The sequence below is a fragment of the Cyanistes caeruleus genome, chromosome 3 (genome assembly GCF_971803275.1).
Source record: "Cyanistes caeruleus chromosome 3, bCyaCae1.hap1.1, whole genome shotgun sequence".
NCBI classification, from domain to species: Eukaryota; Metazoa; Chordata; class Aves; order Passeriformes; family Paridae; genus Cyanistes; species Cyanistes caeruleus.
Window position 1 is genome coordinate 77259325 of NC_141703.1, and position 72089 is coordinate 77331413.

At 38.1% G+C, this 72089-nt stretch overlaps 2 long non-coding RNA genes across 2 annotated transcripts; one reads left to right on the forward strand and one right to left on the reverse strand.

The window, feature by feature from the left end:
* Positions 1 to 2764: 2764 nt before the first annotated feature.
* Positions 2765 to 46965, reverse strand: LOC111924471 (uncharacterized). The gene is made up of 4 exons (XR_002861665.2): positions 46845 to 46965; positions 31624 to 31743; positions 23796 to 23871; positions 2765 to 6860 (listed from the first exon to the last, which is right to left on the reverse strand). It is a non-coding gene; the product is annotated as an uncharacterized LOC111924471 (long non-coding RNA).
* LOC147654268 (uncharacterized) lies at positions 11613 to 15582 on the forward strand. The gene is made up of 2 exons (XR_015283956.1): positions 11613 to 11677; positions 12152 to 15582. It is a non-coding gene; the product is annotated as an uncharacterized LOC147654268 (long non-coding RNA).
* Positions 46966 to 72089: the final 25124 nt, after the last annotated feature.

Genomic DNA, 72089 nt, shown 5'->3' on the forward strand with positions numbered 1-72089 from the left:
TTCTAAGGCAGCACAGTATCTAGATGGAATTAGGGTCACTGAATACATGCAACTGACCTGGTAAGCAATATATTTTTCAAAATGTCATTTCCTTCTTTTCAGGGGTGAGGAGAAGGGCAGTAATGTTGTCTTTCTTATGTCTTTTCTTGTACTCTCCAGATAAGCATATACATTCTTTTTACAACATCTGCTTGCATGATTTCTACATGTCTTTTGCATATAATAAAATATGCTAACAGAGGTCCTTCAGTTCCTTTATTAAAATAAATGAGGATGTGCATGGTCCTTGAAAACTTGTGGAATAATTGAAAAAGAGCTGTTTGGAATGGTGCTTAACATCTGAAATTCCCTCATATTGCCATGCAAAAGTCGACTGATTATTTCTGAGTGATGTATGCTATGCTGTTAGTCTAATTGCCTGGAGTGGCACTGCTCAGCCATAAGGAAGTTCACTGCATCAACAAAATTTAATTGGGGCACCTCAATATACTGGCATTTTCTTGCAGAGCTAGTTAAAATGAACACAGAAACTGCTCTGCACAAGGATTGAAGCGTACATTCTTCGCTTGAACCAGGGAAATTCACAGGAAAACTAATTTTGCAAACAGCATGCTGTGACTCTGCTTCCTGTTCTTCACTCCAGTAATCATTAGCTGAATGCACACACACAATAAAAAGTCTCATTTACTCTCTCACATGACACTTTGGGATTACTTAACTGACCAGGCTTTACTCCCATACAAAAATTTTAGACAAGAGAAGAAAAAGCAACAATAAATAAAAGGGATGGGGGGATTGTATAGCTGTTTAACAAATTTTGTTTCATTTTTTACTGATAATGACATATGCATTAACATACCATTGTTTCCTGACACACAGAAGTGTTTGTAACAAAAAAAAAAATTACAAAATAATATTTTTATATTAAATCTTAAAACCCCAGCCATATCAGGCACTAAACTTGTTATATTTTTATTACTCACATCCTCCTGGGTTGGCAGATTCATTAAGATAAGGAAGAAGTCTAAAATAACCACTGACATTAAAGTGACCGATAGGCATTAAAAGTAAAGAGTAACATTGAAGGAGAAAATTTAATTCTTTCTCTGTGAGTCTTTGGGAGAAAACGAGTTCAGCAGCTAAAATGAGTAATAGGGCAGGTTTCAGAAGTGGTGTATGAAAGCATTTGTTGTAATGCTGAACTTTACCTTCCCTCATTAAGTTGATTCATTGTGTAGGTAACAAGGAAAAAGCTGGCAAGTGCTGACTGCTGTGCAAGCCTCCATGCTGAACACATCCATCATTCAAAACTTGGAATTCCAAACCTGATGGCCATGCTTCTTTTGATGCAGCACAGGTTGGTTATCTGGACCTGTGAGTGCACATTGCTGGCCCACACCCAGGTTTTCATCCATCAGTAACCCCAAACCCCCCCTCCCAGAGCTGTTCTCATCTGTGTGCCCATCACGTGTGCCCATCATCCAGCCTGTACTGCTACTGGTGACTGGACCAGCTGCAAGGTCCTATGTCTGGGTCACCACAGTCACCCCTATCAGTGCAGACTTAGTGATGAATGGATTGAGAGAAGATCCCAGAAGGGACAGCCTCTCACATATCATTGTATACAAGGGAAATATTCTCTTGGGCTTCAAGGCCCTCAAGTACTTAAAAAGAGCATCCTCGTCTAAAAACTGTCCCAAATGGAGTGCAAATCAGACCCTAAGTCTGCTTGGTAAAAACATTTCTCAGAAGGACTTATTTCAGAAATGGATCCTTGGCACTGATTAATCAAAAGTAGAGGTGATGTCCTTTTGTTGAGTGAGATGCATTGAGGGTCAGGGACTATCGATTGTTCTGATTAATACACTGCACTCCCACATCTGGGAAATGGCAACTCAAATTGGAAGGCCCCTTTTCTGCCCTGCTTCCATGGGTACAATTCCCCTATGAGATCAGAGTCTCAGAGAAAAAAAGAATCAATGGTTCCAGGCATTAGTGAAGGTCAGAGTGCAAGGCATAGAGGGCAAATCATTGGCCATTGTAAATCATGGTCACTCTCTTAACTCACTGGATCTATTGCATTTTAGTCAGGGATCTGACCCCAAGAGCAACCTGTACTTTTCCCTCATATCTATTGTTTCCTTCTATGATTTTGATGGCTATTTGATTTTACTATCTGAGCTAATCAAAATGGATTATAGTCAATGTTCTATTAATTCCTAAGATCCACAAATATTTTGAGAAGCAAAAGGCTGATCTTTTCTATGGCTTTAGTCTTTTTATGATTTCTTGATAGTTATTCCCTACCTTTCACTGCTCAAAAAATATCTCCAGTCTAGAAAGATGTTGGGAATCTAAAGGAAGGTATGAGTATGTAAATATGAGTATATATATAATTTCATATTGAAATATGGAGGATACTCAGCATCTTGAAGATATGTACTTCATTTGTTTGCTCCTATTGGGTATTTTCTTTTTATTACATTTTTTAGTAAATGTAGTTTTTACTTCTTTTTTCCTACATTTACTTCCCTTTCTCAGAAAACTGAACAAATAAAAAATGCAGTATATGTCCTAAGAAAATTAATATTCACCTGAATTCCACTATTACAAAATCCAGAAATTTCTCTACAAAAAAAAAATTCTAGTTTTTCCTCTTTGTGCCATAGTTTAACCCCAGACAGCAACTAAGTACCACAGCTGCTTGCTCACTTCACTGCCACAGTGGGATGGGGAAAAGAACCAGGCAAAGGTAAAGCCCACGTGCTGAGATAAGAACAGTTTAATAATTTAATATTAGGACTAATAGTAACAACTACAGGAAAAAGAGAAGGAAGAATAAAACCCAAAAAACACAAATAAAGCACAATGCAATTATTCACCACTCTCTGACCTATGCCCAGCCCATCCCCTAAGTGATCAGCTATTTCCAGGCAACTCCTCCCAGTTTAAACATGGAGTGTGATGATTTGTGATATGGAATGTCCCTCTGGCCACTTCAAGTCAGCTGTCCCAGCCATTCTCCCTCTCTCCACTTCTTGTGCACCTGCTCAGTAATACTGAAAAGTTCTTGACTTGGGGTAAGCACTGAGCAGCAACAACCAGCACATCAGTTTATTGCCAACATTATTTTCATACCAAGCCCAAAGCACAGTGCTGTGCCCACTGCTAGGGGAGAAAATTCACTCAATTGCAGCCAAAACCAGGACACCTTTACATCTCAGATGAAAAGCAATCTTTAATACTTCTCTAGGGAGAAAAATTCTCCAAGGAACAAAATATCACTTCTAAAGAAATTTACCTAAGTAAGGGGGAGGGTTTTGGGGTTTGGGTTTCTTGGGGGGCTTTTTGTTTGTTTTTGTTGTGGTTTTTGTTTGTTTGAGGTTTTTTTTGCTGTTGTTTCTTTGATTATTTGTGGAATTTGTAAGTATGATCTTACTTATATATCCTAAGCCTGAACTTACAGTGTAAGCATAAAGACAATTTGTTTGATATGCTCATCCCAAATTTGCAGTATCAGAAGACTGAGATGGTTCAGAAAAAAATGAATCACCAATTGAGCTGACTTGTGATAATTAGAGATTCACTTCTGGAGTATAACTTTTTATAGATGCCAGTGCTGTCTTTTAACATGAAGATTAGAGGAAGCTTCTGTTAGATACTTCTGAGAAACAAATCCAAATTCTGCCAGTGCAATTTTCAAAGGGTTCTGAAAACTTAGCTACTCATCTCCCACAAAAAGACAGCCTATGGCCACAAGTAATGTTTCCAGCTGCTTTTGGAAATCCCAGCAAAAACTCCCTTAGATTCACTATCCATTACCCCTGTATAAGGAATAGGATAGAGAATGAAGTACAAATAGATGTGGATGGATGAGAATCTAATTTAATAACTACTCAGTATAACTGCCCACTGTCTGATGCATTGCTGCATAAGGTACTATTGATTTGAGGAAAAAGATTATATGACAGCTGGGAGAAAATGTCTGGTGCTGCTCCTCCCAAGATTTATTGTTTCTGATAATGAGTAAATACATTTTATGCATGAAAATCTGGCAAGGCTTTTTCCAACCATCTTAATATTGTCAGTTTCACGGAAAAAAAACCCTTATAACTTCAGGGATACTGCACATGCAGATAAAATAATTGAATGTACTCAGTCACCCAGTGAAGGCTGCCATGAAGTGCAAGCAATAGCAGATAGGGGAGGCTGACAAGGATCCCTTCAACATGCTAATTTTCTCATGTACATATTGTCTTATTTTCTATAAACAGCATAGAGAGTTTTGATATTCCCTTTGTGTCAGGATTAAATCTCACATTAAACAAGGCATTAATCATCTGCTATGGCCAGGTAGCAGTAACTTCTGAGCTAGGTATTCCTCAAAAAAAACCAAACTGTGCTCGGTTTCAGGACTTGTTCTGCCTTCTAAGGCCTGTCAGGATCAAAAAAACTCACAGCAGTGAAAGCTAACTCATATTTAGAGAGATATTGGGCCTGCCAAAACTCTTCATATTCATCCTCATTGTCCTATTTGAAGTTCTTCTTTGTCTACTCTTCCCCTCTTTTATTTTGAAGTTCTATCTTTATCTGAAAATCATCCTGGGTAACTTCCTGACTCATAACATAGCCAAATATGGCATTGTTTTCAGCTTTTTGGGAAATTCTGCAATAAGATGGCTTGTGAAAGAGCTTCTAATTTACTATTTTCTCTAAGAAAACTTCCTGTTGTCATGGGCCCATCAGGTAGAAGACCACCATTTTGTATTAGTTTACCCTTAAATTGTTGCCACCTCTTAGCTGATCTTCTTTTCATCTAAGTAACACAGTTTTAGCATCTTGGATTTAAAAATAGTGAGCTAATGACTTTTCCTGCCACAGCATTAGAATTGAAACATTTAGAATCTTATGTCACTTGAGTTAGCATATTTACTAATTCCTGCATGCTTTTAAGTGGATTAGAATAGGTGGGAAGTGGAAAAAGAGCTGAGATTTATCCTCCATCCCAGTGACATTCCAGACACCCATATGAGGCAATACCACTGTGTACTGAAAGGTACAACTCTTAGCAGTTTTGTTAAAATTACACCTACAATAATTCGGAAAGTGTGCCCACAAGGTGGGAAAATACAGATGCCTCAGCTCTTGTGCAGTGCTTTTCTTTGGAAAAAGATATACTTTATATATTTCTATATCTATGTAAACAGAGCTCTAACTATAGATATATAAAGACACAGATGTAGATGTAGATAGATTTGTATAGATGTGTGTATTTAAGAATGAGAACAGGCTGCTATTTTCATAAAGCTCAATACCTTTATAAAATATTTTCACTCATAAGTCACCAAAACTGGAAAGCCTATTGAAATTAATAAGAAAGCTTGAGTAAAGAAGGCTGAGTAAAGAAACTGGGGAGGGGAGAGGAGGGGAGGGGAGATGATAGTCACAGCTCAACAGCTTAACTTGAATTCTTACAAAAACAGGGGGCCACCTGCCTCCTCCCCACCTTTCAGTGTCTTTGAAAACCAAAACATACATTAGTGGTACTTTTTAAACTCAACCCAAACAGTGGCTGAAACACAGTTTTGCCACGATTTGAACTGCTTTTTGAGAGACAGAACATGAAGTCGATTAGTTGCTCTTTAATATAACACTGATCATTTCAGATCTTGTGTAAAGTATACTCCATGTACTAAATGATTCAGTTGTTTTTTTTTGTTTAAGACCCATGCATTTTGAACTTCTATTCAAGTCAATAACATCCTCATGAAATTCTTCAGGAATTATTCAAAGAAATTTCCACTAGGCACAAAATTAAGCGACATAAGAATCATTATTAACCTGTGTGTAGCAATCATTTTATAAGGATGATGTTTTCCAGATGATGAATGCTTTGACAGTTCTAACTGGATAATGGTTTCAGCAAACTGAGGGAGATTTCTAATTTTGTATGAATGAAAATCAATATATATTTCTTTGGATTTACTAAATATAACATAATTCTCACAGCATTTTGTCAGCTAGTGCTCTGAGTCAATCTGAACTAATTCCAATGTAAGACAACTTCCTGGGGAAACTGAGGTAGAATTTTCCTTATGAGTATGATTGGGCCAGTGAAAGTCGTATTTTCCTTGTATATGGCATGCATGACAGTTCAGAATCAGTAGCAACAGAAGCTAGGATCACACCTTCTGTCCTGCACTGTGTCAAGAGGCTCTGAAGCTGAAGCATCAGAAGTTTGGGAGATGGGGAAGATGGGGTTCTCAGCAGCATCAGATCTGTTGAGTCTAGTTGCCAGATGTTCTGTAGTTGAAGTGCACAGTTCAAGTGCAGGCACATTATCCACACCTCCATCTCTGGACCACAGTCAACATGTTCATATGATAACAACAGCAGACTAGATGGTCTTTTATTGTCAGTTTAGATGGCAGCAATATCTGTGACCAAATCATCTCAGTGCGTTATTTTACCTTCCTCTTATAAAACCTGAGACAAAATGCTGCAGCATATCTGCTGTTGCTCTAGAGACAATTACTAGTCCATCAGAATACTCAGATCTGCAAAATAGTTTTAAGTGGTTGACTACTGAAAACAGGATCAGCCCAAGATGCTGTGAGACTCTTCTTATTTGTTGAATGTTTTCCACAAAGGCAGGCAGGAAAACTGAGCTTCAAGAGATTTCTGCCCCTTGATAATTAATTTGCATCTTTGTGTGGCCTCTGTCTTCACTGGTTTGAACCCCTCTGGAGTTGTCTCACATTTGCCATAATGCTTTTGCTTGCCTCCATCGTACTGGAGTTATAGCTTTGGTGAAGAAGTTTTAATACCTTGGGTGTAAGAATTCTAGATTGCAGGGACACCTAAAATATTCCAAGAAAAAAAAAAAATTAAAAACTAAAGACTAGACAAGCTCTGAGTCTCAAAATCCCATTATCATCTTGAAGCTCCTGCCTACATTTCTCTGTTTCTGATAAAAAGTCATCTTAAGTATCCTGCCTCACATAAGTAAAATCTGGGCTGCTGGCACAAGACTTCTTTTTCATCAGCCGTGTACCTCATTTAAAACACCTCATTTTCCTTCCTGGTTCAGCTCAGTACCCAAGACATATTTTATACTTCCATTTTATCACCTCTTGGGGTTTTTCACTCCACCTGTTCTGAGACTGATGGAGATGTGCTAGGCACATTTACAAAGGTGTAGCATTACAGACAAACAACTAATACATCCCCAAAAATTTTAGCTATGTTACTGCATCCTTTTTTTTTTTTTTTGGAACAAAAATATCTCCATTTTCTTGTCTACGTAGCAGATAAGTGGTTATCATTCTCATGTGGTAAAAAATGCATTGTATTATGCCAAACCACTTGAAATAACAAATAAAACACTGATTATAAAGCCTCACTCCTCAAAATCACCTTTTATGTGATTATTTTACAAATAACTTACCAAATCTAGTGCTGCAGCTGTAAAGACTAGATCAGGTTAACTGCTCTGTGGTCCTCATTGTCCAAAGACTATTTCTTTAGTTCCCCATATTGGGAAACAGATTTCAAAAGCTCTGGAGACAGACCTAGAATAATTTTTCTAAGATATCTTTCACCTTAGTCTAAAAAAGGAAGGAGAAACTGAAGCAGAGTAGATTCACTATTTCCTTAGCACAAAGAGCATAACCGAGTGTGGTTATTTTTCAGAGGGGAAACCTTACAAAAATTATTTCAGGGTCATACTATTTTATGGACCTAGAGGGAATGCAGAGAAGTGAAATCCTTGTTATTCTTAACAGATAACAGACTATGAAAATCACATTTTACACCCAGTTGTTATCTTTAATTGATAATCTGTTTTACCAAAGGTAGTGAAAAGCAGAAGCAAAACTCAACAATATAAAACAAGCTAATCCCTCAGGTGATGCAATTAAATGTTCTGGAAAACAAAAACGCCATCAGAAAATAGGAAACTGATGTTAAAGAATGATTTGTGTTGTATATTGACTTCTGGTGACTTTGTCTGCAAAAAATGTTTTCCTCCTGACCCAGAATGCCTTGATTATTTGATTACTCTAATTTCTGCCAAATTGGACATGAGCTGAGAAGCATACCCATGTTTATTCTGTTTCTTTGTTCTGTGAAAAGTTTTTCCTTGCTTACTTGCACGTTTCATTTTTTATGCATGAGGAAAAGCCAGAACATAAACCTTGCACTGACAGTTGTATGTTATGTCAAAATTTTTATGTATTTTTTCTATGATACCATGAATATGCATTTGGTCATGTAAATGCATATAGTATCTCTCAAAAGCTTTAGGAGATATACAACAACTACAAGTCAGAATACAAATACGTATGAGAAAGGATCCTAGAAAATAACTACTCTGGCAGGTCATACATTCATAGTAATCACTCTGAGAAAATCATAAAAATAACTCTTCTCAGTACTTTTAGGCTAAAAGCAGCCCCCTACATCTAAATTGAAACAAGACACTTCAAACATTTTCTTCAGAGTGTGTATTACAAGTACCAATGTAATCAAATCCCACAGTTCTGACCTGAGTAATCTTCTGGAAATGCTCAGAGGGTGTGTTATACCACACCCACACAGATTTTTGATCTCTCATCAGTGGATCCCTAGTAAGGAATGATGCCAGCAGGTTGGGATTTTCACAGCCTTAAAAAGATCAAGAAAGAACCCAGGAGCAGACACTGAAGAGTGACTTAATATGGGTACATTTTATTTTCTCTACATCATTTCCCAAGTAGCTATCTTGTTTTCTTTCTCTTTTCTTCTTGGCTCCTCTCCATGGAATTAGAAAATTGCCCTTTGGCATGTGATCAGATACACCAGAGTGATCTTCATGTTCTAACACAGACACAGTTTTTAGAAATGTGGTTGTGTCACCAATGGAAACTTTTTTGGACCAAAGTTGCAACACACTCTGCAAGCCAGACAATAAAATTATCCTGGGTTTCTAAAATATCCTCTCTTTTAAAAAATAGCACTTGAAAATATTAGTGTTCCCTATATTCTAATCCATGACAATTAACCTATACATGGGGTGTACCTCCAGTTGTAAGGTCATGTAGCATTCCTTCAAAGAGGTGTCAAAAAAAATCATAGGCTAATGAGATTTTACAAGAACTCCCTGCTAGCTGCTTTCAATTAGATAAAATGCCCTGGCTGGAAGTGAGGAAATGCATTTTCATTATTTTCAAAAGAGTTGCACAACAGAAAGTGATAAGAGGAAAAGAAATAAGGAACTAATAGAACAGTCTGAGCTTTCTAGCTCCACTTCCCTCCTCCTTTCTATTTGGGGAAAAACAAACAAACAAACAAACAAATCCAACAAACAAATAAAAATTATGGCAATACTGAGTGTCCAAAGTACACTAAGTAGAAACACTGAGAAGGCTTCATGAATACCTAATATTGTCAGTTTCCTGTGGCTCCAAGACAAATTCTAAAACCCATTTCTTTGAGTCAGATGAAGTATTTCGTTCAATTCGAGTGGAAATGTTTTCCTTTGTATTTCTATAGTAATTTATGAAATGAAAAATAAAAATATATTATTTTAAAAGCAAAAGGCTATTTTAAATAATGCAGTTATTGCATTTCAAACTGTTTACTGAATTCAGATTTCAGAATATCTCTTGGGAGGAAGGATGTGATCAGAAAGAACTGTTTGACAAAACCTGACATAATAGATATACTTTTTAAACATTTGTTTACTCAGGAAATCACATGCCAAAATGTACTCTGCCATCCCACTGAGACCTGAACTTTCTAGTATAACATCAAAAATTACTTTGGATGCTTCTGTGTTCAGAAAGCTGATATAAATCAGAAGGCAAAGCACCCAATACAGCCCCCTATGAATGGAGGAAGAGCATGGGGCAGAACATGACAGATTCTTTCTCTTTTATGTTTATTTTATAGGACTTTCATCCTCACAAGTTCCAAAGGAAAAATTGAAAGCGCATAGAACTATACATTTCCTCCCACCTCTTATCAGGGTGTAAAGGACATTGACAGAATCTGTGAGACTGAAAGGTTATTTATAGGGATGTAAGACCTTCAGATTGGCAAAAAACCTTCAAGTTAGATTCTCTCTTCTCATGTAAACGTTTAATTTGTAGTTTTACACCAGTGAATTTTTTGAAGCAGTATGGAGAATTTAAAGACCAGTGTATAGCACCATGGAAGTGACCTCCTGAAAACTGCATTGGAATCCTTTAATGTGGGTGTGTTTTTTTCATTAAGTCTGAGTGTTTATATACTCTCTATTTATTACCAATATATAATTATTATTCCATTACCACTGTTAGCAACAGCATTTTCAGATAATGTGTCTCTTAAAAAGACTTTCTACCCATTCCACCTGCTATCTAAATGCTGATTTTGTTTTGTTCCATTTTGCACAGTTGAAAAAATAGATAAAATATTTCCCATGATTCTGATTCTACATGAGCAAGTTATATTTTAATAAATTTTAAAAAATATTCAGTGGATGCTACTCAGTTCTACAGAAGATTCCCTTAAGAAGAAAGAAAACACAAATTAAACAACTTCTCCACTGGCTGGTATTTGGGATGGGGAAAAAAAACCCAAGGTATAAGGAAAAGAGCAAATGCCTTAACAATGAAAGACCCTTCTTCCAATAAAATAAATAAATAAATAAAATAAGCAAATAAATAAATAAATAAATAATCTTTTAAAAATAAAATAAAATAAATTGAGCACCTTTGCCTCCCTAGGAGTTTGTGATGAATTATCTTAGCTGAATGAAGGTTTTAAGGACCTCTGGTTCTAGCCAAAAGCCAAAGAACCTTGCGGAAGGAAGAAGCCTTGTCTCTGTGAGAAGTGGAAAAGTGCTTACAAAAAGATTCTTACTGCAGTCAACTGAAAAAAGGTCAGATCCATTGGTGATTGATAGAAGCTGAATGCACTGTCACACTTCTTGAAGTTTCAACAGCTGTATACCCTGAAGATATTGTTCAAAAAGATGCATTTTGAACCGAGTCACAGGCAGAACACAATTTAAAAATCTTCTGTGGCACTAAAAAAATAAAAACTCATGCTTTAGAGACTACATCGTCCAGAACCATGGCTTTAATAAAGACAGCTGTGGCAACCAGTCCTTGCCTGCAGAGGAGAAAGAGAGAGAGAGAATGTGTCATCTAGAGGCTGACGCACCACATGGATTTCCAATTCAGATAAGCCAAGAAGACCACAAAAAAAAAAAAAGTGTTTATACAAAAGCAAGCTGAAAACCAAAAGGTGAATAATCTCGGTTTTTCATAAAGTATTATATGCAAATGAATTTTAAAATTAAGGAGATTAAGCTGTGAGTGAGTTTTGGTTTTCAACATATAAAGAAAGAAAGGATTCATCTTAAATATAAGGCAGTAAGTCTTATTTATCATCATTTGTGGTTCATCAGTCAGAAAAGGTCAGATTATGTTCCACACGGACAAATTTACTCATGGCCACACTAGTCTCAGATCAATCCATGGAGGGACTGGGTGCACTAAAGCTCACTTCCCCATGCTTTGTAGGATCATCATTTTCTTCCAACTCAGCTCAGCCGCACATAACCAACCTTTCCCTCCATCTCCCTTAGCTTCCCAGCCTGGCAAGAGGGTGTGGTCAGCAGTGCTCTTTGGGCTATGTTTCCCCCTTACTGGTGAGTCTCCCTCACAGCAGCAACTTTTGAAATACAGTATATATATATGTATATATATATATGTGTGTGTATATATATATATATATATATATGAACATACATGTATAAACGTGCCTCCTTCTGAACAAGTGGTTTACTTTGGGCATAAGCGGTTCTTGCAAAACAGCCCTGTATGTTCACATTAAACATCAGTTATTTTTAATGAAGTTCTTTCTGGGGAGGGAGAAAACTGCAATTTCTCCCCCTTGCCCATTTTTCCCATTCATGCCCACAATATCTAAGTAGTAAAATCAAATTTTATTTCCATTTATACTATTGCATAAATGCCTAATCCAAACTGCAGTCTAGCCCTAAAGAAATAAGAACAGTATTTTATTTGTGACAAGGCTGGCCAACGTGTCTAGCTTTTAAATATCATATTTAAGCTATTCCTACAAGAAGTTTTCCTAATGAATCACATTACTGTTGTGTTAGCTTCCAGCACTGCCTACCAAGACAGGAGCAGGTAGCGTATCCAGAGCTGCTACAACAGACTGATTGAGAATCATTAGCGAGACAAAAGGGCAGATGACAGACATTAATACAAGGGAAGGAAAAATTACCTCATGCCATGCCCAGGAAGAGTATAATTAAGTTGTTTCTAAATGGGAAAAGAAACCACTTGCAAAAGGGAAGCCTGCTGATACCATTCATTGACTGCCAAGAGAACTGGAACATCATCGTGCATCGCAGCTCCAAGCGCCAAGATAGCCTTGTTACTTTGCCCATGGAAGACAATTACTTTGTCATGACTGGTCCCCAGGACCACCACAATACCTGCAGAGAGTCAGTCCTTGCCCTGTAATGTTCATTCTTGGTTACATGGACTATCATCTATGGGCAGAGAGCAGCTTGGTGGGGGTCACCTTGCTCCACAGGCCCTAATCAGATTTGTGGCCTCTGTGACTTTCAAACCCCTTGCTCATTTATACCTGTGTATAAATGTACTGTGTCCCTGGGATGTGAATCCTCGCAACACTCTTGGGTCACCCTATGAGAGGGACAACAGCTACCTCAAGGAGAAACAGCTTTGGAGAGAGAGTATGAGAGAAGAGGTTCCTCTGTCCTATCAAAGCTGCAAGTAGCTTGAAAAACAGTTCCAGTCTACTGGCATCCCTGAGGTCTTCTCAAACCTTTTTTTTCATCTATGAACACATCTGAAAAAGAAAGGGGTAACATTTTGCTACAGCTTTATGCAGCAACCTTGTTCCAAAAATGCTGTGTAGACTGGAGCACATCCACAGCACAGTCTCTGCTCCCACATGTTCCCAGACAAGGAGACACCAGGACTGTAAGACATGTTCTTGCTTTGCAGCCATGGCAGGCCAGAGCAACCTCAATGCTATCATGAGAAGCTGTTATCCTTTGATCTCTTTCCTATTCATACTACAGACAGTTCAATAATGTGTAATATAGTCATGTATTATGTTACAATTAATTTTACATATATAATGTTATATAAAGTACATATGTAATGTTACAATTATTTAATCTGAAAATATATTGTACTACATAATACAGGCAGTGTAAAGTAGAAAATGCAAGTGGTCTTCTCTATTCAAACAGGAGACTACCATAGTTGCAAAGCAAGGGTCATTCATGCATCTTGAAAACATTTTCTGAGCAGTCAATTAAGAAAAAGTGACAAAGGGTTCAGTGGTAAGTGAAGGAGTGAGCAAGCTCACAATGTCGGTTCAGAGGATGTAAACTACTCTGTCTTTCAATGCAGCAACGAGAATCAGCAATCCTGAAATACAATTTTCCACTTAGATCCAAGGATGTCAACTGTTTTATGCAACAAGCTACATAACTGCATTAGTTCATAATATAAACTAACTCCACATACTCAAATCAAGTGCCTGAATGGGCAAAAGCTAGGAAAAAACACCCTTCTTCTACAGTTTAGTGGAGGCCATGTCATTGGTATTCAGCACAGTCCAACTTAGAGCAAACTCTTACCAAAATCTTACACTCCTGCTTTATTACAAGAGTCTGTGTATTCCAGACCTGCATTGTCAGGATCATTTCATGAGTCACTGAAATGCAGGCACTGCTGAAGAAAAGCAAACCCTTAACAAAGCAATATATTAGCTGTAAACAGACAAGTGTGAGACTCCAAGGAGACAAAAGCAAAAGGAGTGACCATGACACTGAAGCTCTGCTTAAATGAATTCACAGAAAATTGCCTCATTTCTCCTTTTTCCACAGCATAAATGAAGCAAGTTGCAATGTTTTCCACAGTTCAGCTCCCCCATTTGAATATACAGACAACACACACAACCAGGCCAGAGTCAGCAGACACATCCAGATCAGTCTGATCAGTCCATGTTCCAGGGAAAAACACGTGGATTGAATTCCAGGGCAGAAAGTTGGTATAATGTCACTCAGTTCAAGCCAGACAGTTCTCAAAACAAGGACCCTCCCTGTAGTTTCCTGTAAGATTGCACCTCAGCTGAACCTTTTGTGAATACTGAATGCTGTAGAAGCAAGAAGCCACCCTTTGCCCCACAGGTGCTAAGTGCTGAGTTATCCACAGAGTGGATCCCATTATGTCAGAGGGTGATTATGTCATTGTTCTCTCCATTAAGGCTACAAATAGCACTAATCCATAGTGCCAACCCACGACCATGCAGAAGTACTGGGGTCATTTGCATACACCTAAATTAGAATTCTTTTTCTTAATGCAATGTCTCTCTCCTAACCTCTTTCATACTTGTGGTAGATGGGATTTCAGGAACTTGTATATGTGACAACAATACACCAAGGAAAATAAAACATGAAAAGCCATGCTTAGATTTATTTATTACAAAAACTTTCTGAAGTCTGCAATTTCAGCATCAGGGGAAGAATCTGACAGTCAAAGCTAATCACTTCTCCAATCAGCTGTCTTATTTACCAGGCTATTAGATGTGAAATTATTATGTCTGCTCAAAGGTTTCTTTAACTTTTAATTTATATCTAAGACCATAAAATATACAAAATTGACAACACTGGAAAGCCTCTAATTTATCCAAAAAAGACAAACTGCTTTTACTGGAGGCAAGAGTGATGGAATGTTCCTCTTTCACACTTCTAATGTGCCTCAGCTTGAGAAACAGGTGCCACTGATAAGTTGAGTAAAATATAACGTAATAAAAGTGAAATAAAGGAGGACATGAAAATTTAAGTTTTACAAGTACCTTTGTGTGTTTTTAATTAGATCCTTTTTCAAGCCAACTGTTACTAAGATAGCCAAATTACTCTCAGAAAACCTGGTTAATTTACCACTGAAATAGACCAGGAATATGAAAGAATAGGACTTTTGAGCTTTTGTGAAGAGTTATTTGATTGAAAAGGATTTGGAGTCGTCATCTTTGCCTGTTTATGAACAGAATAATATTCTGTGAACAAACAGCTCACATAAATAGCATGAATATAAATGGACAGAATGAAGCCGACTTTGGAAGTAAGGCAGACCAACAGTGCACATCAGAGATGAGAATGGACTCGATGGGAGTCTCAACTTTAGAACAAGCAAGTTTTTAAGAAATGTATAGAAAAGTCAAAATAGCTGGACTCTGAACTTCTTGGTGCAGCTTTAAAATCCCACCACAACTCACAGAGTGTTTCATTCTGACTGGACAGACCAAAAGTCACCTGTCTGTCATGAGAAATGGCTGATCCAATGTACCAGTCAGTGACATGCTCAGCCTGTCTGTCCCAATTCCCCGCAGCATATGCTCCTTGGCACAGAGAAAGAAATAAATACAACTTGTTTCTAAATCATATTAATGTATTTTCAGACTAGAGAGTAATCATTTCCTGCATTCATTCCTTCTCCAACTCCTCAATATTTCCTGCATATTGTTAATTGATTTAGGGTGACACTTCAGATTTAAAACAGGACTAGAGAAACTTTTTTTCTGAACCTTGGCCCTTTCCAACATACAAAATTCTCCAGCAGAATGGCACCTGGGACTCCAAAGAGTCCCATAATTGTCTTTTCAGTGCAGCGTTGCAAAAGACAACAGTAAATGTATCTTTGGGAAGTCACATTATCTGTGAATTTATTAATAGGGAATCACTTGCAAAGCAAAAGAAGAAAGAAAAGAAAGAAAAATCTAATAATAAAAAACAAGTACTAACTGTGAGAGATGATGGCAAATAGATAAAAACTAATAGTGAGCAGTATATGGACGGAAGCAAAGGCAGTTTATACCTACTGTCTTAAATTTTTCTCCAGAGGCTCTTAGAAACAGAAACAGCAGAGACATAACTGCTTTCTCCTTCCTTTCCTCTGTAAGGCAAAGGTGAACTTAACATCTTTGGAAATTTGTGATATTGAGACAATTCCTTAGACCATCAGCTGAGTGAGGGGGCACATTGTGTAGCAATCTATAGCATCTTTAGGAAGCTTTAGACAAAAACAGTGGGTGCAAATTTTGACAGACAGAATGAACACAGCAGCTCACTTGCACAGCAATGTTGGTTTGTTGCCAAGAAGGAAGGTTTTATGCTGTAATTTGCTGCTGGATATCATCAAATAAAATATTGTAATCTAGGGTTGATGATTCTACTAAATCCTAGTGACCAAGCTCCATGCTAGTGTGCTAGCTTCATACCTAACCCTCAGCAGAGACTTTCACAAACAGACAGAGCTAGGAAATTAGATTCCAGACTTTGTAGTTAGGAAAGGTGGGAAAAAACTTGATTTCCAAAATGCTGAGAACAAAATTGCCTACAGAAATGTTTGCAAACAAAAGGTTAGCAGAGTCATTCTTTCCTATCAGGTGTTAAGCACCTTTTGATTTCTTTGTGTTTTCCCCCATCACATCATCATCTGTTCCTTTTGTTGCCTCTAACCTTAAGTGATTTTGGCAAAGATGCATTTGACCATAAGATGTTCTAAGATTCCTTGTGCAATTAGCAAAGCAATTATGAAGCCAGATCAAAAAACCACCAGTATACACCACAAACCCTTAAAACAAATAATATAATTCATTGTCTAGGATCACATAAAAGTCATTTCAAAGACAAGACATGAAGGATTTCTATAATCTGTGATTGCGTAAGGTTGAGGCGGAAGTCAGTGCCAATGACAGAATGAAAACTTCCTTCCAGTCAATGAAGGACAGAATCCTCTTGGATTCCTCATACAGTTCCCATTCTTAACATGAGATGATGTAATAAATTCTACCTAAGCAAACAGGGAAAAAAAACCCCACAAAAACCAAAACCAAGGAGCTTCTTTCTTTATAGCGGGATAAACCAGTATGAGGAGGTACCCAGGTTTGTGTCCAGAAGGCAAGCACAATTTTAGTAATTGGATCCTTTTTCTTGGGGCAAGTGTCTCATCCATCTGGGCTCACCATTCTGCAGCAATCACAGAGGAATACTCTGCTTTCATTCAGTATGACATTTCCTCTGTATATGACTTATTAGCATGAAGTTTTAGCCTAGAGCTAAAAATAGAAGCTTAGCCTCTACTAAGCACCATCTTCCAGCTAAGCAGGAGTATTTTAGAGCCTTTTAGCTATAAGTAGATCTGATTTTTACTAAAGAATGAGAGTGCAAGAGTATCAAATCTAATTGCAGTAGAATGGGTGACATTATTTGAATCTTTCATTCCTGGTACTTTTCAGTAACATCCTACGCATTTGTAAAACCCTATCAAAATTAAAACAAATCAGCAGTGGAAGGAGAGTTGTCTTCTAGAAAAGAAAATTTGATCAGAGTTTTTAATTGGCATTTTAATTCTTTCTAGATCTTTCACAGACATTGGTATAGCTGAAATAAATGGCAAAAAAATATAACCAAGGAACTTCATAAAAAAACACCAAATTGTTGATCTTTCAAAATGTAACAGAGAAAATAATGAATTCAAAAATACTAGTTCCAGGGAACTGTAAAATCAACTATATGAAAAGAACTCCATCAACAAAACAACTAATAAAATTGCCGTGATATATTAACTTATAAGGGAGGATATTTTTATAATTTTCTGAGAGACTATTAATAAATTGCACAGTGAAATACAGTGAAAGAACTGTTGTGATTGCAAAAACTACAGTAAAAAGGAACACAAGCATTTTGCTTACTTGTAAATGCTAAGGAATTAGAACTGCATTGCTGCTTGTGCCCTCCAAATGAGTTAAATGAGGTGGAGAAGTGAAGGGAGCTGACCTCTCAGGGCTGGCCATTTCAGTGGCCACGTGCTATAACCAGATGGTGTTTTTTGCCATATGAAATAAAACCCATGGACCTGCTGGGTACAGGTGCCGTGCTGCCAGGCTGTAGTGGTGTCATCCCAGGACACGTGGGACTCATTGCCCAGACACAGAACTTCTCTGCCAAGACAGGATGGCAGAGGCAGCTGTCAGCTTGAGCCAACTCCATCACATCCCAACAGTTTCTTACTGAAAACTGCTCATATTATTCCGTGCTATTTCTCTATCAGTTCACCAAGTCTCCAGTTTCAAACAGATCTTTGCTGTGCCTTTCCATGCCACACCTTGACAAGTGGGATTCTGGCATGGGGATGATTCTTGCTTGGCCTGCAGTAATCCCTTATGTAAAAATGTCACCCTGCCACACTCCTTCATACAGTTTGAAGGATACTCTCATTCTAAAAAGAGTGTACACATTCTTTTATTTTTCTATATGAGATCTTCTGAAATCTTTATATCCCTGTACTTCCCACATGACTTTCCCTTTTGTTCATAATATCATTCCATGAGAAGTAATTCCAACTCTTTTTGCTTATTTTCAGATTTGCAAAAGATGCTTTCTAAAACCGCTTTTGTGATCTTTCAATCAGTGGTGAAATTTTTCAACTCACAATTTATTTCCTCAGAACATGGTACAGTTCAAATTTTGCTATGTTACATATTGCCATCTGTATCTTTACACTGATGTTGCCAAATATCCAGATTTTACTGAACCTGAAAAATGTTGCTCTGCTCTTCACTCTATGAGCTGCTAATCCTCACAAGAGCTTCTCATCTATATCAAAGAAATCATGCCTTCTAAATTATAAATTTTTCACTTGTGTCAAGTCCATATTTGCACCTTCTCACTTGCCCTCAATAAGTATTAGGAGCAGCCAACCCCCCAGCCTTCTCTATCTTCTTCTTTAGATACCTCTCTTTTCAGCAGACACAAACTTAACCAGCAAAATCTGGGTGATGCAGCCTATGGGATATATCCCTTCTCTGCTTATTTCCATTTCACTACATGTAAACAGGTTATGCACTATTCAGTTTCACTTCTAAATGGAAAAACAAAAATGAGAGGACAATTTCCTCTTTCTGCCTTCCTCTACTAATCAAGCCTGAGTATTTGTTGCTGATATAAATATGATACCCTAACTATTAATTTCCATTTTAGCAAACACATAACTTCATTATATATTCTCAGGCACAGGCTCCTTGCTCTTCAAAATCAATACTATACAGAATTGATGAAATAGGCTTCTATTAGCCTTTGATATTGCAATAATTTTGCTGTAATTTCCTTTAGGATGAATTAAATGAGACCACACCCACACATGACCTATCTCCCCTGCTTCTTTGATCCCTATTGATATTGCTATTGAAACTGCCTCATCTGATATTCAACAGAAAGGAATGGCCTAAAGTCTTCACTTTCTCTAGCATCACTCTTCAGTGGAAATGATGCATCTACCTTTGAAGTTTTTTGAGGCAGAATTTTCCAAAGGATAATACAAGGAGGTCAAATATTGCAAATATTGTGCTCTCCACTTCAGCACTTCTGAGGCACCTGATCAAATCTGGGGAAAATGTCAGTCCTTATTTTCATTATGACTCTATTTTCAGTTATGTGAAATTATCTAAAAATCTAAGGTGACATTCCTAAGAATTTTATTACTACCATCAGTTTTGGTGCAGCAGTGGATATTGCAGTGATTCACCTTTTTCAGTAAGATGTTTTATCCTGAATTTCAATGTAATTTTCCACAAAAATATATTTCCTCTAGAACTTCATGCACTTTATATGCACCATTGCTTCTACTGAATTCCTTAAATTTTAAGAGCTCACTTCTTCTGTAGCTCATCTGTATCCAATTGAGACAAAAGACATTGCAGAAAAGTAGAATGAAGAGGAAAAAGTATATTTCCCTTTTTTTTTTTTAAGAATAGTTTGACTTCAACAGTTTTCCTTAGGCCCAGAATGGCACTGTCTTCCTGTAGAAGATATCCTTCAATTTAAATGGCACCACAGCATTCATCTTTTTGAACTTAAGCTTGTGGTTTCTAGAAGCTTGGACCACCACATGAAGTTTGACAGATTTTAGGAAATTCTACTTAGAGTAGGCAGGAGAATTGAAACACTTTCATCTCAGGTGAAAAATGAGGAAGTTTAAATCATAGGCTTTGAAAGTACCACATGGGGAAATCTCCAGATATACTTGATTTGACATCTCAATAAAAGAGAACAAGGCATTGCAATGTAAAATGAAGCACATGAAAGAAAGTCAGCGCTCCTACCTTTCAATTAAACTTGTACTTCTGAAAGGTTGAGGTGAAGGACCTCAAGGTCTCTCATATCAACTTTTGATGCTGAACTGAGTGTCCATATTGAAGTTTGATCTTAGAAAAGAAATAACTGGACATTGTCTTGTAACACATGACTGAGACCACAGATTAAAAAATAATAAAGGGTCTGATTCACTATTGATTTTTCGCCTTTTTGGCTATATTCTGAGCTGGTGTAAATCAACTTAGCCTATTGATGTCGGTGGAGTTACACTTTCTTTGACCTCCTGCAAGGTCCATGCTGAGCAAAGACTTACATATATGAAAAAGAAAAATTAATAGAAATTAAAGCAAATGAAACTTCAGCACTTCTCATTCCACCAAAACCAGAAGGAAACATTCCTTTGTCTGGTGAGAGAAAAGGCTCCCTGCCTTCACTGACGGGGGAGCAAGGATTGCCATTTCTGCCGCAGACTAAATTAGCAATGAATCAAACACTCATTTAAAGAGATTTTCCACAGCTATTTTGATTTCAAAGATTTGCCGTGAGAGGATATAATAGCCTTTTTTAGCAGTGCTCAGTGCAGCAAATACTCTGTAGCAGAAGGTGCTGAACCCCAAGTGGTTTCCCTCATTTTCCATGAATATCATAGTCTTACCCATCCCTTCCTGTGACTATAACACAAGAAAATTTGTTCAAAAATTGGCATCCTTTTTCATCACACACCAGAAATCTGTGCAGAAATTTCAATTTTTTAATTAATTGCTTGGAAAAAGAAAGAGGGGGAAATCCATATAATAACTATTACATTGATATAAATAGATAATTTCAAAATTTGCTTACACTTATTTGATACCTGACTTTCAGAGTATGCCAGTTGGTTTTTCATTCACACATGAACACATATTCATGCACACATGTGCACCACACATACACAAACATAAATCCCTCAGATTCATTTAATGTGATTTATAAATACTTCACTGTAATTACTTTAGCTAAATCAAAATCAAAAAAGGAAATGTCTGCTATGCAAGAACTAAAAAAACACTGAACTGTAGGTAAGAAGTAAAAGCTCTTACATCTTATGAGAATATGTAAGTCAAACAGTAAATTTAGTTTGGTATGTCTCTGCTTGAGGGAAACATGACTAGAGAAAGCAAGATTTTTGGGGCACTATGGAAATGAAATCACATTTTTAGTAAAAGGAGATTATTTCATTTAAAGACGCTCTTCAATACTTTTTTTCTATGGAATAATATAGTGAAAAATAATGTATTAAAAAACTTGCTTTGCCTAATATTACATAATATTATAAATTAATGTAATATATAGCATATTGATACACAATTTTACAATTAAGTGTTCTTAATATAAAATAGCTTCTCTTATTGGAGATTAAAAGCACCAGTTTAAGTATTAAATTTCAGACAAAAACAGTGTATTTTTGAGTTATAGCAGTTTTACAAGCAAAAGGTTGTTTCTGATGTTTCAACAAGAAAGATCTTCCTTTTCTGCTGACAAATAGTCCCTGTTTTCAGCACAGTTTTCCATGGAGAAAGTCAGATACAGGAAAAAATATATCTGAGACTGGCATTTCATGTCCTAGTTCACCACAGGTAATGATGAGTATTCGTTGCAATCAGAGATTTCACCATCATGACATGACACATCATGACCCACAATGTAATACCTTACAACAGGATGTAGAGGAAGCTTGATTTGACAGACATTTTTCATCTGCTAATGACAAACTAGGGGCACTTTGAATTATTCATCTACAATCCCCGCATATGCTTAACTCAAATCGACTTTGATGCCATGCAAGTTTCAAACTCACTACAAGTGAGCTTTTTGCTTTTATATGTAACTAACATCAGATAAATGAAGTAATAAAAATCTACTGAAATCAAGAAAAGTTTGAATTTCATGACTGTTTGCAATGCTTGCTAAGCAGACCAGCAGACAATGACTTACCAGATTTCCTTAACGAAAGTTTAAAACAGTGAAAAAACAGAGCAGCATTTCACAGTTGTTTGTTTACTCTAACTTGCATGTAATTAAATTATATATAGATGATCCAATGAAAATATATGACTTCCAATGAAGTTGTACAGGTTGTTATTTACTGTATTCATTCACGCTGATAGATGCAGAAAATATAATGGATTTAAGGGAAGACAAATGCCTGTTTAATAAAACCAACTGATTACTACAGGAGTCAATATATTTTTATATTGATGAGTTCATTAGCACTGGAACATTCTATTCAAAAACCAATCAACGTACCTTCATAGCAGGATTAAAAATCAGCTTTGTTAGAACAGCTCAGTGATAGGAATCAATACAGGCTCCAGTTCTGTAAATCTTGCACAACAGACAGACCTTTCCTCCTCTCAAGATTGCCTGAATGGTGCAGTCATCTGCACCAGTTCAGCTAAAAGGGTTTCTGAGTGCTCTGAGACATTACCCTCTGTAAGGCTGGGATTCATCACCACCTACCCAAAAATAATTATCTGACAAAAATCTATATCCAGGCTAATGAAATCTAGGCTCTGCTAACAATGGAGAAGGATAGAATTCTCCAGAGAGTGCCTCCTACAGTTGACACAGCTTAGAAGATTCTAAATTGACATCCTAGAGCTTCCACCTTTCTCCAATGTTATGGACCTGTCCTAAACATTCAATGTGGACTTTTTGGGGGGCTCTGGACAGTCTTTCCTCTTTGATGTGCTGCTTACAGTACTGTGAAGATGACTTCTGGGAACATAAATTGAAAAGAATTCAGAAGGAAGAACTTTTTGCTTATGAGTGTAGTGAGAAAATGGAAGAGGTTGCCAAGGGATGTTATGTAGTCTGCGACCCTAGGTGTTTCCAAGGCTTAACTCTATAATAGTATATAATATATAATAATTATATATAATATAATATAATATAATATAATATAATATAATATAATATAATATAATATAATATAATATAATATAATATAATATAATATAATATAATATAATATAATATAATATAATATAATATAATATAATATAACTTGACCTAATAGCTGACTCTGCTGTGGCAGGCGGTTGATCTAGAGACTTCCTGGAATCATCCCTTGGTTCCATGGCATTTATCCATTACTATCTTGGTACGGATGTCGGGGGACTGACATCATCCTAACATCCAACTTTGGGGAGTTCAGAGTGAACATGAAATTCAATCAACTCACTTGGAGTTTTGCCTTTAATTGCACTTCAGAAGTCTCAAAAAATCCATTCCAGTGCCTGCGGAGCACCTGCTGAAGTGGGTGTGGTGAACTTGTGGGGACTTCAAGCTTACTAACAAAGCAGAGATGAACCACAGCTATTTGATTTAACTCAACTTTCTTGCTCAGTCCATCTTTAAGAAGCATCCTCAACTTCAGAAGCCCACAGATATTCTGTGATGAGCCCCATGCATGAAAATACAGAACTTTGAAATCAAATTACAATTTCTACAAATGACTGCCAGTTTTTTTGAGAATTCTTTACTTTGGTTATTTTATCCTAAATTCTAGGTTCTGCTTGACTGCCAGCAGGCAGGAGAGTGGAGAAAAAACATTAATTACCTCTTCCCTTTCACTCCAGTGGTCAGAAGCAACAGCAGCCTCTACGGTGCCTTAATGCATGTTAGGTCTTGGACACCTGTCAGGGAGAGAGCAGAATGTGGGACAAGGATGCACTGAAAAGATAAAGCAGCAGATGAAGTCCAGGTATGTGATAGTGCTGTTCCCTCTCTAGGAGTTTCAGGGTCAGCACCACTAGCAGCAATGCCTCTGGGGAGGGTGGCAGCCCATGACGTGGCACAGCAGTCCTCTGGGAAGTGGGCTGTCCAAGCCTGTGGCTGCTGCAGGCCCTGGGAACACACCAGCAAATCTGCATGCTAAAAAAGGCAGAACAACTAGAAAGATGACATAAGGATCTAAGAGGTAAAATCAGTTTAGCAAGATTAAAAAATGATAAGGCATTTATACGAATAAGAGCACACCTTATAATGATGTTAACTAGGCTGAAAATTATAGGGGTAACAGTCTTTATTTCAGACATAAGATGATCACCAGCTGGGGACAGACAGAAATTACATCTCATGGTAAAATATTGCACGATCAGGTGGATTGTGGGGGTATTTTACCTTCCTGTCAAACATCTGGTGTGAGCCACTGTCAGAGACAGGATGTCAGACTAGCTGGACCATTTATCTGTTCTGGTGCATAATTCTTATGCTTATTTAGCTTACAGGCTTTTCTGACTGCTTGAGAACATTTATGAAATTGTAGGGCAGAGAAGAGAGATGTTATTTCTAATTGAAGAACTTGCTATGTCTCACCACCTGTTGTTTGTACATAAGATGATAGGGTTCCAATCACAAGATTAATGCACAATTTAGACTGGAAAAATAACAGCAAATCTGTCTGATTCTCCTATTTTAAACCCTTTCATGATCTTCAGAAATATTTCACAGTGCCAAGAACAATTTCAAATATAAACCGTTGGATTTTATAAAAAGCCTTCAAAAAGCTGCATCTGTCATTTGCATATGCAAAACTTTCACTACAGATTCATGAATAAGATTGGTTATGCAATTTCTGTAAAATTTATGTGGGTTATGATTAAATTGATTTTTATTTTTACTTTATATGACAGAAACATTCAACATTGATGTACTGAACAAAAGTGTAGAGGTTAAAGTCTGATTCTCACAAAAACTTTCTCCAAGGTAATACTTTACTCCATGTTAATTGCTTCAAACCATTTTTTTCTTTAATGGTTACCACTCAGAAAATGCTTGCTTTCTTTTAGAAAACAACAACCTAAACAGAAGTTGAAGAAATTCCATAGCTATTACCTTAATATTAAAACTTCATTAGCTGCCTGGGATTTTTGCAGTAGTAATGGCTGATTATTTCTGCTAGGATATCTATTTGTGTGCCTGAACCTTCCTTCCCAAAGCTTTGCAACAGTGCCAGAAGATGAAGATGTGGGTTTTTTCCTCTCTCTCTTTTGTAAAAGCAATACTTAATTTTTAAATTATTTTAATATTTTTGTTGACATGTAACAGTATCTTGAATACTCAATGGCCGTCACATTGTAAGAAAATGACAGCAGAATATTTTATTTTACTTCATCTATTGTGTAAATTTTGACAAGGTACCAATTTTCCAGGTATAAAATGATTGCATTTTTACTAAGATTTTATATAATTGATTAAAAATTATGTCTTACTACTTCATTTTCTACCTTAAGGATAGTTTCAGCCTTAGGACAGCATTTCTTGTTCTCCAAATCAAATAAATAAAATGGAGAGAAGTTCATCTTCAGCTTATTATTTTCACTATAACCATCACATAACCAAAATATAAGAATTTTGATCTTTGACTATAAAGAAAAATAAAGACTGATCTTCACAAATATTTACTAGTTTAACAGACAGTTTTTGAGGGATAGTTAAAAAGCTGAAGACAGTTTTGAAGACTGAACCATGAAAATGATGAGGCACAGGTAGGTTTCTAAGTTTCTTTCAAAAATAATCCATACAATACAGTTTAAATAAATAAATATCTGTGTAATGTTCTGTTCTCATGTTAATAGCACTTTTAGACAGACACTTTAGGGAAGAAAGTACTCTTTTCCCAGTTTACAAACACACAAATGTTGGTTTTTCAGAGTTAAATGAAAAACTACTTCTAGTTCATAAAATAACAATTTAAAATAGATGTTCTAGGCTTAGGGCATGAATTCTTTCATTAATATTTTTTTTTCAGTCAGTTTTCTGAGCAGATCAAAATCTCTAGAATTGAATTCTTCAAAAAGAGGTCTCTAAATCAACCTTTGAGGGCAAATGAATAAAACACTGAGTAAAAGATCTACCGTTTTGGAGAGGGATAAGAAATACTTCATACCTCATGGCTTAAAAGTAATTTCTGGTTGTGCTTGATAAAGAATTCAACGACACCATTTTTTTCATTAAAATAATCTTCTTTCATCTGCTTTTTCGGCTAGTCAAAGAAAGGTTCCTGGGTTTTGGCTAGTGTAGGAAGAATGCATAGCATAATGGTAAAAGTCTCATGTTTAACATTCAGAAGAAGAAAAAAAAATCTATTATTTACAAACAAAAAAGTTTGTTAAAATGCTTAAAGAATCATGCCCTGAAGTGGCAAAAAATTTTGAAGGCAGCAGGATGGCTGATTTCACGTAACTCATCATAGAAACGAAGAAAATAGTGTTACTCAAAAGCCAGCAAAATCCTGCTAAATAGCTCTTGTTTGGAGTCTTAACAATCCAAAAGCCTGTGTGAACTCCCTGTATACTTTCCTTTAACAGACCTATGAAAATACACAAATTCAGATATATTCAAAATCTTACCTTTATTCACACCCATTCATGCATAAATACATATATGCTAGCATTCAAAAATAAAAAATAAGAATTTTTCATACATCCCTGCATTATTTATATGTTGGAAACATTTTTCCTAGCATTTGTTTCCTGACTTTTATTTATGATGTTTGGAGAGATTACTCTCCACCACAAGATCATAATACTGTTGAAGGCTGTTGATAATGCAAAAAACCAATACAATGTTCTTTAAAAACATATGTATTAAAATTCCTGTTTGTTTACCATTTAGCCAGAGAGTCCATCAAAAAAGAATATTTATTACCCTTGCTATTCTTGAGAAAGATTAATATCTTCTGATTTCTGTAAGTGCATTATACATTAGAGAGTTGAAAGCTCTGTATGTCAGCATCAGCACATTTATCCAAGTACTTGAGCGAGGATTTCAGATTTTGCCTGTTGCATAATGATTAGAAGGTGCCCGGCATTCTGCTGGGATCCTGGAACTACAGCCTGTGCAAATGAGGCAGCCCTAAAGGCAGTGATTGTTGTTGCATTTGGGATATTGGAGTATAGCCCAGACATTTTCTTCATTATCCTTTTCATTCACAGAATGGTTGAGGCTGGATGAGACCTCTGGAAGTTGTCTGGTCCATGACACTTCCCTGTCCTGCTGGCTGCCTACACAAAAGTCCAGCTACTCACAAGCTGGAGTAAAAGCTCATGAGTCAAAAGTCACAGTCAAATTACCATACCATCCCCACAGACTGCTGGATGGCCTAGGGTTGTTTTCTGTCTGATGGCATGCCAGGCTGGGAGAGTTAGCACCCAGGGAGTCCCACACATGATGCTGCAGGACTAATTAGGTCAAGTTTACCTCAGTATTGCTCCGAAAACTTTGCTGCCTTCACAACACACCATCATTCCCCAAGGAGGCTCTTCTCTTCAGCCCAAATAGGGCTGAAAACAGCTGAAACTATCGCCTCATTTAAATGCAATTTAACAAGATCCATCAAAGAGCAGTGACTTTCTGCCATTACCAACTTTGATTTGAGCAAAGGAACTAATGTTGAGAGGGTCTAGTTCTCATTGCCTGACATTTAGGCTTAAGCAACCACTCTTTTAAGGTTCTTTGGAATAACTGGGATCTCCAGCAAGTGCGCATGAGCAGGAGCTCTGCTGAGGGCTCCAGACATTCTGGTGCAGAACCAGGGTGAGAATGAGACCAAGCTGTCACCATTTGCCAGCCTGAGCAGCGAACAACTGGACAATACGTGGACAACTGGGAGCTTGTAGAGCTTTTATTCTCCTCATGAGTTAACCTGCAGTTAAACAACCCTTGCAATGCTGTGTGCCTTCAGAGACAGATGATGTTCCAGGAGATTTCATGTCAGCTCCAGCAACACCACACCCACGGCATAATCAGGGGGGCAAAAGAGCTCACTGCCAGGGGTAGCTGCTCAAATTCATGCGCTCTCTGCTGTGTTTGACTTACAGGAATATTGACTGAAAAATATGCTTCATTTTATTCCCTGGAAAGCCAAAGATTAGATGCAGCATAGGTGAGTGTTACCTGTATTAAAGAAAGCTTCCTAATACTTCAGTCTTCTGAAGAAGCAATCTGATGGTTTCATTGCTTTTCCCATCAGGGACTGCTGATAGCAAACACTTTGCTCTCTTTTGCAACACAACAATGTGGAACCTGCTACACAGTTTAAATGGTACTGAAAAAACTCTAAGTGGAAAAAAAATGTAGGTGTTTCTGCCTCAAAAAGCAGGCAGGCAAATATGGCAATTTCTTACTGAACAATTCTACTTACTGAGTATAGTTGGCATGATCTGCTTATTACAGTAAGTAAAAATTTTTATTGCTTTTTCTTCCTGTTATCCTGCTGCTCCAATGCAGTTAAGAGAGACGACTCAGAATCCTGCTCCATTTTGTGCAACATAAACAGAATTTATGCTGCAATTATGAAGTCAGATTCTGCCTCCTGTTATTCCCTTTAACTCCCGTGAAGAAAGAGAGTACAGTTGAACCAAGAGTGTGGCCTCTGGAATCTTTACTGACAACAACAAAACAAGACCCAAGGAGAATCCAGATTGACTTCTGGGCACAAGCTTGAGTTTATCTTGGTAGCACTGCTAGAACCTAGTGCTGAATGATTTATTAAAGAGCAAGGGCACTAGTATCAGTGGAGATGGCACTGCAGACAGCTTTGTAGGGTAGGAACTTACTGCAGCAGAGAAGGATTCAAACTCTCCAAAGAGAGTTTTCCAAGAAGCGTATTTATATTTTCACACTGATAAATGGGAGTTTACAGATAATTCTAGTCTCCATTCTGAAAATATAATGTATATTTCCAACAATTTTTGTTTACCTTTCTCTATAAGGTATAATATAGGGCTTGTCAACACAGGGAAGTAGTCCAGAATGCCTACTGCAGAATAATCTGTCCTATAACATCTTAGTGACCCTAAAGAGGTTATTTGTTCTCTGACCACCTCTGGATCAAGACACAGTTTCTTTTTCTCTCCAGCAAGTCACTTTCAAAATGTTTGGAACAGTCCTAAAGGAGAGGACCTATTATTATATGTCCTTATATCAGGTATGTAAGAATTAGTAATGGTTGGCCTCTTGGACACTTATAATATGAAGAGAGAGAAGGCATAAACTGAATAAAAACTCTCTCTGGAGATTACTATTTTTCTATTATCTGTAGAGAGCACTTCTAGCTTAAGTGCTTCAGTAAGACCTAAAGTTAGACATGATGAAAATGGACTATAGCATTCCTGTGAGCAGCTGCCCTGGAAGGGTTTGTACCATTGCACGTGGCATCCCTCAGAGAAAAAGCCATTGTCCACAGGTGTGGGTCAGACCTGTCCATACCTTCATGCTACTCGATGGACACACCATGCTCCCTCTTATGCCTGAAATTCAATATTGGAGACCATGAGACCTTGCAACTGATGGCTCAGGAGCTGATAATTTGTGTGAAGTGAGGAAAAAAAAAATAAAAAAAATAAAGAAAAAGAACCCCACCACCTAATTTTATTTTGGGTCAGATGCCTATACAGAGTAACCCTGTCGAATCAGAACTGGGACTGGCACCAAAAAGTAGGTAGGGAGGATCACACTGTCATATGTGGAAGGCAAGGCTATCTTTCTGGGTGCCAGCCAGACTTGGATCTGCTTAAGGCAATAGTGAAACTGTATTCAGAAGCTCTGGAAGAAAACAGAAAAGCTGGCCAATAAACACAGCTTTTGAGAACAGTCAATGTGTAATTTTAAATTCTTCCTAGCTTCTTCTTTGCATATAAAGCCTTTCACTCCAATAAGGTTTTCCTTTCTTCTGATGAAAAAAAAGCTGTGGAACAAGGCATTATGAAGAGGGGAGGACAAGAATTTTAAAAGCCTGGGGTGACTCCTACCCAGCAAACTCTAGCCTGGTGGACCATCCAAGGAGTAAAAAATAACAGATGAAAGAAGTTCAAAAATATAAGAATTCATGACCAAACTGGTTTGTACCTCCAGTACCTGTGGGTTTTTTACTGCCTTGGCTCCAGCACACAGCTGCAGGGGTGTACAACCCACACTGCTACATCCTCCCCGTTGTGCTAACACCACATTGCAGGGATTCTGTGTATCAGAAAGTGACTCAATGAAAAAGGGCTAACAGCCTGAGCTTTCTCACCAGTCTACAGCTCCAAAAGAGCCACCATGTCCAACAATGTGGTGTTTGGGCAGTCATGTGTATGTGCAAATCACTGCGGAAGACAGAAGAGGAATGGGATCAAAATTCCTGTTAATGGGGTTCATGCACATCCAACAAAATTAGCTGATTTAGGAGCTGGCACTTCCATGAACCACAAGAATTCTGAATGAGCCATAGCCCATCCCAGTCTGCATCAGTATTCACACAAGCTGATGCTGAGAAAGTCAGAATTCTTCCATATGGTTCCTTCAAGGACAACAGTTGGGCTGGATCCATGGGGGAGGTTTGTCCATCTTTCTGAAGCAGTCCTGGTACTTTTTAAGTCATAATGAAAAATAAATCAGTAAGTGATAATCAAATGCAAACTTGATATATTCAGTATTATTAGAGGGCTTTAAACAAATTAGGCAGAGAAAAACATGTAATGACTGACATGGTGATGACGATATGTCACAGCACAGGATGAGGGTTTGCAGAGTCTCTCCTAACTTGGAAAGTATCAGGTGTTGTTTTCAGAAACCTAGAAAACTTTCTGAAAGAGTTTTTCATAATGGATTTTTCTCTGATACCTCCTAGAACCTAATAGTTTGGATCATTACAGCCTCTCTCCAAAGGGACTTTGGAAAAGTTCTAGATTTCAGTCTTCTGTTGCAGTCAACTTTCAAAACACTTCTAGAACTAACTTCTTCTCTTGTTCTCTTTCCTCCCATCTTTCACCTCCATCTTTAATTTTCTTTTTTTTTCCCCCTAGTCTTTTTCAGTTTTCCAGTTTCAATGACAATTTTTTCTGTTTAGACTGTTGGCGTGTTCCCATTTCCCCTTGATTCCACTTCACAAACAGGTTCTGTTCATTCATAAAGCATACAACATAAATTGCCCCCAACACTTTCATCTCAACATTCTCCAGCCTAAACATCCTCTAGCCAAAGCATTTGGCTCATTCCCCTCTCAGTCTTCCACTTTCCCAAAGCTCCTCCAGTTCATTCCTTTCCTCTCTTTCTCACTTGTTTCTACAGCATTACAATTACAATGGAATTTGTGCTGCTGCCAAGGTCCAAAAGCAAGGAGTATGTCAAGGATGTCAGACATCCAAGAAGGTCAGACATCCATAGCTCAACATTATTCTTCATTTCCTGACTCCCTCCACAACGGCATCTGTCAGTCCTCTGTATTTTCAATGTCCCTGTCCCATCCTCAGGATTTAACCCATGAGCTCACTGGACATGCCATGGGGTGCCACTCAGAAAAACCTACAAGCACGATGCTCGCTCTTGGGGGGCAGCTCTCTCTCAGAGTAGCAGCCCTGGCGTCCGTGCTGCAGGCCAAGCTGTGCTGACAGTTTTCTTACCTGTGAATTAACACACAGGTCTGCCATGGAAAAGCAGCTGTGTAATTGGTGAGGTCCTGCAGCTTGGCAGTTCAGCAGTGTCAAGGCACTTGGGGCACATCTTGTATTTATCACTGCTCCCTGCAGGTAGCACAGAAACATCACTTTAAATTGACAGAACACGACAGTGAGCAGAAAATCAATGCCAGATATGCCCAGACATTAGTGGACTCCTTACCCTACTTTATAAGAGTGGGGAATAAAAGATTTTTTTTTTTCTTTTTCTTTAGTTTTGTTCTTTTAAAAAGACACATCATGATCAGTAACTGAAGGTGAAATGATTAGATTAGTTTCTGCGCATGCAAATGAGGGACACTCTAATTTTCACAGATCCCAATCTGAGATCAATTGTATGACTTTTCCACTTTTTGATTACATGTATGGACTCACTGCCATTGTATTAAAATAATTATCAGAAAACCCTGACAACACTCTTAAGGTGGCAACAAATAACTATTTTCTTCATCTAGAAACAAAACATGGAGACCCGATCCACAACAGGAAGTTATATACAATGACAAAAGAGATCCAGTAGCAAAAGCCGATTTTTAGATGCCAAACTGGATATTCTCTCAAGGGGTCTGCTCTACAGAAAGGTTCTCAGCCTTTCTATAGAAAGGCTGATTCTGTAAGGAGTCATCACCTAGCCAACAAGTGAGACAATTGAGACATCAGGGTCTAGTGAAAATCACCATTGTGTTCCTATATCGCTCTAAATAAAAAGGAGGTGTTTTCCCAACAAATAAAATTCATATCCATTATTTTTTTCTGGACAGGAAGCAATTTGGCTTTGAATTTCTAAATATATTTTACATTGCCTTCCAAACATTTTGTATCATATTGAATGCAGGAAAGCTATTTCTGAAATAGCTTTTTGCACAGGTACTCTGATTATATTTTGCTTTCTTTGATAATTTTGTTGTTATACTATTGATTTTTTCATTAAAACAGAGACACAGTTCCCAACATACACGTTTAAAAGTACAGAAATTTTCCCCCTTTGTAATTAGTTCTACCTTTGCTGGCTCCATTTAATGAAATCTCAAGGGCAAATTGTTATACTTCATATTCAGTCAAAACTCCCATTAATCCATATATGTTACCATAACAATTTGTTATGAAAATAGCAGTGATATCACATTATAATTTTCTAACATTATTACATGAAAGAGGAAAGAGGAGATAGGTTGTACAGAAAAGAAGCTTTTATTGTAAACCAAAACCATCCATAATAATTAGTGATATCTGGGAAATGTTCATGATTACCAAAAGTAAATTGATTAATTTTAATTAATGTCTCTCTTTCACAGTGGCATTATTCAGACTGGAGAATTGATGTTTTCCCTATTGATTTTTTTCCAGGGGACTGTCTCTGTCCCATTCACTCCCATCCCCAACAATTCCAATTTTTATTTTTCAGCTTGACCAAAGCATGGCCTTCAGTGATTTCACATCCTAAGCTCATTCATCAGAGCATCTCATAAAAGTGTTGAACTCTTCCATTGATAGGCAGTGGCACAAAATGTGGTGCTGGGGAAAGATCAGCCACCTCTGACTTTCCCTCCTCAGCTGTCTTAAGAAGTAACAGAGTACGGTTACCCAGAGACAGAGGGGCCTTGGTTTGTGCCCTCAATAAAATGAATCCTGCTGGCAAATAAACCCAAAGATGCCTATTCTTCTTCTGAAAGGTATTGTCCATCACATTCTTAAAGAAATCCTCAATGGCCAGTTCAGCTTTCAGCCACGGTTTGCCGATTGCTTTATATGTCAAAATGAAAACTATCAAATACGCAATCTGTGGCATGTCACTAGCCATCACAATTTATAGCACTGCAAATACAACTCAGGCTGGCTCTACATCTTCTGCTTCAGAAAGAAGAGCTGTCTTGATTCTGGGGAAGAAAAGGCTGCTTCAGCAAATCCAGCAGCAGATATATATCTCAGTAGAGAGAGGGCCAACAAGTGCCAGGGTTAGAAGTGGCCAACAGATTCCAGATAAACTTATTATTGATTATAAAATTATGGTTTTGATTTAAAAAATGTGTTTTTTGTTGTTTTCTGTGGCACATAATATATTTATTTATTCTTTTTCTTTATAATTGCATGCATATTCTGTTACTCATACATAGTGAACTGGAACTACTCGAATAGTGAGACTATGGTCCATCACAAAAGATGAAATCAATGACACAAATTTACCACAGACTGGGAGCACAAGGTCACAAAGGAGTATTTTATCTTAAAAACATTTTGGTATAACTGAATTTTTTTCAGTATTCAACAATTTACCAAGGAAAGTAACCTTTCCATAAGAAAAAAAAAATCCCAAAACCTCAAATTCATGTTAAATTTCAAGTGAGGTGTATTCATGACACAGACTGGATTGCTGAGCATCAGCTCTTCATGTGGGTGTCTCATATAGTACCAACACAAGTTCATAGCAATTCTTCAGCCTATTTAGTGCTGCAGCCATATTACTTAAAAATCCTTTAAAAACACCAAAGAATGCTGGACAAGCCACACGACTGGAACACAGCAATCACTGAACGACACCACTGAGGGCCGCAGAAGGGATAGGCTGGGAAGGAGGGGTGGGGTGTTGTGCTCTGTGTTAAGGAATGGAGACTGTGAAAAGCCGCCTCTGAAAAACAAGATCAAAGCCTGTGGGTTAAAAGGAAGGACAGGACTAACAAAGAACATCTGCAGTGTGGATCTGCTACAGTCTGACTGACCAGGGGGAGCCTGCTGATGAGGCTTTCTTGCCTCAGCTACAGGCAGCATCACACACATAAGCTCTCACCCTGTTAGGATATTTCAACCACCCAGAAATCTGTTGGGAAAGTAGCAGAGCTGGCTCTAAGGAATCCAGAAGACTCCCAAAGTGCACAGAGTATTCATCCTGAACTGCATCAAAATGGGAGTGGGCAGCAGGTCAAGGGAAGTGATTCTACCCCTCTGTTGTGATTTTGTGAGACCCCAACTTTAGTGCTGCATCCAGCTCTGGGGTCCTCAGCACAGGAAAGATGTGGACTTGATGGAGTGAATACACAGGAGGGCCACAAAGATGATCAGAAGGCTTAGAGGCTTTCTCAGACAGTCCAAGAGAAGGTGAGACTGCTCAGCTTGAAGAGGAGATAGCACCAAGGAGACCTCATTGTGGCCTTCCTTCCAGTATTTAAAGGAGACTTAGAAAAATGAGGGAGATCAATTTTTTACATGGACAGACAGTGACAGGACAAGGAGGAATGGTTTTAACCAAAAAAGGAGAGATTTAGATTAGATTTTAGAAAGAAACTCTTTATGGTGAGGATGCTGAAGCACTGGAACAAGTTGCTTAGAGAAGTTGAGTGTGCCCCATCCCTGGAAGTGCTCAAGGCTAGGCTGGACAGGAATCTGACAACCTGGTCTAGTGGAAGGTGTCCCTGCCCATGTCAGGGGTTTGGAACTGGATCATTTAAGGTCCCTTCCAAACCAAACTATGACTCTATGACGCATATAAAAAACAAAATTGTAGCTGAAATATTGCTTTCCAGCCAGGAAATGGTTCTAAAGCTTGGATGAGTTTTAAAGCAGAATAATTTTCATTTATCTCTGTAAGGGACAGTGAAAAGGGAGAATCATTATACTAGAGGGATGAGAGAAATACAGTAAAAAGTGTTACAGCTGCATAAGCCATATCAGGGGATTCCTAATGACTTGGAAGTCTAACACTAATCACAACACTAATAGAAACACGGACATCACAAGCAGCATTATACAACCTCTTGTCTTCAGCCTACACCAAAAAAATTATTAAGCATGAGCAGACATTTAGCTAAACTGGTATAAACAAGGTGACAATAGTACAAGCCAGTGCAAGAACAGGTTAATGAACGCCAAGATTAATTATGTGCATCTGAGTCATCAGGAATTTATGAAATTCACAGTAGACTGCTTAAGAATACAGCCAGGGTATTCTCTTTGCCATTAATAATTATATCTGAAAATGAATGAAAAGTGAGGGTAGTCCCAGAGGACTTTAAATTATCTATCAGTATAAACAAGAAAGGAGGGAAAAGATCTAGGGAATTTTAAACAAGTTAACCTAAAAAAGATTCTCAGAAAAATGTTGCATTAATATTATTAAGGTTAACCATCCATTTATAAACACTTAATACATATAAAGCAGATAACATGTGCTGTGAAGAAAAAATCAGGAACAACCAAATTAAGTTAATTTAGTGGCCCAGTGGAAGGTGGGGAAAGGAGCTGTGAAAAATCTGGAATTAAGTAAACTTTGAACATTGTACAATAAAATAATCTTAAGAGCAAATTAAAGAAAAAAAGCTCTCAATAAGATAGGTAAACATGTAATGGAAAAATATTCATTGAGACACTAGTTCACAACTCAGTTGGAGAGTGAGGACTCTTGGTGAGTCCTCAGGCAAAAACTAAATGCATTAGTACTGGTATTTTATTTTGGTGTTTTCACTGGCATCCTGGATGAATGTGTTTGCTGGTCCTGTAGAGCTATAGAGAACTGTGAGCTGCTGGAGACAACAGTCCTGAAAAGTATCTCATCAAATAAAAGCTGCCCATAAAACATCAAGACTGAAATACATAAACACAAATGCAAAATTATTCAAAGGGAAATATTTAACTGCAAAAATTAATAATAGAAAATATATGTCTATCCAGGAAAAACTTCAGGAAGGTATCAGCATAGTGGACTCAAATCAAATGAGACAATACAATGCTTCTAAAAAAGAGGATAAACTTCATTCACAGCTTTACTAGCAAGAATTTCCAAAATAAAAAGACAAGAGACAATTACTGGTTCTGAGTGAAGCACAAGATAAAACAGCTATATTCAGCTGGGGACTTACTCTAAAATAAATGAAAGGAAAAAATGAAAAGAATGAAAAGATATCAGCAAGAATTATGTGGGTTAAAAACCAGTATCAGTGATGAAACATTGAAGGGCCTGAGTTGCAATATGTGAATAAGAAAACTGACAGCAGCTTTCAAAGATATAAGAGCCCATTATAAGGATGATAGCAGTCAATATTTAAACCTACTGTGGGACTAGGCATAATCAGATTAGTTTCTAGGCAGAAGACTGAGGTTAGATTTGAGGAGCCAGCTAACTAGATAGGTAGGGAAATAAACAGAATTAAGACTTTGGAAAAGCTTGGAAAAACAAGCAAGATAGATCGTGTCCTGAAGAGGACATTTTTTCTGGCTCCATTGTGAAGAGAGGAAATTCAAGTAAACAACATTAAACCTTGTCTAACAGAGTTTACAAACATTTTCTATTCTTTCACAAGTCCACTATTTAAATACTAAAGCAGCAGGTAAGGCACTCCTCCTCAAACTCTTCTTCCACTTCCACAGGGCTGTACAGAGAGTGCACCTGGAAAATGTTTTTTTGCAGGGTTTAACGTGCAGCAAAGCAAAGGGTAGCACCTGCAGTTCTGCCTCCTGCCTTTCCCTGACAGCTCTGAGCCTTTCACCCGAGCTGCTGTGGAAAGGTTTTTCCCAGGGCACAGGTTTTGCCTTGCTCTTATGCTGTTGCTCTCAGGTTGCTATTTTCACAGTCCTGCATCTGCAAAACTCAATATTCTTCTTCTATCAGATTTCCCAGGGGAGGCAGTGCATGAAACTCACATCTTCTTTCTCTCCCTTTCCTTCCCCCCTTCCTTTGTATGTTTTAGTTTATATTAGAGGATTACTCCAAGTGAAAGTGTGAGTCAAAGTGCTAGGGAGAAAGTACAGGGAAAATTCACCATGTCATCTTTATTGTCATCACCTGCTGCACTGTAACTTTCACTGTTGCAATAGATGTCTGCCGTCAGCCATGGACACTCTAGTAAAGTTTTGTGCATGTAAGCCTGTCTCAGCATCCTTTGTCCAAAATTTTAGATTATAGGAAAAGAGAAATTGCTTAGTGTAAGCAGAAAGTGCCACCCGATATGCTGAAATTTTTATTAGTAGAACCCAGGCTTTTTTTCCTGTAGACATAACAAGAAAAAAAACTTATAATGGCAAATGGATAATGAAAAAGCCAAATTTTCTTCTCTTAGTAAAGATCCTTACCTATAACTTCTAGAGAAAAAAAAAACAAACAGCTACAGCAGAATTTTTTGTCAGCCCTACTGAAAACCAGTAAATCTGTGAGCTTTGGTCATTTCAAACAGTTGCAGCTCCTTTTCTTTACAGCAGTACTGCAGCCCCATTCTGTGGCTGGGCCAAAACCTGTTTAAAAATACATGAAGAGAGAAAGAGTAAGACAGAGAAAAGCTATTTTGAGAAGACTCATCCAAAGGAGCCAGTGCTCTCAGTTCCAGTGTGGTGAAGGAGATTGTGATGGGTGCCCTTCCTCTCCTTCACTATGATCAGGATGGTGGACACTTGGTACAAGCACTGTGGCCCAATGTCTCTGAATTAGATTAAAAGTCACAAAGGTAAATATTGCTTCCTTCAGCCCAGACCTCATGATATGAGAGTTTTACCAGAATCCCCATAAGAGCTTGGTAGGGTAAAAGTCCCCAGTGTTTAACTGTATCTGTTAATGACTTAGATCTGATTTCTGGCACAACTAGATTCAATCATGATCTCCAGTCCTATCCTCTTATTGTGCAGACATGAATTATATGAGTCTTTTTATCAAAGTAATAGACCTTTATGTCTTGACTAATTCAGCATCCAGGAGATTTGGTAAACATATCTACTGGGAGAGAAATAACATCAAAAACTTAGGAAACGTGACTTATAAGGAAAAGCTGAAGAAATCAGCCTTAGTTTCGCCAGCAAACTGAGAGTGCAGCAGAAACATGGTAACAGACTTCTTGCTGTGTAAAAAGCTGTGATGAGGAAGGCAGTGAAAATTTGTTCTCTATGTCTACTGTAGATCTGACAAAGAAATAAACCTTCAAATTTCCACAGGGTGTTTCAGTTTAGATAATAGAAAAAGTTTTCTGATCACTTCTCATTGACCAAAACCTGAAAGAACACATTTCAGAGTCACTTATCAGCTTGAGGAAGGGGTACTGAGCTCTGTCTGAGCAGGGATGAATTAGGAGACCTCTTGAGATCTCCTCCTATACCTATAAAATTTCCATGATGTTAGTTGGAGTAGTACCAGAGAGTAACAAAGAAAATCTTTCCCTTTCACTCTTGTTCTCACTCTTGTTCTCCTTCTTGCTGTAGCTGTGTGCTTTTCTGCATTTAAAATTTAAAAAAAAAAAATTATAAATTTATAACAAAATGTTCAAACCATTTGGAAAAGCCCAGGGGAGATTTAAGAGTCCCTTTAATATCTCCAGTGTAAAAGGATGACTGATAGTCCGAAGTTTTACAAATTCAGGAAATATCTCTGATTTTCAGAAAAAATAATAAATTCTTATTTTATATTAAAGAATTTTGCATATTCTGTGAGCTGCTCAGGTGCTGAAGCAGGTAACCAGTTTGCAGCTAAAGGGAATCCAAATCTTCCTCTGTGAATTCAACAGCAAGTTTTTTGACAGTAATATGACAGGTTGCTTCATTTAATGTCATTTTTGTGTTCTGCTAAAAGATTTGGACATGTACTGGTACGATTTTTTAGCTATTAGGTCAGGAAGTGATGCAACTTTATGTCTTTGGCAAAGGCTTATTGTGAGTGTTTTTCAAGTATTTCTGTACTACAACTACTTCATATCTTGTAGTTGCTTCTAGAGTATGCAACAGTACTTTAAGTCAGGAACTAAAGAAGAATTTAGTGCCCTATTTATCTCCTTCAAAGCAACATTAGCTTTGTATTAGGGCTATTACACCAGACAAGCAATACTCTGCTGTCAGGGAATCAATGCTTGTGTTGACAGCCTGAGGGTATACTCACCCCTCTCCTTGGTAATGCTGGCTCATTCCCAAATTATATTTATATAGACTCCTGTCACTTACTTGGTGTTTTCCAGATGCCACCTATAGCTAGCAGTACTTCATGTGACACCTGAGGTAATTGTTACTCACTAATCTAATCAGGAAGACACTCACTGTGTACAGTTTCACAGTAACATCAATTCTTGATTACAAAAGTGAAATACATCTACAGCAGCTGCAATCTACTTCTTTCAGTCCCCTGTCTTTTGCCTGGATTTTTCAGAGGCCGAGTTTGAACTGCACATTTAAGGTCATTCACTTAAATGAGTTTATAAGAGGAAGAACATAGAATATACCAAGGAGAAAATACTAAAATGTATTCATAAGAGGAACTCCATCTTTGAATATTTCTGTAGGGCTGAACTGGTTGTATAGACATAGAGCTGGACATACTGATCAGTAATTTCAGTGGATTGAGTTAAAATTTATGATGTCTGACAGCTTTCTGGCAGGCAGGAATGTGGGGAAAGAAGTTAAAGAAATCCTGTCACTAATTTCTTTAGGAAGACAGCTTTTGTAGAAGTGGTCAGTGCAAGGCTTTGATGGCATAAACAGAAGCTAAATTCTACTCTATACAAATAGGTCACCTAAATTTGGATTAATCTGAAAGGAAGAGTGATGTCAATTACTTCTGCTGGGCACCAAGTGGGGATATGTGCTTAGAGGTTGAGTCAAAGCAGAACAGTTTGATTGGTTTCATTCCAAAATAAAGAACATCTTAGCATTCACGGTCTTCTCAATACTTTTTTTTTACCTGTGGGGAAAATAGTTTAAAAACTGGCATTCATAGATTTTCTTTTAATATTAAATTCTTTAGAAGTTCTGGAAAAATGTCTTCAAGTACAGCAGCCTTTCATAGATTCAGTTCTTTGCTCATCTTTTATACTAGAAGAGTCCTGAAAATAAGGAAGACATTTGACAGCTTGGCTTGTTTTGATGAGCAATTTGTAGACTCTCCTTCAACAGGATCCAGTTACCAGCATGTTTGTGTTTTTGGCAGGCTGTATGGCTATCACATTTTCATCTACTTGCACCACACTGCTGGCATCTTGGTTCACAGAACCCCCAAGAAAACAAGCAATAGAAGCTTTATTTTTTTAAAGTTAACGTCTTCCATGATGTCTTACTGTTTTATCCTGGCCACGCTTGCCAACTTTAAGATTTCTGGGCACGGGTTCCACCTCCATTCCAGTGTCTTTAGAATACTTCAGTTTTGGCTACCCAGGAGAAAGTCCCATACTTTTTTTAAACATTATTTTAAAGCCCTAGGAATTTTCAGTTACTGCTGATGTCTTCAAAACCTTGAAAAGCCCACTTCAGTTGATCAGACCCTAAGAAATTTTGTGATGTTTTTATAAGTGTCACACTCCACTCACTACGGATTCTAGCAAGGCTTAAGCAGTGATGCCCTGCCCTGATAATAGGTGTATGGGTATGAGGATGACTTCCCTCTGTGTGGGTTTTTTCAGCTGTTTTATCATGCAATATAATATGAAGAGCAGACATTTAGCACACTCATCAGAAATTCCTTTCTCTTTTTTCTTTTTTTTTTGTTCTTGTATTATAGACTAGACATTGGTTGTCCAAAGCCATGTTTAAGAACAGTTCTCTCATGTAGCTAATATCAGCCTCATAAATGCTGTGACCATATTTGAGGCAGCAGTGGAGGAGGGGAATGAGTGGAAGAGATACCCAGAAATGTGTAAGTAAGGTCCAATAAAAATCAAGGCTTTCAGATAGTTTTCTAAGGCAGAATAACTAAGAGCACAGTAGTAGAAGGAGAATAGGATACAAAAAACCCCAGAGTTTTATCAAAGTTACACTATCCAAAACTGTTCTCTTTCTTACATTTGATAAAATAAGTACCAAGACAAAGAAGCTATCTAAATCCCATCTAACTGAAGCTGAGTAAAGCGATTCCTGTGATGATACACAGAAATTGAACTAGGAGTTAGTACAAAACACTGCAAATAACATTAGAGAAGAAATAGAAAAAGAAATAATTACATGTTGGGTTGAAGCGAGTCGCTAGTACAGTTCCTAGAGGATAAGTCTTGGAAAACAATTATTGAATTACTTTACTTATTTATAACAAGGAACAGCCACAAAATCCCTCTTAATATAAAGTATTAAATAAAGTTTTCAAAAATGAATTTGATAGAGATGTGCTCACAAAACTTGATGATAGAAAAGTTGGGGGGTGCTGCCAATTTAGAATTATGCTGCCCATGAAGTAGTACCCTGTGACCTTGCAAACTGGAATAATAGTAATAATAAAAAATCTAATAAGACCAATAGCAAGGTCATTCCCTTATGGACTATTATCTTGAACTTTATCTTTATAATGAGTTCTCATCAGCTGTAAATGGCAGAGCAAGACTTTAGTATGTCTGTTCATCACAAGATGTCCACATACAATGGATGTGGTGATCCTGGAAAATACAAATGTGCTAGCTGAGTAAGTCAGGTAAAGTATCTCTAACAGGCAGCAGTCTCTTGTGAGGCTTCTAAGAGTATTGTAAGGATATATTTTTCTCACCATAGCAGTGATATATCCCCAGGGGTAGGTTAGTGATCAGTTAATGGGGAAGTTTCATCTAGAAGAGTATGCAAAATTTTCAATAAAGACAAATTCAACTAGGGCCAGGCTAAGATGGGACTTACCAGTGTGCAGAGAGATCATCTCTTTAGTGAATATTTGACATGCTTGATGTGTTTAGGCTTTTGGGACAAGGCCTGACCAAGAAAATGAGAACTCTTCATAAATATATCAGGGACATAAATACTAGAAAAGGTCTATTTAAGTGAAGGCTCAAAATCTAAAAAAGGTACTAAAGGTCTCTGAAAGACTCAAACCAGGAAAAGAAAAGAGATTCTATAATATCCCTCAAGGAAGAATAGTGAGTGGAAACAACCTACCTCAACCAGTTTACAAAAGACTGATAAAATGTTTATTTTAAATAGCAGGGGACTGTGCCTAGCCAGTCCCTTTCCATTCTGTGCTCTGATGTAGTCCACTTTTGTAGTGAAAGAGAATAAATCTTTCCTTAAGAAATAAGGATCAAAAAAACTAACACAGAGTTCAAGCTTTCTTTTAAGAACTGAAAGATAAAATTGTGCTATTATCCAGTGACAGTACATTTTCTCTAACAGAGTTAATTATTCCATTACCATTGGTTATCATTAACATTAATTATTGATACCAAAGTATCTTCAAGACATTCCAGCCAAAATCAAGGCTCCACTATTCTCAGAGACTGAGAGAATAAAAATAGCAGAAGACAGTCTGGGTTTGTCAGGGTTTGTTTTTTTTTTAAGAACTGCAGCCTTACTTCCCAGCTAGTTTCTCAGTCTGACCATGGCATGTGTGTGTGATACCCACCCCCAGCAAGGAGCACATTAATTTAATAGTGTTGCTCTCATTATGCCAAGTCAGGTGAGGTCTAAGTTCTAGCAGTCAGAAAGGATGGAAAAAACTGGGAGGAAGAAAACTCTTTCAGGATTCCTGTCTCTGAAATTTTATTCCTAAAATATAATATAGAGACACAAGGACAGGCACAGTAAAACAGACCAGAGTGAATTTGACAGCAGTCAGAAAAAACAAAAGAAATTATGGAGGAAAGAAACATGAGTTGCTTCCTGCTCTTGTTTCCCAGGTTCTGCTAATCTGTAGTGAGAGAATATATTAAGTCTTAAAACAACCAGTAAATCTGAGCCTAATGGACTTTATTGAACCGTAAATTTGTCCAGTTGCTTCTGGAACTCATGTGAGGTTTGGCCTTCATAGTATTTTGTGGCAATTGTTTCTATAGCTTAACTAAATGGGTTTTTTTCCCTTATTTTCAAGTTTCCTGCCTTTTATTTGAATCTGTGATTTTCATATTACAATAAACCCTCAAGGGCCATTGCATCTTCACCATCTTCTTAAGCCTGAGGCTTTACATATAAATTGAGGTGAAGGGAGGCAATTTGCCCAATGTCACTGAGAAAGTCTTCAGCAAAGTGAAGGACAGGACACAGATATGTTGGGCTCCCAAAGAAAAACCTCAGTGCCATTAAAGTCTCCTTCCACACATTATATCCAGATGGCCAGAGATATTGTCCAGAGCCAATCACACTTCCTCAAGGATACTGTTAATTGACAACCTGAAATGGGCAATCTCATAGTTCTGTTAGATCAAGTATTTAATAATGTTCCTTTTTAGAAATATCAGTCCAGCTAAAAATCCAAGTAATATCCTTTAAGTTACTTACAACAGCACAAAAGCTATGCATGAAATTCATGGTCTGAGGTGGGGAGAACCTGGGTTCAACCCCTCTCTGAATTACACCTGCCAGTTCATTCTGCTGCCACCCTCATTTAAATGCATATGAAGCTGCAAGAATATCCTTAATGTGCTTGTGTTGAGCAGGGACCAATATTGAAATCAAAGCCAAAAGCAGCACGTCTTGGAAGGGAGCAAAAGCTGAGGTTTTTGTCCCCAGGCTTACCAAACAGATTTGTATTTTAAGATTTTTGCCATGTAGGAATACCAAACCTAGTGAAACTTCAGTACTGATATAGATACATGGAACTACCTTCCTGCGTTGCTGGGATGTGGAATTCTAAAAGGAAATAAAGCTTCATGAATGTCTACAAAGGGTCTCAAATAAGTACAGCTGCACTGTCAAATCAATTGTTTCCTTTGGACTGCAGCTGGGAATTTCAGTTTTGTTTGCTCTACAACAAAGGGTGTCACTGTCAGCCTTTCACACCCAGATGCACACACATACCTGGGCTCACATACACTGCACATTACGTCTCCAGGATAACTAAAAAATGTCTCTCACTGCCTGACAGTTGTACTCTTGTGTAATGGGGAGTAGATTCCACTCTCTCAAGTTCATTATAATGATGAGATGGTTCACTAGGAGAGAGGAAAAACTGGGCAAAAGAAATGGGAAATGGCCAAGAAGCAGCACAAAACACTGAAAAGCCACATTTTCTACTGACAGCTTCCCAGTAAGCATTTTTTCAGCAGTTTTAGATTTGGTTTGCTACACCTGATCAAAACAGTAGCTATTTTTTCTTGCAGTGTGGTTTCCCTTTTTACACTTGCTGAACATTGGTGTCCAGACAGACAAAATAGCCATGGTACACTGCAAATATTTTACAGGAATATCTGACAACAGGTTTCTCCTAGCCTGAATAAATTTCAGATGTGCCTGACTTGCAGAAACAAGGGGACAATCATGCAGAAATTGTTCTCCCTGCTTTTATTGCTTTAACAAACACAATAATGTAGAAGCAGCATTTGGAAGACTTATACAAATCAGGCTGTCTGCAAATGTTGATTAATGTCCTTCTATGAAAATAAAACCCCAACACTGATTAGCACATCGCAGTGATTTCACACATGTATTAAGACAAGGTCAGGAGACCCTGTTATGGGTGGGATAAAATTTTAGAAGTTGCTGCTGATTGCAGTCACATTCAGTTTAACAGTGCTGCTCCTCATAAATATCTTAATGAGTCTCAGGATAGTCCTCTTGCCCTGTGAGATTAGTATTATCCAGAAAGCGCAAATTCCATGCTCAGCAGAGAAATGGGTTCAAGCCTCCATCCAGTTTAATGGGCTGCTTAAAAAGCAGCTCCTAGGATGCTCCCTTGCTCCTGTTACCATCCCAAAACTGAGCTGGCCCATGAGATAAATGGGAGCTTGTAGGGAAGGACACTGTGTGTAGCAGAGAAGACTGGAGTTTCTTAAAAATTAATGCTGAAAATAAAATTGTATTTTAGACTTGCTATGCTGTTCAATAAAGACAGCACAAGCAAATTTGCTTTATAAAAGCAAACCCACAGAAATTTTAAAAAAAATATCTTATTTAGTAGGAGGAAATTCACATAAAGACCTTGCCACATCTGTTAATTTTGTGCTAAGAGATCCAACATATTCAGGAGCAGATCATTTTGAAGGCTAGTGGAATACTGTAGCTCTGCCCTGAACAGTGTGGGCAGTATAGAAACACAAGCATTATGAGAAACCTCTCCAGCTTCCTTGCTCCATTTTATAGATAAGAAGCTAAAGTAACTTCTCAGAAATCACCCAAAAAAGCCCAAGAGACAAGATTTTACCCACATTTTCTTAACCAAACATCTTACCTCAACAATACCAATCTTTCTCACAGGATTTTCTGGTGTTTTCTTATAACATATTTTTAAATATGAACATTTAATCACAGAATGGCTGGGGTTGGCAGTGACCTCTGGAGCTCATCTGGTCCAGCTCCCTGTTAAAACAGGTTCACCTACAGCAGGCTGCACAGGACACAGTTCAGGTGGGTTTTGAACATCTCCAGAGAAAGAGACTCTGCAACATCTCTGGACAGCCTGTTCCAGTGCTCTGTCACCATCACAGTAAAGATGTTTTTTCCTCATATCCAGATAAAACTTCATGTGTTTCAGTTTCTACACATGGCCCCTTGTTCTGTGGCTGGATACCACCAAAAAGAGTCTGGCCAGTTAATTTAATGCCAGCATCACGAATGGTGCTCCATGTTTTTGAAACTCCTGACCATAAATCTGGGAAAATTTTAACACAAACACTATGAACCATTCAAAAACAAAGAGAATGTATTGTTGACTATGGCTACAAGAAGACTGCTGCAACTAAAGATTATGTCTTTTCAAAAGCAGACTGCTGCTGGAATAATGATGTATTATAAAAGGAGAGCAGAAGAACTTCATAGACTGATGTATTTGTCCAACCAAAGTATGGAAAGTGGAAAATTACTTTCTCAACAAGGAAAAATAAAGAGAGATATCTTCAAACAAGAGGTTTTGTTGGACAGTATGCGAACCTTATTAGCAGGCAGATAAGCTTATTTAATCATAGCTAATAAATTACCAGTAGGTATCAGATACAATGATAAAATTATGATCTTAAAATAAATCCAGATTTGTAATGCCTACAAAAGTGAAGCAGCAAATAGCATTTTAAAGTTTAAATATCATTGTTAATCCTCAATAGATGGTGCTATTATCTAAGTTAATATCTCATCTGATTATGCAAATGAGTACAAGGCAAGTATGATCAGCTGTGAGGAGGGTTTTTGTGTTCTCCTTGTTTACAGTAGATGCTTGCAAGAGGACTTCCATTTGCTTTCTGCTCCAGGGTAATGACCATAAACATTAGCAAGTATTCCAGTTACACAGGTCCCCCTAAGAGCTGACAGATTTCAGGTATTGTTTTAAAAAGTGGAGCTATTTGAAACAGAATTGTTACCTGCTGACAATGGCATACCTCTCATCATTTCTTCTCCATAGTTTGAAGTGGTTGATAACTGGAGATCAGTATACATGTAAAATTCTTTCTCCCAGCATGGCAGAACATTGCAGGCTGCTCCTACATGGCTCATTGCTGTGGAGGCAGGATGTATTTGCCTCCTCAATGACTTGACTTATTGAAAGCAGCTGTGTGTTTCCTCTACCCACAGACTGGACGCAGAAATCATCCCTCCCAAGGAAAATTTGCTAGTAGTTCCATGATTGCTGATTTTGGTTACAGTATCCTTTCATTTCAGTGATGCTCTTCCAAACACCTCCAGGAAAATAACCCAAAAAGGCACTGTAATCTGAATTTAGGCCTGTTTTGGGAGGGATTTAAATCTCTCCAATGGAATCATCTAATTCTACCATCTAGGTTCCAGGACTTGGAAAACTTGAAAAAGATAAAGAAATAACAGGATCATTCAGGAAGCAAAGCATCAATGAGTAAGCCACCATCCTTTTCCCCATTAAAATAGAGTAAATATTTGCTCATTCGCTAATGGTTGAAATGTTCTTTCCTTTAATGACAACTCCTGAGTATAAATTAAATTAAACCATTAGCTAATTCCCCATTTTATATCCTATTTCCATCACATTTACTACTATTTGATTGCCTACTCTATGTTATCTGAAATACTATATACATATTGATTTGTGGACTTTAACATAAGATGAAGAGCACACTAAAAATCTAGCTAAATGAAACCACAAAGGAATAATTAGACTATTAGGATTTCCCAATGGTCCTTCATCTCCTTTGAGTATTTAAGGGAAAACAAATTTTAAATATATTATCAGTAAGTCCCTGAATTTTAGGAAATAGTCATAAGGAAGCGACTGTAATTGTTAATCAATGCAACAAGAAATTGCAAACATGGCAACAATTGCTTGTAGCAATAATAAGGTGAGGTCTGGTCTTAAGTGAGGTTTGGACTCTGGCCTCCTGGCTCACCCTGAAGGACAGATTCTGGGAACAACCGCCCAGCATCATGTGCTGTGTGTGTACCAGGCTGCAACAGCGATGCTGAGCGGGATGGAGTCGATGTCATGCCTTGATTTCTCACAGATTTTCTTCCTGAGAAAATCTGAACCCTCCAGACCAGTGAGGCTGTTTGAGTTGGGCCCCTCACACAGGCTGGGCTTGGACTCACACCCTCCTACATTTCACACAGAATGATGGCTCAGGTACAATTCAGAAAAATTACAGAACTGGCACTGGTCAGAAGAAGTTGTTTTACTCTTTTGAAGATGTACTTGGTGCACTTCTGGCTGCTCCCCACGCAGCTTGGCAAGGTGCTGTGGGTTTGAACCCACAAAACCAAATTCAGCTGGAGTACTCCAAATGATTTCCAGCATCAGCCCACCTGATGAAATTTCATTTCATTTTCATTTTCCAGGGATAACAGACAACATTACTGAGTTTTTGGTATTCTGTTTGATATGCTCAGAGTTTCACTCTTAGAATTTACTATTAGATTTTAGACTATTTTGCCAAAATTATGAGTACTTTGTGGCTCTTGAATGAGCTAAGATGAAAGACAGGCATTGACAGTGGGGATTCTGTTCTGTTTGGTGAGTTTAACTCATAAAAAATGAACATTTACAATTTTCCACATATCTATCTGGAGAGTTAAATCAGAGTTTTGCAGACTATTTTTCGTACCAAAGCCGTGACTTCTGTCTGCCTTAACGCACGCCAAGAAAGCTGCAAGAAAATTAAAGCCTGGATAAAACCCTGGCAGGTGTTTTTTAGTGAAAGATTTGGGGTCATCTGCTGCAATCCCATTATGACTGAGCATCCATTATAACAAATACTCAGTTAAAGAACTTTTGTGACCATTTGCATTACCAATAACAAACATTATAAAGTATTATTTCTGTAAGACTCTATATGTGAAAGTCCTGGTGAAATCAAGAATTTTCTAAAAATAATCCACTTCCAAAGGACAAAGAAGTCACAGAAGGACCCCTTAGAAAATGAATCTGACACTGCTTGGCACTGGAAAAATATTTATTTTTCCAAAGCCTAAGAAGACATGAATGAAGCTCTAAAAATTGAAACCAAACATCAACTACTTTGAATCTTCTACTACCAGACAAATAGCTAAAGTAATAAACTCCAAAATGGAGAGATATGAGCGGTTTGTGAAAATTTCTGCTATAATAAAAGACCTATAAACTACATGGACAATGGCTGTCAAGGTTTTGGATTTGGAAATTAAGCAGTTTTCTGATCTCCTAGACATTCCTTTTTTTAACAGTCTGAACTGCATTCAAGAAGTAACCAAATGTATTATTTTTGAGCAATAGGAGATGATTTTATGAAGCCAAATGTTAGCAATGGACTAAGAAGCAAGAAATTTTCCATTCATGAGCTGAGGTACTTCAGAACTAAAAAAAGTTGAGGCAACAGGAAGACTTCTCATGCAGCATGCAGAAATTTAAATGACTGCATCATGGTTACAACTAGTAAATTAGAAACATTTCTATAAGAAGGGGAGTTGGGATCTCCATTTTTTTCAAGATATTGTTCTTTCCCAGTCAATTCAGGGCAAAAAAAAAATAGTTCAAGATGAGGGAAACTGCAATAAAAGTCTGAATGCCTGACTCCCATCTCCTCCCTTGCTAAGTTATCTTCTGTTTAGTACTGATACTAAACTAAAGTTTTATGGAAGTTAAATTGATTTTTTAATATTTTATGAAATATCCTTTCCATAGGACTTTAAAATGTTATTAGGCTGAACTCTCTTTCACTTCTGACCTTTCACAGACATTGCGCCTTGCATTGATTTTTCAGCTCTTTGATACTGGCTGAGCTACAATAGTTCCAGCAAATAGGGGAAGAGGGGGAATCAAATGCCATTGCATTAAAGAACTGGAAAAAAAAAAAAATCTAAGTTAGATTACCAACAATTCAACTTTGCTATCTTCTCCCCTCAGCACACAAGACCTTCAGAGATAAGTCACCAAGCAAATACTTTCTCTTATATTCACCCCAGATGCCGCAGCTTTAACATGCTTCCAGCCCCCTTTATCTGCCACTATTGTCATTAAAAACATGTATTAAAATACATATCTGAGCTGAGTCATTAGGCAATACTAAACACTCTCCTTCTCAGCTAAATGATTTTCTGTCAGCTGGTTTGTCAGGCTCCTGAGAGAGCAGCAGGGGATCATTTGTAAATAATTATGTTGCACCAGTGATAAATTAAATCCACTTGAATCAATAGCATTTAGATTTTTAAAAGGATATAGCCAAGACACTATCAATTAGAGCAAATCCTGACTCGGTAGGCTTAGTTTTCACATCAGGTTCTTACTTTAGCCAGTCTCCTAGAAGATGGTGTGGGGTATTTTTATCTCCAGCTTTGACAGCTGATTGATGGATGTGAATACTTGACGTATTAATTCCTTGCTCTTTTTATGATAGATGTGAGGTACAGCATTTGTTTTCACTGTCCACAAATAAGATGCCAGTGCCACCTGAGATCTCAAAAAATACCTGGAACACATGCAAAGTGACGGGAATCTCCCAAATGACTGCCAGATCTGTGCCCTGGCAGGAGACCCTTGCGCTTCTCAAGGGGCACTAAATGTTCCTATGCTGGCCCCTGATTCAAGCTGCTCATGCCATCCTGAAATTGAATCTCAAATAAATCTAACAAAAGGAGCTCACAGTGAGTAACTCAGACTCTACCGTCCAAATCTTTTGTACCTAGAATAAGCAATTCGTTTTTCCTACTGGCCAAATTCTCCATCTAAAGCTGTTTTAGCAGTACTGAAGTTTTTGTGGTACTTGGATAAAAGAATTTACAGAAGTTACTCAGGAAACTTCCCATATCATCTATGGGACATGATGTAAAACACCACCAAGAGGATTTACAGCTCTGAATCTGGTGATCCAAGATGCTGTTTAGGGGGTTTTTCCCCACGTCTCAAGAGGCAAATATTAATTATGTTAATGAAGGTACTAAGGGAGGATTTGCAGACATTGAAATTTGTTTATTGGTTAATATTCAGGGACTGGGTTTGTTTTTGTTTGGGGAGGCACATTTTAATACAGACTCTCAAATCCAGCAGCCATGTCTTAGAAACAGCTTCCAATCATAAACTCGAGCAGAAGCGGTGTCCTGTTGCTTTTATTATCTGATTTCAACTGTTGCCTTATGACCGAGAATTCTGAAAGGGTGAGAAGGTAGATTAGAGTTGCACTACCTTCAGTTTAGCCTCCAGAAGACCTGAAGGGTGACCAAGTCACAAGTAATATCCGCTTAATCTTCCGCCGGTACATTTTGGGAACCCAGGCGGATACACACCAGCAGGACTGCCATAAACTGCACTCTCTCCTAGCAGTAATCCTTTTATTTATGTTTCCAGATCCTCCACCCTACCCACGTTAATAGAAGTGAAGAGCACAGCTTTTAATCTCCTAGCTTCTGTGCCACTCCAGTATGAGTAAGCAAGCAGCAAAAACCTCCAAGGTTGAATTAATCATATATTTTGAAACCCTTCACAGACTCAGTTCAGGCTGTGTCCAGGAGCATGAGATTATTTTGACAATATAATCTCCTAAAGGATAAAGGTCAGCAGCACATGCTTCTTTCAAGAGGAATTTTGCCCCAGGGAGAAGTTCAGGCTCAGGTCCATTATAATTGCCATGAATACAGAACTTGAATAACATGGTGTCAATAGGATTTTCCTTGTAATGCTATTCACCATCCCCAAGCAGGGAAATACTTTACAGAACAAACCTGGTCTGTCAAGCCTACCAGCTGCTCATAGCTTCTTCTTAGCTTACAAATTTTAAAATGCTTTAGTTTAAGACACGACATTGTAAAGACATCAGCTGAGAGGAACAGTTCAAACTGCATTTTTAAACTTCATTTTGAATTTCTTGGTTCTTATAGATCTTATTATAACCACAGAAAAAATTAGCTTGGAAGGGACATTGCAAGGTCATTTGGTCCTATCCCCTGCTCAGAGCAGAAACAGCATCAAAAATAGATTCAATTTATCTAGGTAAATCCTCCAGAATATTTAATAATATTTCAGCTCGATTTTTCAGACAGAACATATACTTTGGTACATATCAAGAACAGACCAGAAATTAATTCATGTCCACACTAGGTCACTTGTAAACTACATTTGACCTGTTTCAGTTTGTATATTTGAGCAATATATTTAATGATGAATTGGACTGTGCTCACAAGGGTCTCTTCTTAGGAAAGGAAGCCTAGCCCAGGGGTAGCCATCTCCACCTACTAAGATGGATGCAACCCCAAGAACCAGTTGCAACCATTCATTTACAACAGCAGCAGTTACATCACCTGTGTAGAAAGGGGAAATCTAGATGGCAAAATTACACCATCTGCATTTTTCTACAGCATATTGCCAGCAACTCTTTACCCAAGGAATTGTTTTAACATGCCAAGTAGCTGTTAATCTTTTAAAATTCAATTTTGACTATGTGTTTCTTGCACCCCTAAATACACTATTTCTCTCTTCAGTGCAATGGCCTGAGCTATTTGTGGTTTATTTCACATTTATTAAATAGTAGAAGAGCAATTGCATACTCCTGAAGCTTCTTATACTTCTTATTGAGAGCTGAGGTGAACTCAAGGTATTCAAACATTTATTTAATAAAAAACAAAACCAAAAACAAACAGAAAAAAAAACCCAACCTAAAAACCCAAAACCAACCAACCAAAAAAACCAAAACAAATCCAGCAAACCATGCAGAATGTCCACATGTATGGTTTGTTTCTTAGAGTACACATCACTTCCAGAACATCCATTGGCATCATAATATACTGTGATAGCATTAATCTAAAACCTAGTAGAGTTAAATTCACTCAGCATCATAGAGGATCAGAACACCTGTAAATTAGTTTGCCAAGCAGACTACAATCGAATCACAGGCGTGTTACTCCAGCCCTCAGGAGGAAACAGTCATTAAATAAGATGTGTTTTTTAAAATTATTTTATTAAATAAATGTTTTGCATTTCATATCACATGCTGCTGTAAAGAAAAGTTTGGATTCCCCTCAAGAAATGTGGTTTGATGTGTTTAGGAAAAGATAAAGGCACTTCAGAAAAGCTAGTATGAACTCCATGAGGCACATTGGTATAAAACACATCCACTCAGCGAAGAGACAGCAAGAAAATTGCAGTCCCACTGAATCTCTTTGTATTTCTCAGTCTGGGAAGTCTCTAAGAACAGCAATTCTGATCAAATTCAGTGCAGAGCAGAACTGATTTGCAATCAAGGAGACCAATTGGAGCTTAAGCATCCATATGCTTAAGCTCCAATTGCCTGAAAGAGAAAGGTGAAAGGATGCCTGTTGCCAGCTGGGGTTAAACCACGACAGTGCCTCATTCTCATGCTATCAGAACAGAGTGAAAGCAATGGGGCGTATTGCCTTGTACTCCCTTATAAAACCCCTCACACAATCAGCAAAATCTCCTTACACGTCTGAATCTCTATACAAATACCATTCAAAATGATCATTTACAACACATTACAAGCCAGCAAAATGGAAAGATGACCTTGACTCGTGACTTCTTTCTTCTTAGAAATTTCCAAGGCAATTGTAACATTCATTATGACAAATTATAAAGTCCTTAGAGTAGACATGGAAGGTAGACCTCTGCTCTCGTGTGTTTATTTCAGATTTTTACAGTGAAAGATAGCAAAATGCAGTCAACTTCCTCTAGTATCACTATGATTTAAACATTAATCACTCTTGTCTGAATAAAACAACTGACAGTGACTTCAAATCATCTGATTCATTGGTTTATGTAATCAGGGGGTCTTAAATAGCTTTGAATTTGAAAGCAATAAAATATTTTTTGCTCTTCAGAATTATTTTAGTTCTTCATTAATCTATAATAATATTTTTATGTTACTATTATTAATAAAAAAACCCAAACAAACAAAAAAATTCAAAAGGAACTGCAATCCAGTCATCAGTACCACAGTATTTCACCGTGGTTTCTGCTGTATTAAGAGTTCTGCTTATGGTCCCACAGGACTTGGAACCCTCTGCCCTTGTACTTCCCTGTAATACAGTGGAAAGCACTACATGCTTACATGTTCTTATCACTGATTTGAAGAGGAGATAGAGACCTGCAGAAAAAGCTATCAGGCAGAGGCACAACATGGACAGTAACACAGCACATAAACCTTACAAAGCCCTCTTTCCTAGGTCTTGTAAGAGGGGCAGTATTCCTGCTCCCTTGCTCTTGTGCAGCCAGAACTGCCCCAGGGCTGCACGTCCCCTGCACTGGCACAGGATACAAATCTCACCCATGCAAGACCTGAGGCGCTTCTGTGAGATGATCAAGGTCTTCAGTGCCCAGTCAAAGTTCTATATCTGCAAGACTGACTATTTCCTAATTCTTGCCAAGTTAAAAACCATAATTGCTGGAAAGTACTTGGCCTAGGAGGTTTTTCAATAGGTGCTGGTGCTGCTTAAGCAAGGGTTTGGTAACACATTTTGCACACTATCATTTTACCCACTCCTCCTAGGATATTTCACCAAAAAAAAAAAAAAAAAATCTGATCCTTTTTATATAGTAGAAATAGCTCATCTTTGAGCTTTTTGTTTGAGCAGAGGCAGAGAACATTAAGGGAAAGGGTAGAAGTGAGTGCTTTTTTCCTTTTTTTGTAAAATATGGAGGCAGTTGCTTTCCTCTGTTCCCACTGAATTAATTCCATTATGATCCCAAACTTAAGTCTTCTAGTATTTAAACCTATATCAGTTGAAGCTGCCAATATGTGGCATCATTGAGAAAAGAGTCCTGAGGGTACTGTTGAATAACTTAGCTTCATGCCATAAAAACATTTCATTTAGGGAATACCTACATCTCCCATAAACTACTGGAAATATCATTGGCTTTACAAGTACCAGTTATGGAAATTACTGTAACCAGGATGCATTAACACAAAATCACAGAATTAATGTATGCAAACATGGTTAGTTGGTGTCACTCAGGACAATTTGTTTGATTAGTCGCAAGTATTTAACAAAAATAATTTGTTTCTGTCCACACATTGCAATATGTCCAATTGCAGGCTCTGTCATGGATTGGTGCACAAAATCAAATCTAATGATGAAGGACAGGGTATTCTTTATTCTTCAAAATAGCTAATCCTCTATCAGTGCTAGATTGCACTCACAGTTCATCTTCAAGGACCTTTTGAATGAAAGCTGATGAAGTTGATGCAGCATAATTTCTAAAACATCTGAGCTCCGTGAACTGCAAATAGTATGAATATAAAATATTCCTTTGCCTACAATATGTTTAGAAAAATTTCAAAGAATACTCCTTTTGCCACATAAAATAAAGCACTGGGTCATTTTTATTGTTTCCTGCTTCAAAAAATAGCAGGTGACTGACAGAAAACTACACTGAATTCCATTTCTGCTCATCCATCTCCAGCTCACAGTCTATTGTATGGCTTTTATTTATTGGCACTCTATGTCAATGTCAAATATGTTTGGAGGCTATTTAAGCTTTTATTATGCAATGCTTCTATAGGATTAAAAAACAATCTTTGTTTTAACAATGTCTGTATGATTAGTTGATGTGCCAGCGGTAACGCTGAGCAGCATCAATGTATGTCCCCAGGCTGAAACAGCTGTTTTTGTCTTCTGTTTTCCTTTAGTGCTTATCTAGAAAAAAATTGAATATTACAAACATTGAAGTGTCACTGTTCATGTCTGCATTGTAACAATAAAGGTCTCTCAGCATTTCAACTTGAGCCCTTCACTTTGTCTTAAAAAGACATGGTAAATTTAACTCTGTTTCAGTTTGGTTTTTTTTCATTTAGGTACTTACAAAGAAAAGCTAGATTGCAAGGATGGAAATATTCATTTAATTTACCGTTAGAAAAGAATAAAATAGAATAGAACAGTAAAGTCAGAAGGAACATACAATTATCCAGTGCCACTTCCTGACCAATTTAATTTAAATCATGTTGTTAAGGGCTTTGTTCAAATGCCTCTTAAACACCGACGGGTTTGGGGCATCACCCGCCTCTCTGGGAAGCGTGTTCAAGTCTGTGACCACCCTCTTAGTAAAGAAATGATTCTTGATATCCACATCTATACTGATTATACTGCATACAAACACAATTAGTACTGTAAGGACTTCTAACTCTATGCTATATATAGCCAGGAGATAAAAGCTTTTTTGAGAGAGAAAGGTTCAACTTTGTCTCTCCATTTGATTTTAAAAAAAAAGTCAGGGAAGATCCTGTTTCCATTCAAATCAATAAAAATAAAAAAAATTTCTAATGAATTTGGAAATTTTGTTTAGTGGTTTTGGAGGTACACAAGAAAAAAAGTTAAAGATCCATCCCACATAGATTCTTTCCCTTGTGTCTCTCTGATTTGATTCAACTCATTTTGTTTGGGTCAGTTGTATTTAATAAGTAACAGCCTAAGTCCTTCAAGTTAAATGCCCAGACACTGACAAGCTTGTGAATAAATGGCACACATAAGGGCATGATTATCTGCCTGAGGTTTAAAGACACAAATACATATTTCAGCATCCAAAATAATTCTGCAAAGCAGCAGCAGTTATTATTCAAGGTATTGATTTTAATGAGATACGAAAGTCTTACAGTCTCTGGAAATCAGAACACTTATTCAGGTGTTATGGTTATTAGCCAACATCTTCAAAATTGGCTGCCTAAATTTAGGAACAGAAATCAATATTTAAGCATCAGCCTTAGCTGTTCTTGGTTTGTTTTTTTTTTCAAAGGTATTAACTAATTGCAACCACTTATAATTTTATTTCTCTGCATCTGTAGGCCACTGTGGTTCTTTTTTTTTGGGGGGGGGAGGCAGGGGTGGGCTGTCAGAAATTACTGAAGACTTACTGTGATTTGATTTTGGATGTTCAACTTCTGTGATATATTTAAGGACCAGATTTCTCAAGAACCATCATTTCTAATGAGGCCTATCTTGGTTGTACCAAGATAGGTTATCTAAAATCTGTAATATTTTCTTAAAATCTTGAGCCTTTGAAGCAGAAATTAGGGTTTTTTTAAATATTTCAGCATTACAGTTGTGGTGCCTTTCCCAGCTTTATATGAATGGCGACTTTGCCTTGCACACGCTTATGGATGTGTTCTGCAAACCCAAGGCTGGTGTACAGGAGTAGCTGTGGGGTGAGGCATGGGGCCAGCAGTGATGGGCACAGCATCATCCCACAGCAGCCAGCCAGAGCAGGGAGGGAACAGGGATGCTGCTACAGCCCAGGGATAGGCAGAGAAGCTACACACAGGTGTGGGGGGATAACGTGGAAGGACAGGTGGGGATGGAACATGGCAAGGAAGAGATATGGCTGTGACCCAGTGTGGAGGGAGAGCTACCAGATCCCAGGGTCTGCTGCACTGGTCAGGGCTTCCCATAAGCACAGCCACCAAACCCTGGGTAGGGAGAGGAACTTGTCAATGACCACCAGAGCCTGTGAGCAGCTTCATTTCCCTCCAGATATTGTACAGTCAGCAGATGGAAAAAACCACTTCTATGGTGGTTGCTGTATTTTAGATGGTTATCTTCTGATCAGACAAGTCTACCCATATGAATGAAGAACCTTGTATAAATCTAACTTTTAGGCACCAAATAATAACTTTAGGACTCAAATAATGAGTCATTAATCTCTTCCCCTATTTACTTTTAGTGGAAGCAGGGGTTTATCAGACCTTATTTATCTTCAAATTTTCTTACTGTCACCCTTACGTGACAGCAGCTACACCTTCTCTTAAATATTAAAAATAAAAAACCTATTTCTCCACCAAAACTGACTTAAATTAACCTATAAATCATTAGAATGGGGTGTGCCTAGCCTTCAAATTTGGATTATTAATTCATAAGGTTTTTCTTTTAGCAAATCCTATGAAAATACAGTAAAAATTTGGAGTTATGTAGGCAGCAATGACAGGCTATAATTCAGATCAAATATAGTTACATAAACCAGCATGAGGAGGAAAAAAAGAGAAAGAAATAAATGTCTGTTTCATTTTGATTGTGTAAAACTTCTCAGATACAAACTTGAGATATACATGCTTACTATCTCAGCACCAGAGAGAGACTAAGAAAATTAATGAAGCTTCTAAATTAATAGTATTAGGATACCTGGTAAAAACTACCTGCTCCAGCTGCTTTTATATGTCAGAAGAGCTGCAGTGTTGGGAGAAAGTGAACAAACACCTCAAGAATATATACCTCAAGAAGAGGCAATTTACTCTAACACTTGTCTAAACTGTGATCTAAGCAATCAGATTTCCCTTTGAGTAGCAAGGTGCAGGGCTGATGAACTGCTATGCAAGGTGTCAAACTTGTCCCTGGGAAACTTCAGGCTTACACTAAAGGTCAGTTTGACCTGTGGGACTTTTCCTGCACCTGAGATTACAGTGATCAGCATTTCTATTATTAGTTGATTGTGTCTGCACTGGAAGCACTATGAGTACACTAGCCATGAGGCTGAAACAGACAATGAGGAAGGAAACTTCACAGTTAATGAAGAACTAATTTAATGAAGGTGCTGAAAAAAAAGTGCTTCATGTGTAAAGGGCTGGGAGAAGAGACTGCAATGGGTCATTGTAGACCTCTGCTTTTCATTTATCTCTTTGATGACTTATTTAATATATTAATTAATACAGATTGTTTACTGAACTGCCTAGATTCACATTTAATACCAAAATTTAATGTAAACTTATTCTACATTTCTTGTCTTGTATCATGACACCAAGTCTACCTAAACATAAGAAATGCAGCTGGCATTTGGAGCCCTACATAGTCCTGGTAGTCCAGCTGAGCAGCACTGTCAGGAGACCACAGAATCATGGAATACCCTGAATTGGAAGGGACCCACGAGGATAATCCAGTCCACCTCCTGGCCTTGCACAGAACATCCCAAAGAATCACACCATGTGCCTGAGAGTGTTTCTTGAACTCTGTCAGGATTGGTGCTGTGACCACTTCCCTGGGGAGCCTGTTCCAAGTGTCTGAAAGACAAAAATTTCCTGACAAGTTCCTAGCAACAATTCTGAATTAGACCAGACACAACCAGATTTTAAAGATGTTGAGCATCTATGAACATAAGGTAAACACAAGAAGGCTTAATACTTTTGGTGACCAGAGAGCATTTGTTTTCTAGAATATATGAGAGATTTGAACGTAAGTGATGAGTTCTGTTTGAGTACCCCTTAGTAAGTGTCACTTTTACAGCAGCAGAACAGACGGGTAAGCGCAGAAAACAGATGACAGTGAGCAGGAAGCCCTGGAGAGCAGCTTTTCTTGGGAGAGGTAGGACAAGAAGCAGTTTGGGACTGGGGATCAGGGTGCAGAAAGACCTTAGAGAGATTTGGGTTGAATGATTAGGGATGTTCTTTAAATGCTGGTCCAGGACTTCAGACAGGTTTGAGTCCTGTCTGGCCAAGATGAGGCTGCTTTAATGATTTTAAAGCATTTTGCTGTGTGTCTACTATCCAAAGGAAGTTTAGCAGAGTACAGGTGGAATGGGGAGGCACATTTTTTGATCCTTATGAGGGTGCAACCCTTGCCCAGACCCAGGTGAGGTTTACAGGTAGTGGCTGAGTAACCAAGAGAATGCTGTGTACATGTGTACAAAATGCAGGGTTTGCTCTTAGGACCTGTGCTGCAGTGAAAACAAGGTGCAGCATATCACCTTGCTGTGATATGGTGGGGTTTTAGTTGTTTTCTCTCATGTTCTCAAGTACTTCTAACAAACTACTAACTACTTCTACTAAAGTAAAATATTATGTTTATATATATTTTGTATTACATAATATTATGTAATATATATTTACTAAAGTAAAATGTGTAATATTAATTACTTATTCAAAGGAGAAGCTAAACTAATACAAGCTTCTAAAAAAAACACTCTGTTTGCTGTTCCTAGCATAGGTGAACGTGGATTACCTGCCCAAGGGGCAAGTCTGTTCTCTTGAGGGGAGGAGAGTTGAAGTGGAGCAACAAACAGAGCAAAGGGTCCTGTTTGAAGCCTGTGGAGTTGTCAGATCTCTCCCACCTCAGAGGTGTCACTCTTTGTGCTGAGGTGTCTGGTGTCTGCAGGAGGGCAACTTCAGCAGATCCTAAGAGATTCCCAATCATATTTGGGATGCACAAAATGAAATGTCATTGTCATTCTGCATGTTGTTCACATTGATGCAAGGCAGGACAAGGGAGGTGTTCTGGAGGCTTAATTCAGGGTAACAGGACTTTACTGAAAGCATTCTCTGAAACACTGCAGCTCCAGGCATGAAACCATAGACACAGGAAAAATACACCATCTCTGTGAGTGAAAGAGAAGATAGGCTTTTAGGAATTGAGAAAACTTGAACAAGAAATAGTAAACGCATTTTAATCATAACACAGCCAGGCTGCTGGCACTAAAGCTCACTATATCAGGCAGGAGTTCTTAAAGTAGGAGCAGAAGAAAAGCTGACAGCATAAGAGCTCCTCTTTCAGACCTTTGTGACCTTTGGTCTGGTTGTGGCTAATGCTCAGTGCACCTCTGAGAAACATGGTAGAATATTTTCAGCATGAGCACAATAAATAAGGAAGGTGAATTAGGCCACTTTCAGTGCCATTCCACTGGTTCACGCCAATTTCAGGTGCCCTCAGGTGAGGGCAGAACTTGCAAGTGTTTCTACAGCAGTATTAAAAACCTAAAACCAAGAAGATAGAACTAAAATGCCCAGACCAAAGGAAAATCTAGTAAGTGCCGTGGAGAAGGGGAGTTGGAATTAAATTATCTTCAAGGTCAATTCAAATCCTAATCATTCTATGATTCTATAACAGGCATCTCTGACACATGAGGGAGAAGAAAAACCAGATGAAAATCATGCATGTAAATCCAAATTTACAGGAAAAATATGGTAGCAGGTAAAGGCAGCGGAACTGCTTGTGTGGGATGAGTCATATTAAACATAAAAGTATAAGAATACTATGACAAAATTTTCAGGGCACCTAAGAGAAGTCCACAGGACATTTTTTTCATAATACCCTCCAGCACATGGATATTCAGCTTGAATAGATGGAACTATATAAAAATGAGTTAAGCCAGAAAAGGGATGAAGAGCATGAGAGGGTCAGAGAACAGTCCAAAATAAGCAGAATATCAAAGCGTGAAGCGTGAAGAATATCAAAACAGCACATCAGAGATTAAGGTAAAATGTATCATGATTCAAAAAGAAACAGAAATTCAAGAAAACTACTTGCATACCTCAATAGGAAAGACACTGGCAAATTGGTTGGTATCTAATAGGATATTGGTTCAAACAAGGAGAACAGAAAAGCCTATAAAACAGGGTGGGTCAAATGTAAAGCAGAAATACTGATAATTTAAAAATAAATTGAAAAATGCTTTCCTCTCCTTACTGTCCTCCTTCAGATACATTAAAATTCAGAATCAGACCACTTACAGCAGAATCCTGGTAAAGGTGTAAAAGGAGTACCTTTGTGGGGACAATAAGAGGAAGCTTATTTCATTTCCTTGCACTGATTTTCACTATTAAAGACAATGGGGAGCTTTTGAGACCCGACACCTTTGCAGCAGATTGGTCAGAAGAGAGAGAGGAATTGGAAGTAAACATAGGGGAGTCTCAGACCAAGCAGACAGATTCGGTTTCCATAAGTGATTGGCACCAGATGGTGTTATCCCATGAACCATGGAGGAGCTCAGACCTTTCAAAAATTTACGAATTTTTGTACCTTACAAAAATTTTACAAAAAAATACGAAATTACAGAAGGGTGGGGCGAAGCGAGCCATGCGCCCCTGCACAGAGCCCCCCACCGCTGTGCCCGGCTGTGCCCAGCTGTGCCTGCCAGCTGTGGAGCAGCTCTGCAGGGGCCCAGAACACCGGCAGTGACTCCCCTGCCCACCACCAAACACAAACAATTTCCTGTCATGAGGCAATGACCACTGAGCACGTGAGCGAACAGGAGCTATTTTGGGGAAAGGAGTATGGGCTTTGCACAAGGAAAGCCTGGGGCAGAAGTCTCCAGTCAAGACAGCATCTCCTGACACTGCTGCTGCAGGCAGAGCACAAGGGCACTTTCTAGACCCACTTTGGCAGTGCCTGAAGAATTCACAGCTCCAGCTGCTCTGTCTGCAGTGTCCTATATTTTACATGCTTCTCATTCCACGATAACCCTGCTTTGCCTTTGCTTTTACATCACAAACCATTGTGAGGCTTATCCATACAAAGCATCTCTCGTAAGGTTTATCCCATGCTCAGACAAAACTTCAGATCTGACTGCCCTTGCATTAATTCGTCCTCTCTACATGCGTCCTTTAATTTGCTTTGGCTTATAAATGGCTTCTACAGAGTATCCATAAAGACAATTTAGAGTTATGTGGCCTATAGTATTTACCTGTACAGGTTGTCATTCGTCCCCTTGTCAGACTCAACCTAGTTCTGTGAGGTCCTGTGAGACCTCATCCTCTCCATATGAGTTTGAAGGAATTAGGAGAAAACCTGCCTCTGAAGGTATACACTAAATTCTCCCTTGCCCAAACCACTTACATGCAAGATCCAACTTCCTGAGTGCCAGCCCTTCTGTGTTTTACCTTGAACTTCGCAGGAACTCATTAAGCTCTGAAAAAATCCATACTGCTATCTTGTCTCTTGGCTCCAAATGGGAAATGCACATTGAAAGGCAATGTCCTATCACATCATTTCTTAGTGGTTGTTATGATTGTTAGGCACAGCTATAAATGTGGAAAAATACACTTAATATCACTATATTAAGGATGTAGTAATAATATATTACATCAAGTAATTGCATAACACATATATAACGCTGACAAATTTATTTAAGTAAATTAAGAATACTGCAGTGGAGCTATTTTCCAGCTAACTTGGATTAAAATGCTCACTGTTGGAAGTCTAATTTGAATTTTTATGATTAGATTATGATAACTATTGTGAACTCAGTACTAAAAGTATATAGCCCTAAAAGTCCATACAAGAACTAATTAATCTATCCTGAAATTCTCTGAACAAGAAAATGTGTTTACCATGGAATATTTTATTAGCTCTTCATTTAAAAAAGGTACTTCCCCGCAGGGGAGAGGTTTCTCAGACTGGACACTGAAGAATGCTGATGATGCCACAGATTTCTCACTAATTGGACTTACAAGCAAGAAAATCTTGGTTATTGTCTGTCACTTGGCTACGGAGACCCACAAGCTTCAGCCTGAAAAAGCTGTGGTCGTAGATTTCCCACCCCTGATTCCATCTCAATGACTAATTACCAGTCACTTCCCATTCAGGAGGAAAAAAACACTGTTCCACTTTTATTTGCTAGCCATGCACCATATATTTAAGTAAATATTGATTTTCTAATCTCTAAGATAAAGTACCACAGAATGGCAATTTTGAAATGGTGGTAGTGCACATAGTGACACATCCTCCATTAACCTGTCCCTCCTCCCCCATGCCAAGGCTTCTTGTTGTCAGTCTGGGCAGACTAGTTTCCAAATATCTGACTTTTTCTCTTTATCTGATTGCATTCCAAACCCCACATACTTCTTCACATCGTTTCTACCTTCCTTTTGTCATTCTTTGATATTGAGGCAGACCTTCCGCCCTTTTCATATCACCTTGTATGAAATTAAGTAGTAAATTTGTTGTGCAGGAGCAACATCTTGTTCTCCTCCATGTCCTGCCTGTGTCAGTATAAACACACCCATGGGCTTTATTATGTGGCTCAGTTTATTTACAGATAGACATGCAACCCATCAGGAAAATTGTGCTGACAGCAAATAAAACCTGCTTCAAATATTGATAAACTCCTTCAAAGGTTAGCAAAAAATGTTATAGCTTCAACATTCACACAGAAACAGAATATCAAACATTTCCCCAAACAGGGACTTTGCAGCAATAACTTCCTATGTCTGGGTCTAAATATGAAACAAAAATGTTTTCATGAAGAGGAAATGGAACACAAAATTAAATTCTGAAAGTCAATAATTAGACAACAGAAATTCCCTTCAATCCAGCCACCTCTCCTCTCTCTGGCCCTATAAAGTACTTTTTGAGTGTATTTTCTCATCCTTTCTAATAGGCTACATTTCGCAGCTCCATTCCTCACAAGTGAATTAATTTTTACCAGAACAAGTGAAACATTGTTCATAGTCAACACCTAAATGAAAGAGGGCTGTAGATTTGGCTTCAGCCTTCTGCTTCTCTACAGGTAATGTAACAGAAGACCTTTCCACAACAGTCCTCAGACCACAGGGCCACCTGACTTTATCTGTAAAACCACACACACTTTTTCTTTATCACAGTTGTAGACAGAATACGTTGTCCTCCACTGTAGGAACATTTTCTTCTATCTTTCACTTACAAATCACTTCACATTTTACCAGCATCACCATTAAGGTGCTTCCCTGAGCAGGCTGAAGTGTGTTGGTCATTGGATGGGTTCACAATAATCCAAGTTCCTGCCAAAGCCAACAAGGGCTTACACTGTGACCATGGCAGGTTTATCTAGTGGATAAAGGGCTCCATGTCTCTGTGCTCAGCTATGAAGAGGTTATTTGAGCCAGGATCCTATTCAGGAGCTAAGGGAGCTATGTCTACTTTTCTGTGGGGAGGCAGAAAGCGAAACATCTGAACCTGCAATTCTAGGGCTGATTTTTAACAACTCCCATTCCAGACATAGGACTTGCTGGAAGTAGAAAGACAGAAGTAAAGTCAACATTGGCAGATCAAAATCTGTTCTGTTTGATGAACAAACATAAGTAAGGCATTTGCAGAAAGAAATTAGAACCTAAGGATAACATTAGCCATTGGAAAAAAGAAATCCTTTATCTGTCCTGATAGTCACCTTAACTCACTGACAGTATTGGTACTACATGTTGGCAAAGTCTTTACAGTTGTTTAATTCTCTCGGAGCTTAGGGGCCACAGTTTTTTAGGGAAGCCTGAACCCATACTCGATTTGAAATTCACCCTATTTGCCTTCAGCTGACCCAACTTACTGAAAAAAAACCCAAACTTAACTTTAAAAATACTAAGACTAAGCACTGAGATAAAACTTGTTTGTGACATGTCCTTTCCTTCCAGAACTTTTTACCATTTTCCTTTCTTTTTTTTTTTTGTTGATTTTAGAGCTTGTAAATCAGTAGGATAGAAAACATCTGTGTCTGAATAACATGGAAAGGCAGATACATGAGACCACTATTATCTCCTTTGGGACAGAACAAGCAATGAGGCTATCACGAGATGCAATTCCATCCACTAGATAAGGGATGAAAAAATGGGCATCCAAAGCCTGAAGTCAATCTGCAAAAGAATGCAATTTCCACTTTCTAAAATCTGTAGTCATAATGCAATAAAAAGACCAATTGAATAAGGGCATTCTCTAAATGCTACTGCTCTGATGATGAGCTGCCTGTTGTGTACAAAGTCTATTTAGACAACAGTGCTGTTACATGATGTAGCTGTTATGCTGCAGAATTTCAAACCCAGTAAGGCAGAGAAGGTAGTTCAAGTTCATATATTCACAGATTCATAGATAATGCTGATAACCTATTCTGATTTCTGCGCGAGAGCAACTCACTTCACTAGGGAAATTAAAAAGAGCAGCTGAGAATCGAGGTCTACATTATCATTCTACGAGCACTAACAAGGACATGTAAGTATGATATCACTATGTCTTAATGTAGCTATGTATCAGCTGGGTGTCAGCTTCACTAAAGCACACAGGAGGTTTATTTTCTAATGATGCCATTGATTTTTTGTAGTAATGCCAGTAGCAGTAGTTGTAAAAGGACAGAAGGTCTCATATTTGACCAGGGTCAGAGTAGGCCAGACAAAAAACAACACAGAAGTCAAACCCTCACCTGAAAGAGTTTTTAGATTAATAAAAGCAGAGTAAGAGGAATGCAATATGAATGCAAGCCAGTTATCAGCTGAATCAGTGCAGATTCACTTTGCAGAAGGGCAGAAGCAGGAGGTGACAAGGACCAGCCAAATCTGGCTGGTGTGATGGGTGCTCCACAGCTGGGGAGCGCTACCACACATCTGCCATTGCCCACATGTGAATTCAGCTCAGCTCCACTGTGGTAGGCACAGGAACAAACAGGCTTCTTGCTTTCAGCAAGAGTTAGGGAAGCGGCATGAACTCTACAGGGTCTTGAATAAACCCTTATCTGAGCGAAACAGAGCACCCCCAGCTTCTGTGCTCAGCAGTGTCAAACAACTGGAATAAATTACTATCGCACTGCTTTGCACAGAAGAGGAAAGGATCGTAACGTTTATGACTCTAAGGATTTTTAGATTAAAAATTAAATTATACAATAAGCAGAAAATATTAAAAGTACACATGGGGCCCATCTGCTTGGAGAGTAGGTGGATGTCTGACCTCCATAAGGTTTTGGTGATAAAGCTGATATACTACAATTACCATTGATCTCACTGTCACTGTGTTATTAAAGAGCTGAAATGCAGTAATCATGTTACAGCAGCTAGGAAGCAAAGTGACATCTCGTGTATAAGGAGTTTTCAGAATATACTTGATCATACACTTGGCTCATAATAAATAATATTCTCTGTGTCTCACACTTGGTTTTATTAAATTGAGCAAGAAAAATACTGAGATGCTTGGACAGGTGTGAGTGAGCAATGACTGATCTGGTGACCTTCACCATGTACCTGGGAAAGATATATCTAAACAAAAGTGAAAAAAAAGTCACAATGTCTACTGGAGGATTCTAACTTAGGTAGGTATGTGAAATTCCACATCATTTTGGTGCCTTAAGGTTTAGCTTTTATATTTTTCAGATTCTGTACTCCATTAGTATTATTAGTATATCAGTAGTATTATTAGTACATTTCTGAGCTCTGTATAGAATGCTAGTTAGCTTTCTTCACATTTTGGTCAGACTAAACAATCCTTCTAGGCCTGAGAACCAAGGCCACCATCACAGCCTCAGGCCTGGAAGTATAAACAAAAGTACATTCAGGGTGAGAAGCAAACCAGGGAAATGTGACTTGATTACCTGAAGCTATAATTGGGTAATGAACCTATGATATGCAAATAGAACAAACTTATATCTGTCTGAGAAAACTTGTGATGGTTGTCCATCTTGGGTGTAGCCTCTGCTAGGCTTTTTCATTGCCCAAGGTGTATCCTTTGAAGGCCTTTTAATAAATATCTACTTTATTCTCTATCTAGCCTCAGTTCTAGGTATCCAGTCCAAGGCATCAATTGCTTCTTTGGCTTGACAGCATGAGGCCCAGGGATTCATTTTTGTTCTCTGCATGAGATCTCACACCTCTTCTGTCTTCCATGCCAAGGCCTCCTAGCTGCAAAGTGTTGACAACTGGCCAGTTGCAAAAGATCTCAGTGTCCTCTGAGAGGCACTTTTTGGACATTAGAACACACCCAGGATGCATGTGCATGATGACCATATGATGCTATGGTCATCCCATATCATCAAGCTCATGGGAGTTAAACCTTTGCTAGTGCTTCATAGTGAGTTACTGACTCTTGCTAGAGGTTGCCCCATACAGCTTGCCATCAGTGAGTCCTGCTCCCTTCTGCTCCTTATCTCCATCCTGGGAGTCACCTCACCTCTGCAGAGTGCTCCCCCTCACCATCAGCTCTTTCTGCCCACATTAGCACCACCCATACTCAGCCTTGAATCTCCTTCTCCATCACAGACCCCCTGCATCCTGTGGCAAGCAAGGAAAGGTATTTGAAGGGTAGCAGAGCACATCATGGTTTGTCACCTTGCTCTATAACGAAGCCCACATTTATCCGGAGCCTAAGAGAAGGGCTTCTCATTATTAGGACAGAGCTACTTCTACACAGAGAACCAGCAGAAGATATGAAGATATATTTTAGTCTCATCCTTAAAGTACTCCAGTTATCACCACAATCTTTGTAAGCCAAAAACCTGTAATAATCACATTGTTGAAATTAATGTCTGTTCTTACATCCAACTCCCTTTCACAGATCAGCTTGAAAGGTGCTAGCCTCCAATCTGGGTTTTCTGATTAGAGATTTTTACTGCTGTAGAGTGAGTGATAAATTATGTTTAAAGTGTCGTTAACTACTTCTTCTAACAATGATAGATGACAATACTTAATAGTTACAAGGAGGAAAAAAAAAGCTAAGCAAAACCCTGCTTTGATCCCAACTAATTAAAATATAGGAGCTTGCCTTTCCATCACAGCACATTTCTGGGAGGATTCAGAGCTAAGTTGTGGGCATATGTGCTGCAGTGTTTCTACAGCCAGCTTTGCCTCAAAGTTACACAGCATTCTAAACAAATCAAAATTATTTTTCCATCCACTTTCCACTTACCATATATATAACCCCACTACCTGCTCATAGTGACAGAATAAACATTTTCACAAATGTTTCTCGATGTCCCTGGTGTTTCATGCATTAAAGATGCTACAAAAATATCCTGCTTCTATTAATTTATTCTTAAATTTGCACCTTCATTCATTTCTCATCTGTTCATCTCTACTATGTCATGCATTTCTCCTTCTGAGGCTGAATTGTTCTTGTCATCCCTACTAAAGTAATTTGCTTCTCCCTGGCAGAGGTGAGGGAATAAGTTGGAGTATGCAATGAGAAGACAGAGACTACTAGTTAAAACAATTATTAATATATTTTCACTATTTTATATAATGCACAGTACTTATATAATGCATATAATGAACAATATAAAAGGATGCATCAGACATCCCTTTGTAAGGAAGAAGGTAAGAATGTCAGACCCTAAAATCCATAAAAGAGATGGCTCAGGGGTTTTTGTCCAATTTTCCAGGCCTCTTTATCTATGGTAACTTACTCCCAAACTCTGCTCATATCTCAAAATGTGAATACAATCATACTGAGAGGAAAAAAAAAAAAATTACAAAAAAATAGTATGTGAGACTAATATTCCACGTCTCACTAGAATGGAGTTGCTAGAGAAATATTTCATTTTCATTAGACCAGGCTTTTTATGATTAGAGAACTAATCTGTACAGTTTTACCTGGCATTGAGATACTGAACTTTATTCCACTCACAGAGTTAAGGGTCAAAACTGAAGGGAAGTTCTTAGCTCTATTCATTCCCTTCTAGGGGCTGTTAGCTGAACTTGGTGTTTGCATGAGCACATCTACAATAAATGTGCTCCTGAAGAATGCAGAGTAATTACAAGCAAAACACAAACCATAGGAAGAAGATTGAACATCTACACTTAAATAGAATTCTGATATCAACCAAGTAAAGAAAAGTTCTCGCAAGACTGTATAGGAGCTCTGGGGAAAAAACAAAATTAATTGCCATGTCTCAGTTAAGGAATAGTTAACAGAGAACAAGGGTTTTGCTGTCATGCTAAAAAAAAAAAATGCCAATAGATGGCTTCTGTCAAATTAAGTTAAAATAAGACCTAAAACAACTTGTTCAGTAGTTAACTTGATCCTTTAGCAAGACCATTTAGCAAGAACTAAACCCTAATACATAATAGATCCCTTCCTGAGAATTTTGCCATTAACTTCAAGTAGGGAGAAAGCTTGTTCTCCTCCACTATTTTGTTCAAACTAACTTTCCTTTGGCTTTCCTGGCTTCACCTTGGTTTAGCCAAGCTCATTCCTGCCCACTTTTGCTACCACTGTGGCCACAAAGCCCCCTGACCTGGTGCTCTACTGTATCTTTGTAACTCTCTTTTTCTGCTGCCTGCCTGGTTCCCATAAAGCTGTGGCCATCACCATGTTTTACCAGTCCTTTCTACACTCTGAGCTGCCAACACGATGCTTCACTGAGGAAAGCAGAAAATTCACATGACACTGTAGAACGACTCAGCCAGCATGCTTTCTTCGACTACCTGCAGCAGCTGGATGCTGAAAGGGACCCAAAGAAACATGCTGAAAATGCAGACCTGCAAGTCACATTAGATGTGGGATATAATGGAGCATCATGGCTTAGGGGCTCATAAATAACTGCTATACCTCCTTCACCACTACATTTTGGTTCCACAGCCCAGAAGTCTATTAAAGATAAGTAATTATTACCACACCTCCCCAGGAAGCATTCCCCACAAAATGGCCCTCAGACAGATTAATGCTTCCTTTTTCTACAATAAAGTCTTGATTTTGAGATTTTTTTCATACGATTAAGGAGCACTGTAAAACATTTTTATTATCTTTTTGTTCAGACTGAGAGACAATTATTGTGCTGTTTGTATATGCAGCAACCTATTCAAGTATTAGTCATTTTCCTTGTTATTAGCTTCTGCTTTAAATTGCTTGATAAAAAATTATGGCCACATTTGTGATCCCACAGTGTTTGTTTTCTTTTTTTATGGCATGGCAACACAAATGAAAAGAGACAGCTAATGGCCTGGGGAGGAAGACATGTGGTCTCAACAGGAAGGCTGCAATGACAGGTATGAACACTCATTAAAGAGGTAGGGTGAGAGCACATCGATTTTCCAAAGAAAAATACTTTTTTATCCTTCCAAGGATATCTTCCTGTAATTATCTGGTGCTGTGTTCATTCGATACGTGTTAATTGGAACAAGTTTTTATTTGCACAGGTGGCAGCTCAAGCTATCCTCTCACACTGTAACAGCACCAAGTTTCACAAAACAGAGAATATGCAGCACAGCTTCTGCCCTTCACAGGACCACAACTTTATGTATCAACAGCCAGAGGTGTCCAAGTGGCTGACAAGACTGTCACCAGGGTCCCAAATTGCTAAGGACATATTTGTGAACACAACCAGGATTTTGTCTATTCTAGTAAATGAGGGGGGCCAGGGACCATTCTCCAGCCTGGAGGCCAACTGGAATAGCACAACTTAACCCTTTTGGCTAAACTCTTATCTTCAGAAACAGAGTGAGTGCATTCAGGCTTTTCACTGGGAACTGTCCCTGGCTTGTGGTGTCTCCCCAGACCTACCAGAGCATATTATTGGAAAGCAGTACTTGCAGCAGGTCAAGGCTCTGCTAGGACTGGGCTAACAGCTAAACAGCAAACACAACCCTTGCATGTGCCCACAGCCTGACACAGCTTAGTTTACAGGTTATAGGCATAACCATGGAAACTCCTCTGAATAATTGTGCAGAAGAGGCTCATGGATTAAAAATAAACCTGGCGCTAAAGATTTGCAATGTGAAGCTCACTTACAGAGATTTGTAAGAATTTGATGGATTGTAGCTGTAAAGTGCTGCTGACACTGTGAAAATTAATTATATCTGTATTATCCTATCATCAAAACAGTTTTTAGAAATTATAGGTCCTCTTATGTACTGGATTAGAGAACCTAATTGCTTAATAGTGACCTTTAAGAAATTAAGATGTCTCTCAAGGAATAGTAAACAGCAGTGGCCTAACTTTTACACCATCCTCCAGAGATAAGGAGTGAACAGCCTCACAGATAGGACATCAACACGCTGTAGTGTCCAGATATCTGCTTAGACAGCATAAGCTTTTCCAAAACACTGTGTCCATAGCCTCTGCACGGATCAGCTATGCCCTCCCATCCTCCCACTGATCCTGCCAGTATGGCCAGGGGGTTTATAATGACAGACTAACCTGAACTTGTGTATGCCAGGAGTCACAGCACTGCCCTGCTTCAAAGCCTGCAGTCAGAGCTCAGCTGGAGTAAATCTTTACACATACAGGTGCCTTTGCTGCAGATTTCTAGTGATGGAGAGTAGCTATGCACTCAGGTGCCAGCCTTGATACACTGCATCTGATAACTAATCACAGATTGCTCAGATCCTTTCTTCAGCCACCCATTAGTTCAACATGCTGTACCCAAGCATGCGATTTCTTTCTTAGCAATGCTTGGAAAACTGTAAATCTAGCCAGATCAATTGAATGACAGGTTTATTTGCTGATTTCTGTTGATTTTTCTCTCTAATCAGTATTATCTCTGTGGGTACCCTAAGTACTTAACTTCACACACAGTATTTATGCAATTAGATGCACAGTTTTGCCTTTTGATTTTAAGCATACATATAAACTGATATTCTCATTCAAAAATAGTTATATAGGCACAAATAATCTCCTTTTAGTGTGAAAAGCCCACTATTAACAAGTTTGCTTATGCTTACATCTGTAAGCTAACTGATGAATAATTAGTCATGCTTCATACTAAGGCATGTTTTTCTCAAAGTTCCTTTAAACCCCATTTTTGGATCTTTGAACCTCCTTCCAGTTAG